This window comes from Dysidea avara, chromosome 13 (genome assembly GCF_963678975.1).
Source record: "Dysidea avara chromosome 13, odDysAvar1.4, whole genome shotgun sequence".
In the NCBI taxonomy this organism is placed as follows: domain Eukaryota; kingdom Metazoa; phylum Porifera; class Demospongiae; order Dictyoceratida; family Dysideidae; genus Dysidea; species Dysidea avara.
The window spans coordinates 15,217,211-15,288,305 of NC_089284.1; the positions used below are offsets into that span (position 1 = coordinate 15,217,211).

Consider the following 71,095-nt stretch of genomic DNA (forward strand, 5'->3'; position numbering starts at 1 on the left):
ATTCATGTACATATTACAGTGTTGGCTAATTATGAACCATAGTAAGTGGGTATGATTATCATTAGCATTACATTTCTACCATAATTCGCTTTATTTTTATATATGTAAAAAAATTTTCGTGTATATGTTATGTCATTTACAAGTGGTGTTAATGATCATGACTGCTCTATTAGAATATCTCAATTTTCACAGCACTGGCTACAGTAGTAACTTAGTCATGTTGTGCTCCTTGTAACATTATTGCAGGTTCAAATGAATAACATTTTACAAAATAAAGCAATATACTAATGCAGGCAGGCAAGGAGGGAATTCAACCCCACTCTATAAGTAGTCTAATTCACATATACAATGGAGTAACATTGTATAGGTCTAATCGGTTAATTCCTTGAGTATCTCGATCATTTGTTACAAGCACTCACTCTTGGTGCATAAAGATTTTTTTTAATCCCGCTTTTGCCCACATGTATGGGTAGGTGGGGCAAAACTTTGATAGGTGTGGCATAGCTAACAAAATAAAACATAATGTGGCATGTGCTTCACACACTTAAAGACTTCTGCAAGAACACAGTATGACATCATTGAAAACAAAAGGCTGCAATTATATTTGGCTTAAAGGATGGTTCATGCAGTGATATATTCTGTGAGCTTAAACAAGACATGCATATTTCAGTCATGGTGTCCATATCCTCATTATGGAATCACCAATTGTCAACATACAGAACAAGCATGGATGCCTTTTAAAACCAATGGCACATGTTTAAATATACAAGCAAACTCTTTAGCAGCCATCTCCGAAAGTTTTCTGCATCCAAATTTCTGAAGTCCAAATGCATATAATTATGTGGTGAATGATCCCAGACAAGCACTTCCTCATATATAGTATAGTTGCACGACACACTATCATATGTACCATGCAAAACAGCCTAGCTGTATAAAAAGGGTGCAGCCTTCAAAAATCCTGGGTGAAAATAGTTGTGAAATCAAAGGTGGTGGCCATTAAATGGTTGCAATATGATGTTAAAGATAACACATTTTAATAATTTTTATGGCTTTGCGTAGCATTATTAAAATGTGTTATCATTAACATCATTGCAGCCATTTCATGGCCACCACTTTTATTTTGATTTTCACCCAGGCTTTTCTGAAGGCCACATCCTTTTTATACAGCTTGGCTGTTTTTTTGGATTTCACTTCTTTTTGAATTTTAAATGTCCCAAAGCCAACCATAAACTGGCTTTGAGGCCTTTAAACACGAATCATTGTTCTTCTTATCTACATACAGATACAATGACAATATTAGTGCTCTACCAGTCAAGCTACCAGTACAGAAAAATACCTCAAAAGATCTATGCAATACCTATGTGCTAGCTTGCTCACGGCTATCAGTAAAGATGCCAGTATATTTATTTGTAATATTGTTTTGTAACAAAGTAAATTCCATCCATGTTAGGTATGCATGATTGTACTATTTGTCGATTTTTTGTGAATAGCAGTCACACTATTCAGAGAATCAGTGTAGCAAACTATGCAATCATTTGTTATGGTTATGTGGAAAATTTCATGGTTTTATTAAAAAGTGTTGCATTGTACCACTATACTAACAATATAGCTAGTATGGTCACGTTGAGGTGCATTTGATTTACTGAAGTAATTACACACATGCATGGGCTTCATAGTACTACTTGACCCACCAAAGATACTCTGAGAAGTCAAATGTCTGACATTTTAGTTAGCTGTGATCCATGCGCACAATACATACGTTTACTGGTATATAAGTGTACATTGCAGTCTGATGTTCCTTCCTATAAACTTTTGATTGGGCCAGTGGTATACCTTAGGCTGACATATCAGTACTTTTGGCAAAAATTGTGCCTATTTGATAGTTATATGTTATCACTGAGTTTAACATGTGTAGTTATACTGTAAAGTAACAACATTTAGGTTCGACAAGTGCATTATTAGTGTAAAAATTGACATACAAAAAAAAAGAATTGTATTCTTAGCTGACATTAAACTTCTGGAGACATTGTGTTCTATTCTTCATGCTTGTCAACGGTGTTTGAGTCAACTGCTAATCAAATTAATTAACACATCTCAAGACGTGAGTTGCATGCATGACTAAAACCTGGTAACAACTTGCTGTAATACAAATTCATAGCTTTCAAGTATGAGCAACTGGCAAATACATGGCTGACACTTAGCAGGTACCTGACAGGTATCAGGTGCATTCCCTCTCCCATAATCTGCAGATTATAGTGCTAAATATATACAGAGCCTCCTAGTGGGGTTCACTGAAACAGTTAAGACTAATTTCAGCAAAGCTTTTTTGCAAAGAAGCATAGCAACCTACAGGTATAGCATTGGCATAAGTTCAGTGCTTGGATGGATTTTGCTTTAATTGGACCTTCTAACCAGGCAAAAAAAATCTGATATTGTGGCTGCAGGTTCCATTGTGCAGCACATATGACAGTACTGGGGGATCAATTTTTATCACAGTAGAATAGATGCGTTTGAGGCAAGGCATTATGACTACTGTGAAATCACTAGCTTCTACTGCACTATTAAGGTTTCTGTAACTGGCTTATAATTGCTGTTTTCTTCAAGTTCCTATCAACTCCCTGCTGGGTAAGTTATTACCCACAATGAGTATCTGTAAGTCATTGCAGTATTGCCTCAGTGGGATGTAACAAGTAACAACCATGCAGTATCAGATATTCATATAACAAGATGATGAATAAGAACAATTAACGTGCAGAAACACATATTGTGAAGATCATTTATATAAAAAACTAAATCATTAATTTGAATTTTCAATGATGTCTTGAGCCATATCTGCAATAGAAAAAGAAACAAATGTAAAGGGAGTACACTCCACACACTCAAATGCATACAGCTAACAATACAACATAATAATAATAATATTAGGGAATACAGACAATTTTCTGCTCAGGCTTTTTACCAAATCCATGAAAAATTCTATCTTCAGGAGAAATGCTTAATCCTCCACATATCAGGGGCAAGGAGAGGAAGGGGCAACTGCTCCTTCACTTTGAAGAGTGGAAGGGTAGTGTCCCCTCGCTTTTTCCAATGCAAAAGTGTGGGGGCCGAGTGGGGCACTTTGTATGGAAGGGATAATGTTTCGAGATGCTCCCCGTGAAGAAAGCACGAGAAAACTCTGGTGAGGCTTATTAACTATCTCCCTATGTAGGGGCACGCATTTTCATACTTCTTGAATAGTCATACGGTCTGCTTTTGGTTTCCTCCCAATGGCTCTCTGTACAAAGAGCCCCCACACTTTTCGCCATTTTTGCGTTGTGACATAATTGCAGAAAAGGCTCATAAAATAATATTTAAATCAGTGTTGGGAATGCATGAAATTGAGATACTCTAATAGAGCAGTCACCTAACTACTCTTAGACTATGGTACGCATAGTATGCTTTGAAGTTTAGTCGTTAATGAGGTATTTAAATCCAATAGATACCCACGGGTAGGTATCTAAACTGGTTAGATACCCGTGACATAATTTTTTGTCACATGCGTCACGTGTTTAGCTGGATTCCAGTCACAACAACCATCAAAAATCATCACTAGAGTGTGAAGAAAACATCGCTGGATAATAGAAATGATCGTATTCATCTAGGAAGCCTACCAGTAAGTTGTTTTAACACTAATTCGATCAGGAAGCTGCCATTATTGGTAGTGACCACAGCCATACGAGCCAGTCTAAATTGGTTATCGCCCAAATCCACGGTATCTTCGCTATTTTAGAGACCTGAGGAATGGCACAATAATCATCGAGGGCGAAGCCCGAGGTGATTATGTGCCATTCCTCAGGTCTCTAAAATAGCAAAGATACCTGGATTTGGGCAATAACCTACACTAATTTACTATTTGTACACCATCTTGAATACTATTCAAGTACACACATACCATCTGAAAATACTCTCAACTTCAATCTCAAAGTTTCACAATTTTCTTGTGGGGACATGCTCCCAGACCCCTAGTATCAGCATGCATACAATTAATGATTTTAAAATGCTTTCAAACCGAGAGCCACCCCATACGACTTGCCTTCCCCTCCCCACCCCCATGTAGAAATACTGTTTTCCACCCCCGTCACACATCCTTTAAAAAGTGTGCTAAATGTTAACGTACCAAACATCGCAAACTTTTGTCTTTCAAAAATTATAGCCATATGGTTCTATGTTGAGAGCAGCAGTAGACCCTTGACCGTCTAACTATCATTTATTGAAATTGAAACCAGTTACAATATTGTTAGTGTAGGTGTACGTTCTACTATAGTATTTAGATAGAGCTCTACATAGATATGAACGGGCCCTTCTGAACACTTTTATCATTGCATGACCAAATATATCATCTATGGTAATAAGACACTCCAACTAACTTTGTAGACCAATCTGTTCTGCCATGAATGGCCGGTCTCTTTGATGATGTAAGATTAGAATAATATGACGAAGTGGGTTTCTGGTAAGTGGTACTACTGTCTGACTCAGTTTTGCCACCACCATAAATACCACCCATACTGAAATTCTTATTGTATGCACCAGAAACTGGTTTCAACTTTGAAGGTAACAAGTTCGTTGCACTTGGTAATTGTGAAGGAGCCTGCCGATATCCGGATCTTCTTTCATTAGTCTCTGGGAAGCGTGGTGCACTGCTATTAAATGCTGGTTTACTGTGCAGAGGTTTTCCACTAGTGAGAGGTGAGTAGCGAGCTCTACTGAGGTAATACTGTGCTGCTACTGCTTTATCAATCACTGCTTTACCAGCACTCTCCTGCCTGGCTTTAGGTAATGCCGGTAAATGACTGTGGGAAATAACAGTAAAAGCATTATAATATTACATAATCATTGAGTTACACTTGAACGTCAGCTATGTATCTGAACCACTGGGATGTTCAGGCAACACAAAACTCTCTAAGTTGTGTATGAGTATAGACTATAATTGTGTTGAAAATTCACAACATGCTACAAAGACACACTTCACAGCACACTTGGTTGTACCTTGCACTAGTCCTCTCGTCTTCAATTAAGTCATGTTTGACCAGTTTGTTACTATTGATGGCGTCCTCTAGATCATTTTCATCTCCATATGTTGACTTTCTCCACAGCTTACGTTGTCTCACTCCACCAGAAATTATCCCATCAGAGAAATTCTTGACTGGTGGCCTGTATGGTTTTGGCTCTTCATCAATCACATCAGTCAATCTGTTTTTACCAGACTTATTTCTAAAATCAGAAAGTTTTTCACTGTTATCACGGCCAGAGCTACCTAACTGGCTACTGTCTTTAAACATAGATCTCTGTGCTATAACATCAGCTGCTGCTTTAATAGAACTGTTACTTAATTTATGGTGATAGTCTGTGCCAATAGCAGGCAGTGGTTTTGACCCTTCAAATGAAGTTGTTTCTTTCTTACCACTAGCCACACTGACTCTGGTCTTATTCTGTACACCAGAGAAGTTAAACTGTTGCTGATGATCTGAAGGGAGTTTAGCCTCTTGCTGGTGTGGTCTGGGAAGAACTGTCTTTTGTTGTGCAGTTGGTTGACCCAGTGACTGACCCACTTGGAAATAAGAATGGCGTAGGGCCTATACGATACACATGATAACAGGTAATGATGGCTACTGTAAATGGTTCTTAATTCTTGTATACTTTAGTAAAATATGCAAGTGAAAAATTACCGTGAAACATTGTGAATACATGTCTATGAAACAAAAGCAAAATGCAAATGAACTTTATACCACACACCGGAAGACAAGCATAGAAGTGAGGCAGTAGGACTAACTCCAGATTAGATTAAAGATCAAAATGTGTGCACATGTATGTTTACATGACAGGATCTAAAGGACATACAAGCAGCAATAACCTGAGAAGTAGTCGGTCTTTTCTTGGGGTCCCATCTCATCAACTCCTCCATTAGGTGGATGGAATTGTCACTAGCTGATGGTATAAGTGTCTTCAGAGCAATCGGTACCTTCAAGGAGAGTACATGAGATCAACAGCTAAGTAGTTGCACTTACCATGGTGGGGAACTTGAAGTTCATTGCTGAGGCCAACCGTAGGCCTTCAGACCATGATTGCTGTGCACAGAAAACAGAGCATATGATGTGTGCAATGACAATACACAATGACTGAACAATATATACCAAAGCAATGCTACACGTTTATTCTGTTGTATGCTTAAAATATCCACCTGAGTGTGTGCGCAGTGCTGGTTTGCTCAGCAGCAATAGCTGTGTTTCGCACTACTGTTGTAGGCTTTACTTTGCTTTTTGCGTGTGTGTGCATGCATACGTGCATGGTATGTTATACCACATGCAATTAATTAACCTGTGTTGGTGTACCCAGCACTGCAGTGACTTTAAATATCTCATCAACCTCACTGGCTCCAGGGAAGAGTGGCCGGAATGTGTACACCTCAGCCATGATACAACCAACTGCCCACAAGTCTATGGGGCTGCTGTAATTGGTGGAACGTAGCAGTACCTCAGGAGCCCGATACCTATGTATACACGAATAGGAAGAGCTTCAATGTGTGTATTAGCACAAAAATAAACATATTAACACTACTGTATAACAGTGTGCATCTATGCACATGTACTTACTACACACATACACATGTACGCTCGCACACGCACACACACAATATACAATGACTAATATACGTACAGTGGAACCTGTCTAAGCTGGTCACTTTCAGGCAAAAATTTCTTGGCCTTAATAGGCAGGTGGATGCTTTTAACAGGTGGATTAGTAGTCTCTTTTGAGGAATTTATAGTTGGCCCTTATGTGGCCCTTCTATATAGGTGGCTGCTAAGACAGGTTTCACTGTATACCTATTTTACTAGTAGCTTCAGCAAGAAAAAGCGTCCAGCTGTTATGCAAAGGTGGCTGGTATCCAAAAACAGCTATGGGCTTATGTAACAGTAAGCATGTGGCAATAATGTAGATTAGTAAGCACACGGCATTAATGTAGATTTTCAAATGGTTCACCTTATTTTACCGTCCTTCAGTACTGTTACTCACTTAGCTCCTCTCAAAAATGCTATTTCAAGAAGACAACTAGCTTTAAACAATTCTGCATGGTTTCTGCTTCAAATGTAATTTTAAGCTGGTTTTCATACGTACAACCGCAAACCATCTGTGTTATTACCTAAAGTCAAAAGCACAAGCTAATGTCAGTGGTAGTCTACAACTATAACAGTTGAGATGATAAACAGTTCACCACACACATGTATTCTCCATATTTTATTAAATCTAATGAACCTGGCAGCAAAGGTATGCCTTTCATTTGTCACAATACAGCGTATTAGATGTTTTAGTGACACAGGACAAAGCATGGCATACACATAGACATCATAATTGATCACTGTATGTTGAATATTGCCAGCATTTGGCTGCAGTGTTTGTTTCCAATTACTAATTGTCCTGCCTGCAATATTGACAGAACCAAAAAAAAGTTCAGCCTCTTCCAACATTTGTGGAGCATGGTCACTGTGATACTGGTGAGTTCTGACCTTAAACACTCCTGTCAAGCACTCGCAGGCAATAATGCAGGTGATTTGCAGCTATATGGAAACTAGCACTTGCCATCAGCAACTTCAAATACAAGCTGTGGCTGTCATCCAAGGATGGCTCTTATGATAATTTTGATGTGGCTACTAACTGGGAACAGCTATTAACCAGTAAAGCACAGTACATACCATCTGGTAGACACATAGTCGGTATATGGAGGTAATGAGCGGATCTCTCTTGCCAGACCAAAGTCAGCAATCTTGACCAACTCTGGACCAGAACAGAGCAAGTTTTCTGGCTTAATATCACGATGGAAAAATCCTAAAACAAAAGCAGTGACTCCATTAACAATAAGACCATGTTTGTACCTTGTTGATGCATAAAATGTAGTCCCTGAAGAATCTGATAAGTTATGTTTCTTACTGTAGACTCAGGGTAGTGCTTTGACCTAGTGATAGACACTTGCTATGTGTAAATGTGCATATTTATATCACAATCAGTCCATACATTACAGTACATATTACAAATTGCATAGTAGCTTCAATAGCAGTGGTAGACCCAAATTTTGTGGCTAAGGCATGGCAATTATAGCTACAGTCTAACTACCTAATTGCTCTAGCTACCTAATTGCAATACATCATACCTAAAATCGCTCCTTAGCAATGTTTCACTGTTGAATTGTTGAACTGTAAGAATAACTATCCCCATTGAGTCAACAACTCAATTTCAATGAAAAATACCAAAAAAAGGTAAACAACATTATCTAGTATATAGTGAAGCAAGCTCTACTTACTAAATAAAGTGTACATTGCACAGTAAATTTTTTCAGTAAAGCAATAAGATATAGTCTATTTATGATGTACACTTTGTTAGTGGATAAATCATAGTCCTGTTGAAACTGCAGGCCTGGAATCTTATACTGTAGCAGCATTGTGTCCATATTACAGTGAAAGATTTCAAAGTTAAGGACACAACAATACAAGGAGTTTGGTCCCAACATATCTAGTCACACATATTTTTATCAAAATCTCTACAAGCGGAAAAATGGGCCAAAAATATTTGTTTTCAAATTAGAGAAATTCAACTGTAGTATTGTAAACAGCAAGTTTCAGTATCGTAAAGATGAAATGTTTGGCATTAGTAGTTAAGAGAGAAGCTAATTTACAATATCAAACAATCTAATTGGTGAGTGAAGTTTGATGGCAAATTTCTTACAAATTCATCAAATTTCTGTCCCACCAAATCTCAGATTTTTCAAAGTGGAACATACGTACCGGCCTTTAATCATCTGGTACAAATTTTCCTTCATGTACTCAAACACAAAGTACAGCTTGTTCTCCTCTCTGATCACTTCTTTCAACTTCACTATGTTGACATGTTTCATCTTCATCAGAGACTGAAGGACAGTAAGTAACAATAAAATAAGTTGATTAACAAATCACTTACTCACACCACATACCTTAACTTCTCTCAAATTAATACACTCTTCCCATGACTTGAATTCCCGCTTCATTCTAAAGAAAATTACACAATTAGAAGTCACAGACCCATTCAAGTATTTAGTCCCACTAACAATACCCACAGGAAGGCCTGTACAGTGGGAAGTCAGAACCCCATTTGAAAATTTTCATACCAGGTGGTCACTTGACCAAAGGAGAACTTGCAATCGAGGTAAATGCCAAAGCATGCAACCACACAGGAAGAGACCTGGCATCTGCATTCAACGTAATGCTAAGTCAGTTAGTCATATCAAAAGGATTGCTAATCAATAATTGTATACCACTAGTAGTATAGAGATATTCTATCTCCATAGTAACAAAAATAGGCACCGCAATTCCTCGATTATTATACCATATGTCGGCCATATTGTTGTGCAACTGTATCGAGTGTTGTATGGGGAATTTTTGAGCCACTTTACAGGTTAGCATGTCTGTTATATATGTTAGCACTAACCTTATATGCTGTCCATCAACCATGATTTTTTTCTGTTTATTGTGTTCAGAATGTGCACAGTACCTAATTTTAATCTCCTCTGTAGACCCCCGCGTGTACAAATATGACAAATCTGCACAATAATATGGCCAACCGAAAATGGTTGTTATGAAGATGGAATATCTCTATTATTAATTACAGGTTAAAGGTACAGCCTGTGAAACCTGATCACATACAGAAAATTAGTAATAATTAGCTACAAATTATTGATCATATAAATCAAATGTTTCTAATGTTCATCTAAAAGAGCACCACTTCAACTAAATCTTTTGTTTCCCGGACTGAAACTAGTTGAAAAGTGGGTCGGTAGGTAGGTATAAATAAAATAATAATAGGTGGTAGTGTCTAATCACTGGACTGGACTACTGGACTGGAATGGACTACTGGACTGACAATTTTTTGGTTTTACACGTTTTAAAGGGTGGGGTTACTGTACATTTGGGTGACTTGTGACAACATTTCAGCACTGAGTGGTGAATATAATACAAAATGTAGCCAGTTAAATGTACTGCTTGACAGTATCTACTCTACTGTATAGCAGATATACTGGTATACCCAAAAAGGTTTCTCTCACTGTTAGGCACATGTGAGTATTATGATGCAACTTTTTATAACATAGATGGTGTGTGTGTGAATACACAAACTAGATCCCATCGCATGATTGGTCATATTTCATTACTGGAATGAAATGTCTGCATTAATTGTATTAAGATTCCATTTACATATGTTATAGAAAGTTGTATCACAATAATCACGTGTGCCTAAGAGAGAAGCATTTCTTGTTATACCTACATGTCAATATCTGCTATACAGTAGAGTAGATACTGTCAAGCAGTAAATATAATACATATAATTTAACCCATTTGGCTTATCACAACTACTTTTTAGGATCATACTCACCACTCAGTGCTGAAATGTTGTCACAAGTCACCCAAATGTACAGTAATCCCACCCTTTAAAATGTGTAAAACCAAAAAAAAAGTCAGTCCAGTAGTCCATTCCAGTATTCCAGTCCAGTGATTAGACACTACCATAATAGGTGGTAACAATTTTTTTAAACTGGCAACACATGTAACTATGGCGTTTGATAGACAAACTATTAGGTATGGTTAGTACATCTAAATAATCAAATGTCCATCCAAAGTCTGTTTTTACAATTCTTGTATTAACCAAGCTCGTCCCACGCATAGCAGATATGGATGGCCAACAATACATTGACGCCACAAACTCACGCGATCGAACATGTGATCTTCAAAAATGAACAAAAACATTTCATTTACAAATTTTATGGGTCGGTCAGGTCCGAGAAACAAGAAATTTAGTTGAAGTAGCCTTAGTGAAGACAGTATGGTTATATTATCTATGCCACTAGGGACCCCTGCAAGAAATACCTACATAACCATTTACAGAAATTTGATAAATTACTTATGACACATACGCTATCAACCTATCCGGCTCACTTTTTGATGGCAACTGTCTCTCCATTGTCACGGCACTTGGCTAAACTAACACTTCCATACGTGCCATCCCCAAGCACCTTAAGCATTTGATAACGCTGCATACCACTCATGCTGCTGTTCACAGTAAAGATAACGTGTAGTGAAACTTCTTTTGAAGGACGCCTTATCGTTTCGCACCAAACCAGGTGCGCATTATTTAGAAGAAAACAAACAGATAGTAACTGGTTGAGCTATCCTGTGAGCTTTTTACACTGTACTTGCTGCTCTTAATGGATTCGTTGCGGTGTTTAAGTTAGCAGAATAGAGCCGCAAAACCTAGCTATCGTAGTTTGTTTACAGATCAACAGCGTCCTTAGCAACACAATCACTCGATCACATAATTTTTTCACTTCAGACGATAGGCGGTAAATATTTTTGCGCGAATTTATTTGGAGTACCTCGTTTGGAGAACCCGGGAATAAACCGAAACTGAGTGGAGGACTAGCGTAGCGTTTGATATGGCTACGAATATGTTTGCTTCTACTCATGGTGACAAAACGTTGTGGATGGGAGACGTAAGCGTTTGCATGGGTATTTATATTCTGACTGGAATATTTTTCTAGTCTTGGTTCTGGTCTTGGCTGTGTGGTGCAGTGTTAATTTGGAGAATGTATTATTAGAACCAGGTTGTGACACCACAGGGTTACTGTGGTCCAAGTTAGGATGTGTAGTGTCTTCCTTACATAGATCAGTGTGTGCTTGTTTGGTGTGTAGATGGACTACTCATTGTTGGATGAAACAATCCTGAAGATCACGTTTGCTAGATTGGGATTTCCCCTACTCTCAGTGGAGTGGATAAGAGACCAGCAGACTCAGTAAGTGCGTTTGTGTGCATGTGTTACTGATAACTATCTATATAATAAAAATGGAGGGGGCAGGGGGTTGTAAAGCTGCATATCTCGTGTAATATTTGGGGGCTTCATTACGGTGAACATGTTGTATATGATGTATTGATTTTGGTGCTCGCTATGAATCAAGTTACGTTGACTTACATACCGTATTGCCGGAAATTTTCGAGGGACAAAACTTAAATTCGCAATGATAGCTTCTTGAAAATATAATCATGAAATGTTTCAGTTTATACACATAGCTATTACCCGCTTTCTAGACTTTCGTGAATTTAAAAACGTGAAAATCGTGTTTTGCGAAAGTTTCATCCCTCGAAAATTTCCTACTACTGTAAGGTAAAGTCAACATAAGGTACAAACCTAAGGAAAATTATGAACATGTGCATTTCTTCTGCTAAACAGTCGAGTAGGTTAGCAAGACGCACTGATTTTGGTCATTGTCCAGTAATGGCTGTACTGTGTGTTCTATAAGAGACACTATAATGTACCTATATGCACACATTTAACCCTTCAAGCCCGGTAAGCGGCTTTGATGCATACCTCTATACAGACTACAATAACTTCGCAAGTATTAACGATAGAAAGATCCCACATCCACTACATTACTCATGATGAACTCCACGATAAAATGGCACTAAGCTTTGATGTAGTTGGGTATAATGCCTCACTTAGAAAACAGCCTTCTTCATCAAATATCTGCCGTGGCTGTGCACTGCTTCATTAAATGTGACCGGGCCTTCAACAATAGGGAATGTGGGCACAAAGTACACTCCATCACATAACAGGCCATACCTCATTCTGTAACTTGTATTATAAAGCCAATTGATCATGGGCATAACTTAAAGCTAATAAAAGTTATGAGCCATGAAAGCTTGAAAAATTAGGCAAATTTTATGTGCCCACATGCCCTATGTTCGCAGGCTCGGTCACAATGAGGAATATCTTCATTGTACTTTGTGCTATGACCTTAAACTAAGCACCATTATAATCCTCATGTGCTACAGAATCCAGTGGTATACGATATATAGATCACGTGATCTTATAATGGACACTTGTTAAATAGAAAATGCCATCAAGTTCCAGCAAAGATGACGTCTGTCGTTCATTGCTTCGTTTCAAAAGCAGTCTTTAAAACTGTTTACATGTTATTGTAGTTAGTCCTGGGCGATACTGAAAATAATGTTATTTGATATATTGACAAGCTTATATTCACGATATAACACTACATAACACGTTATTGCATCATATTATATCATAGAAAGTGAAATGGTACCAGACAACAGCTGGAATTTGCCCATAATCGAATTGCCTTTCCTTGTAGGTATATATATAGCAAGTGCAAGAAACACAACCACTAGCCAGAATATTGGCGATTATATTGTCTAGATGATATTATTATGTCTCTATAATTTACCACAATACGATATATTGTGTAGTTCAATATCACAATATTGCCAATACATTGAAATATTGCCCAGCTCTAATTGTAGTGTATGAAATTAGGTTTCATTTCATGTACAAGAATATCCTAGTATCAGAAACCTGACGCTCTCTACCTATAGTTTGCATTTACGCATTATTTCATGTTCAAAATTAATTCCTGGTTTGAAGGGTTAACACTTGTGTATCTGCATAGCAGTGTCATATATCTGCACAGTATGAGGGCATGTTTATTTGTTATGCTAGACTTGTATTATGATCTCTTGATTATGTGAACACACACACACACGCACACACACCACACACACACACACACACACACACACACACACACACACACACACACACACACACACACACACACACACACATGGTTTGTATACAGATATTAGTAACTAGCTCACACTACATAAAATCATGGTGTACTAAGTAGTTGCAATAAGTAATTTCTCCTTGGATTTGTCTCAGTTAACTAAAACACAACTATGTATGGTATACAAGAGTACACATGCTTATTTTGTTTACTTTCCTAGGGAACTTCAGCGTTACTGCTATGTGGAGTTTGGAGACCCACTAAGTGCTCAGGGTGCACTCAATGCTCTCAACAATAAACCAGTACCAGGAACAGCTGTAAGGGATAGTAGTGTACATCTTAATTGTGGGTAGTGAACTAGTGTATAAAGTTTGTGCTTTATTCCCAAGTACATGTACGGTACATACACAGATAAGCGTTTAAGTGTGTGAATATATCTATTGATCTGTACATCTGCAGATGCGGTGATACGTGTCTGCATGTGTGTGTGCATGTGCCTTTGATGTAATCGTCTTCAAATTGCTATGATCAGTTTAGTTGATCTACAATATGATGTTTTGGGTTTGTTTATTTTGTTTTGTTTTTTTGGAAAGAAAGTTCCACACAATGCATGGTAAAGTACTTGACTTGATAGTCATATCTGTCCCAACTAAAAAGATCCTTATCACCCCCAGCTCTATTTATATGCATTGTATTTGTTAGCTCTATGTTAACTTCTTTATTTGTTTACAGAAAACATTCAGACTAAGTTGGGGAAGCAAGAAACTTGAATCTGAGTAAGATAAATTGTTTACATGATCTGTATACATGATAGAGATTCATAAAGATCACCCAGAAAAAATTTAAAACTCTCTTATAGAATGCACGCCAAAAGCAGTATGTTTTAAAAACTTTCTAAGTCTGTAATTATTATACACTGGGAAAGTAATTTTAAATGTTTTTTGAATAGCAATCTTCTTTTTTTCACGCATCTACAGCCCATAGGAAACAGAATTCAGCAGCTAAAATTAATTGCGCATTATTAAATATTCCTACCCAATTTAAGGTCTTTGTTTTCTAAGATGTAGAGATAGAGTTATCATACAGTACAATAGTACTGTACAGTAGGGACCACAAAGGTGTAGGCATAGCTCATGAAAAAACATCACCGAAAAACCAGCCTCAATTTTCCCTGACGATCATGAGGCAGTATTGGTTAGGTAAAACTAAGCCCAAACAAGCTTTCAGATCAACCTGAAATGCTTTCAACCAGTTGCTACGGAATTTGCTGCAGTATGATATCTAGAGCTGTTGGTATCACTTTTACATACCATAGAGGTACACATCCTCTATTGGTGACTGTTTATTATGCTATGTGGATGTAGTCAAGCTAAGTAGTCAGCCATTCTCTGTGTACGGATTTTTACTGCAAAGACTTTATTCGGCTAGCCGTGGTAATTAAATTTATCTCGCTTGTTTTCATGTCTTCTTGTTCTGTAACTTTTTTATTGTGCCACCATGAAATAAGAACAAACTGTAAGTGCCTACTACTGTTGAGTCGCACTTTTCTATAATGCAAGTACTGTAAGTTCCTTGTCAATGACAGGAGTCCATAATGTCTTTATAAATGTGGTTCGCTTACAAATGCTTCCAATGCGTATGTAGTAATCGAAATAAAAAAATCCAGCTGATTTTGTTTTCGCGAGAGTAACATTCACGGAAATTTGTGTCATGCTCTTAAGATTCTTGATAAATTATAGACGTGGTAAAATGTATAAGGGAGTACCACATTTTGTGGCATTTTACATATAATATTATTTCAATGTGAGCTTGGCAATTTATATGGTATGCATTATTAAATATCTTCCATACTTAGTTAACGAGACATAAAATATAATTTTTCAAAGGAATGTCAAAGTAGACATGAGGATGGTACGTAGCAAAGTAGAAAAGAAACTGACAAAAAATGAAGAATTTATTCTGTTGATGTGCTTACAGTGTAGTCCAAATATGGGGAGGCTATCTCCGTAATAGACATCCTCATAACCATGACATGAAGATAGTAAAACTACTTGTTATATTTTTGTTTTTGTAGGGGATCAGAGTTCACTGTTATTGTTAATGAATTATCTGCGGATGTCACTGGTCAGCAGCTACAGGTAGGCAGTTGTAATGGGCAGCCTGTTGGCTCAGTTAACTACCATATTGTGTCAGCTAGGGAATTAGCTCAAATGATAGAGTGCCTAGGGCTCTACAGTATTGCCAAAAACATAACATTTATTCAGTGTATTTTAAACTGAAATAATAACTTGAATATAGATATTACCCTTGAATGGATACTGCACAAAACATAGTAACAAGTAATAAATGGGAAAGGCATTTAGTAAGTGACTACCAAAAAAAGAAAACATTTATACTTAGCTGCTAAACACACAGTTTATTTTGATGCCACAACATCTAATTCCTTGTAGTTTACTACTATGATATATTTGATATTTCGGTATCACAGTTTTGGCCTTGGTATGTAGTATTGTGGCTTTGTGAATACCTCAGTATGGTATATTGCAGAGCCCTAAGAGTGCCTGTTCAGCACATGATAAGGTACTGGGATTGATTCTCCAGCCTTTTTTCTGGATATGCTTTTTATTTTTTTAGTTTCTAGTCTGTAAGTACATATTTTCTCAATGTTTACACATGCACGTGTTTTTTCTCCTTTCCATAGAATTTCTTCCGAACGTATTACTCATCAGTCTGGCATGCCACAGGTATGTAGTGACTCTTGCAAGTAGTCAATAAACTCTTATACAGATTATATTGTACCAATAACCATAACACAGTGTACATATATCTACAGTAGTGGATAATTGTTAGGTAGTACATGAATAGTGTGTGTACACTGTAATGTAAACTTGTTGGAGGTGAATCTTAATCTTTACCTTTATTTCTTGGTATGGCTGTTACCAGGAAGGAAGAAACCACAGCACAGCTAAAAACTTCATGTTTATACTACTGTCGGCTAGACCAATTGTCTACCACCGTGTAAATAATCCCCAAACAAGTTACTACTTTACATTAAGACTTTCTGTGGTCTGTAACTTTTCTTACTTTGTTAACGGATGATAATTTCTTAGGTTTACTTTTGCAGACCACTTGTATCTCTTATTGCCTACCATGTGTAGCCTAAAGTGAAGTGCAAAAAAAATGAAGAATTAAAGCAACTGAATTTACTTTTTACCAGAAAGGTACATACATTAGACAGATTAATAAACTATGTCACCTTCCTAACTGTTCTTGTCGTATGTAAGATACATGATAGCCAAAAAAGGTTTTACAATATTTACGTAGGAGCAGAGACAATTATAATTTTTTTAAAACCCCAGTGAAAATGTCAGGCAAACTAAAGCTTTACCACCTGACATTGATACACTGTTGCTTTACACAATTTAGCATTCAGGGAATACATCAATAGATTTACTTAACCTTAGTATGTATAATGGTACAATCATATTGTGTTTACTATTTACTTATGCACAAAAAAGCTATATAACCTTGGACTACTTCCTTGTATTTTGATCTGACATTTTGTCAGGCAGGTTCCATTGTGGTTGGCCATGCATGATATTTGTCTGACAAATGGCCTATGTCAGGCAGTAATAATTGACTCTGTGTAGGAGATATTCTGTGTCTTGTGTTGGGGAATTCTTAGATAGTCAATTCGTCTGGATTACAACTTAACACAAATATGCAGTAATTTTAGTGCTCCCCACAGCATGTAGTGAATATTAGAATTAACAGGTGTCTCACAGAAAACAGATGTCTCACTATTTTAAATATCATTTAGTCACATCTAAAGACTCACTGATGGCATAATATGCATGAAACCTTGACATTTCCTACTCACAATTTTAGGGGTTTTTTGTGTTATGTAAATAGTGTTAATGAGTGCCCACATACTTGTACACATTTAGTGACTGATGAGGAAACAGATGGTGGCAGACATGGGGTAGTATACTTCCTCGATGAAGCAGAGAGAGATCTCAGTTACATGGAAATGGATGGCAAAATGGGCCTCGGTCAGTCACCGATTAGAGTGAGATCCACCATATCTGGTGGTCCGGATGACCAAGCACAAGCTGCACAATATTACGATTACTATTATGGACAATATGGAGGCGATCAAGTACAGTGCTTGCTTGTGCCTTCAGAGATGTACTTCTGTATGTGTTTTATGTATGTAGTTTGTGGTAAAGCACCTTGTTGGTTCATGGCTTTCTAATGTTGTGTATGTGATTCAAATAAAGAATGTATGTATATTTTTGTATCTGCAGTTAACTGTTTCAGAAACTTGTGTAATTCACAAATAATTGTTTACAGAATTATTGCAATGGGTGTACATGTTTTATTTCAAGTTAGTGGCTGTGTTTGTATTTATGTAGCAGCAGTCAGTTGAAGGTGCTATTGTTGAGGAAGAAATTGAGGGTATGTGATTTATATCATACAGTGTACGTATGTCAGTGTATGTGGACTTTTATGTTATTGCATGCACACACATAAACACATATGCGTACACACACACATGCACATACACACGCACACATACACAAGCACACACACATGGACACACACTCACTACACACACAACACAGCAGATCTACTAGGGAGTATGCATACTAATATGATCGTACATTATTTTATCATATTGCATTTGCGTCATAGAATTTGAGCCTCCAATTAATGTCAAAGCATTGAATCGTGAATTTTACAAAAGGGATCAGGTGAGTTATCATATCCTGTAGGATTGTCATGGCCTTAACTCTTGTCTACTGTTACAGGAGCTGTTGATAGACTTGGACGTCAACAAGTGGGCACCAATTGACTCGTTCTCTAGTGTGATACCCACAAGGGACCAATTGAATGCACAATTGACGTTTAGATGAAAATATATTATACGTATATAAAATTGCACACAATGCACTAAAACTCGATATAGTCACCTGTGTAATCTTCCTACTACAATACAATGGAACTTCTATAACAAGCTGTCTGGGTTAAGGCAGACACTGTAAAAAAGGATTTTTCATTTTAATGAAAAACTTGTTATCCCTGCTGCTGCTGCTGCTGCAAAAAAAAACACCAGTAAACCCATCATTTGTTAAAATATCAATGGGGAATTTTTGTTGTTGTAACATCATTTTCTTGTTAAAGTAAAAAATTGTCGTTACACTAGCAGTCACTTTTCGTTAATACATCTAGAATGTTAAAATAGCAATTAACAGTTCTGCTGAAACAACGCATGCTTTTAGGCATTTTTTACAGTGGAGTAGTTCATAATAATTAAAGTACAAAGATTCTGGCCCGAACAAGTCTCACTGGAGACATTTTTTACTTCTAAATTATGTATTGTAGAAAAAAATGCTTCCAAGGTATCCATTGTCGAGATGTTCCATGCACTGTGTATGATATGTCATGTGGCAAACTCTAATAGTGCAAACTGAGATGAAGGAAATGAGATTATGCAAATACTTAGCTAAATGTATACTTGCATGCATGAGCCCCTTTCAAATGACCACCTTGTTACAAAGACCACTACTTTGAGTAGTTGGATCCCAAACACTCGAGTATAGGATTGGGCAATATTGAATTTGTGACATGCGATTATTGCAAGAAATATTGCATGTGACAATTGAAACACAACCACATAGTTTGAGTAGTCCATATGACTGCTTGTGTTCACTGAGAATTAGTTTACAAACACAATTTCTTCGCTAACAAGTTAATAGCATGAACTGTATCAAATACGAGACCTAGAAGAGACACAAAATAGATGATAAATGCAAAATACATGCGATAATATTGTAGTATTGCGAGCACTTGCTTAGGCAATATTGGTGATTTATTGAAATATTGCTCAACCCTACTCGAGTATCAGTCAAATACTTTGATCCTTGTCTATGCAAGTGAAGTGTTGCATCATTGAATTGGGTCATCAGTAAAAAGAATGCAGTACCTAGCTTAACGTGGTATACAAATTACCAGTTGGTCTTATTATCATGCACTTTTATGTGGTCTTTGTAAAGAGATACGTATTATTGGTTGTTAAAGTACAGAACTCAGTATGAGTATGATGTACATATTAATCATACAGTACGATAGTACTGTATAGTAGGGACCACAAAGGAGTAGGTGTGGCCCATGAAATAACATCATACAAAAACCAGCCTCAATTTTCCTCGATGACAATGAAGCAGTATTGGTTAGGTAAAACCAAGACCCGAAATGCTTTCAACAAGTTGCTTTAAATGATTTATTTTAACGGAATTTCTACTGATGCCTTCAGACAAGCATAACTCAATAACGGCTAAGGCTATGGGCTTAATTTTTTCACTGTTCGACGTTGCTTTGGCCTGAGAGGTGCCTTTTGGCATACTGCAGTACGTACAATGCATTCTTCATGGACTTACCAGTGTCCTCCTTTGTGTCCCATTCATCTTTGCTGACAGCAAAAAGTGTCAATTTGGTGGTAGCACGTGATGGCTTCTCTTCATAACAGAAATCGTCCGTATTTTTCATAGTGGCTTTTTTGATTGCAGAGGTGCTTTTTGAACAGTTCTTGATTTGTACTGCTGTGTAACAGGTTGAACATAGCCGACAATGAAGCATAATGGATACTTCACTTTTCAGACGATAATTGATATAACTGGGGCGCGCGGCACCATTTCTTTCGGTATGCATGAATTGCAGAGGTGCTTTTCGAACAGTATACTCCACTTGTGGAGGTATGTACATCATATCTATATTATTATATTATTGATCCAAAATGCTGTGTAACGGGTTGAACATAGCTGACAATGAAGCATAATGGATACTTCACTTTTCAGACGATAATTGTTCACAGTAAAACAATAAGAATTGTTATATCCCTACTGTGCTCAAGATACCATTTTGGAAATGCACAGTAGGGATATAACACTTCTTATTGTTTTACTGTGATTTAATATCGTGAACTACTCCGGCTTGTTTCAGTACTTTTTATCGATGTGCTATGGTCCCTACTCTAGTTGAAAATTCCAAATTTTTCTGTGTGCTTGTTAGAAGATAAGGTTTCACCATATTTCTTGCCAACTCAATGATCCACCAGACACCACCACACTCACTACTTTATCCAACCCAGTACATGGTCCAGTTACTACCAGCATTCTTTTTTTCCAAAGATTGGAACAGCTTGCCAGTATCTGTCATAGAATCAGAAAACATAGATACATTTACTAATAATATTACTCATAGTCTGTATATTTTATGTGTATGTGTGATTTCTTTGGGGTGTTGATCGCCTCCCGGGCACATCGGCAATTGCCGTCTGCCCAGTAATGATAAATAAATAAATAAGATAGTTCTTAAATTGATTAAAAGATTCAGTCTGCTCTAACTACTGATGTTGGTAGTCTGTTCCACATAGCAATGGTTGATGGAAAAAATTAATGTTTATTCTGGTTAATACCTATTAGACATAACTTTTTTTTCAAACAGGACCGTTAATCTTTGGAACTCTCTACCTGACACTATCATTTCAGCACCTACAGTAGCAACGGCTGACGGGCTGAGTCCCTTCCCTGCTAACAGCTAAAGGTGTACATCAAATTTCCTGCTACTGTATATCACCTTCGACTAGATAATCATCCCCGACCAATTGTGTGCAGACTGATCTAGCCATATTATCTATGATCTAGCATAGTGCCTTTTATTCGGTACCCACTGTGACTTATGACTAAACCCGTAACATGTGACGCAGGTATTTACCCATTAACTACCGGTGGGGTCTATTCTACCATAGATAATATACGTATGTGTTTACGTGAAGTTGTACAGTATAGGTAAACAAAGATAAATTTCTCTCCCGTCTTATTCTAGGATTTCTACTAAGAAACATTTAATTATTTGTATACAGGCTCAAAACTGAGAAAATATAAAGAAAGTGAATTGATATTATACAGTTAGTTTACTTTTGGATATTTAATGTCTCCAACCGCAACAAAAATTCGATAAATCCATGCATCTCATCACTGGTCATCTGAACATTCTGAAAGTGATGCCTCACTCAATCAACCATTATTCTGTTTATTAGACTGAATAAAGTCATGATCACCTAGACTTTTCCTGTCACCAGCAACTTGCTAGTTAATTTCTCTGTGGATATTATGCTAACAAAACTTGCCTCGGTTATGCAATGAATGAATTGAAGAGACCTGCTTGATATATCAGGTAGTAGAACAATCACTGCATGAGACAGCTATTAATATTTTGGTTATCCTATTCCATTTTCCTGGAGGTTCCACTGATAAAATGCAATTCCAGCAATGATAGCGGCTAGCCAAGCTGCAAGTTTTGATTCAAAAACATTCCATTCTGTAATATAGACCCTTCAACTCACTACTCAGGCTGAGATATCTGGCTTTAGTCCACTATTTTGTTAATGAATCATTGATGTTCACACAATATACTCTCCTTGAGGTATCTGAATGTTTGCTCCTCACACACTGCACAAAATTCCTTTAGATTCTGCTTAGACAGAGTTGTCACCATACTTGTTTTCTTTGTAGTGTAGCTATACATACTGATTTATGCAGGGCTGGACCCCAGATTGTACATTCTAAAGTCAAAGTAAGCAAAAAAAACTCACATACTAGTAAAAACAAGTCATGCATTAAGTTCCCTACTTGATACATCCGAAGATGAACACATGGAGTCAGCTATTCCCACAATTAGTACTTCGTTACTAATGACAACCAACAACAACCAACAACAACCAACAACAACCCACAATCGATCCTTAAATTCGTTTTATCTTTCTTGGAGTACGTTTGATTACCTGCTGGAAGTGCCACCGATAACCTGTACAGCAATGGTAAGCTGCAAGCTTCAGTTTGAGAAAGCATTCCGTTCCATAGTTTAGTCCATCGTTCCGTTCCGTTCCGTTCCGTTCCGTTCCGTAGAAAAGACCCTTCCTCTTTATGCGTAGGGGCGGGCGCTGCCAGACTACCCTTAAATATTATAAAGCCTACTGATATAGGTATTTACCTGATAACTCGCGTGCGAATCGGGTGCGAAGAGTGGGTCTGGCCACGCGAGACTAGAATTTTGAGTGTGTCTAGTGATTGTTGATCGAAATTGTAGCTTTCATCTCGTGCATTATGGCCAGCAATCCTGACTTTTTCAGACGATGGCTGCATAGTGAAGAAGCCCAGCAGGGTTGGGAGGAAATATACGGTTACACGAATGGCTACGTACAACGTGAGCAAGGAGGCTTTGTTAGCGATCCCCAGAATGGCAAAGATGAACCCGATGTTTGTCAGAGCACAGATGAATCCTCGGACGAGTCCTCGGATCAAACTGATACAGCAGCCCTCGCAGCAGCCATTCGGCCTGTCAAGTTGATTCCTACAGAACTTCCTGCAGCCATTGTTAATTCATCCGTGACTTGGTCTGTGGGTGTACCCTGCAAATGTTACGGTCCATGCAAGTGTGAAGATTCTTATACAATTATTCAGTACAGGAACCTCACTATCAGGATATATGGGGGAATACCAGTTGGAACTAATTTGATTTCATTGTGCATATATGAAGTAAGTCCTCAGCCCAGCTGTATCTGTGGGCATATATAAGCTAGCTAAATCCTATCCAGGGACGTAGGAAGCATGGGTTGGGCACCCATAAATATTTCCAATGACGTAACTAATGGGTGTCAGCACACTATACTATATATTACTGAAAAGATCGAGATACTCTAATAGAGCAGTCAATGACTCTATTAAAGCAGTCACACTCGCAAACTTTTTTTTGGTTTTCTGCTTTACCACTGGGCATCCATAAGTTAAATATCTTCCTATGCCCCTGCTATCTATTTCTAGTACATGCAACATGCACAGTCAGTGAGTGAGTGGTCCAATGCATGTTGAAATCTCCCCAATCTGGTTGATGGTATGAAATCAGGCGGGTCCAGAATTTTGCTGAAAGGTGGGGGGGGGGGGGGGGGGGGGGGGCACACAGGTAGAAGTTACTCCACAGTGTGCAAAGCACACTCCATGAAATGCAAAGCATGAGCGCTAGCCTTCTAGGGGATCATGCCCCCCCAGGAAATTTTGAAAATTTAATGTTCTGAGATTGAATTTGGTGACAATTTTGACTGAAATTTGTTGATAGTTCAAACATTTAGCTACTGAGTTAAAAACCAGAATTAGTGTAAAGGCCTAGGCTGCTCCCTAAGGAAATTTTGAAAAATTAACATTCTGAGATTAAATTTGGTGACAATTTTGAGTTGATAGTTCAAACACTGGAAGCTACTGAGTTAAAAACCAGAATTAGTGTAAAGGCCTAGGCTGTTCCCTAAGGAAATTTTGAAAAATTAATATTCCGAGATTAAATAAGCCTTTTCCATAATGACGTCAGAAGAAAAAATGGCGACCTCTATTTGGGGGACTCTAATGTTTTCAAGTACAGGTGATATTGGGCGACAAATGAAGATCAATCATTTGTGTGATCCAGGAAGAAGATATGATTATGATTATGATGTGATTTGGGTTGAGGCTTAGAAGCCTGTACACCCATTCAATTACATATATATATATATATATGTATATATATTATATACATAAATTAGATGCAATAAACAAAAATTAACTATGAATATAATTATTACATTAACATAAATCTAAAGTCTTAAAAGTAATTATCTATAGCTGATTTGAAATTATTTAATGAAGAAATTCCTACAATATCACTTGTAAAATTGTTCCAGTCATTAATTGCTCTAGTACCAAAATAGGTGACCCGACATAAATGGTGGGCAGGGAGCTTAAGTAATTTATATGCATGACCTCTAGTTTGTGTATTGTGGGAAAGAGTGAAAAAGTTCGAGTGATCCAGATTGAAGTAATCATGCAACAGCTTGAAAAGAAATATTAAGTCACCACGTCTGTACCTGATGGTAAATTCATTGATGTTAGTCGATCTATGTAAGACTTCTCTCTTAAAGATGGTACTAGTTTTGTAGCACACCGTTGCACACCCTCAAGTTTACGTTGGTCCAATACATAATGGGGTCCCCAAATTACATTTCCGTATTCTAATATTGGTTGAACCATTGATTTGTACAATCATGACAGTACAAATTCATTCAAATTGATAAAGCTTCTTTTCATACAAGCCAATACCCTGTTCGCTTTCATAGCTACTTCAGAAGTGTGTTGGTGGAACTTTAAATTTGCATCAAATATAATGCCATGACAATTAACTGAGTGCAATGAGACGCCATTAAGATAGTAGCCTCCAAAGCTATGTGTGGCTCGACCAAAGTGAATCACTTTACATTTAGTAACATTGAAATTCAGTTGCCACGCATCACACCATTTGGCTAGATTATCTAAATCAGTTTGAAGTTGTACATGGTCTGCCAATGTAGAAATAGTTCGTATAAGCTTGGTATCGTCTGCAAATAAAAAACACATGACTTGAGATGGATTCTGGCATATAATTAACATAAATAAGGAAGTGATCGAGCTAAAACTAACAGGTATGGGTATAACGCAGCGGAATAAAATCATTTACGTGGGTTTTGAAATTTTCGGCTGGTTTTGAAGGTTGAGTAGAAATAACAATCCTTTATATACATTGTAACCATACCTGGTAACTTCGCTTCAATATCATCCTTTATTAAAAACTACATATTCGAACCAATGTATTGATACCCAATGTATTGTATTAATGTATTGATACTCATCTCATCATCATGGGTGAAAAGCTTACAGATATAGAGATCAATCACTGTCAAAAAATGTTGAAGCTACAGTTTCCTAAATTAAATGGATTAAGGTCAACCCTGCAACAAGATAAGCCATCCAATGACTTGAGCCCACAACTAATTGGGTTCAAATTGTTCATTGTCCGTCACGTGATCATTGGATTACAGCAACAACCATTGGCTGTAACATCGGAATGGTGGAGATATGTGACTCCGTTTTCCGAAACATTGATGAACCTACAAAACAGATTTTATACAAATGTTTTCCCAGTAACACTCACATCAAAGTTGTAGGAAAAACACAAAAGCAAGTAGGAGAGAAAAATTGTGGAATTTTTTGCCATTGAGTTTTCTACAAGCTTAGCGCTTGGCATTGATATAGAACATGCCAATTTCCACCAGGACTGGATGAGGCTTCATCTTTCCAGGTGTTTTCTCCAGAACAAAATGATTTTGTTTCCAATGACTGAACGTTAGTGTATATATTAACAACACATGACTCTTACTTGTACATATCATTTCATATAATTTTTTGACTAGTATACGTATTTAGCCGTTATGTAATTTTCAGTTGCTTGATATCTTGTAATAACAATATTAATGAACACTCCCTTACCTTACCTGGACAACCCCATTTGACATGTGGTTTGTAGTCTATTATAATAAACGAAGTGACTAAATAGTACAGCCTTACCCCATGCACATGAATTAATGTGCTAATATTAATTGCTTAAGTGTAAACCAGACCCCAGGTAATGTAAGAGGAGTTCCATTGTACCAGTGCAGGAGGCTCATTAGTACTTTGCTTTATAATTCTTGGTACACCAAAATATAAACCACATTACATTCCACTAAATTATTGAACATGATGATTGTATAATATTTGCTAGTTGCTACTACCTTAAGAATTGTCATGAAATGAAATACAAACAATGGAATTCTACATTGTGTTATATACAAACGTTTCTTCTATTGTGATATCCCAGCCGAGGAAAATCCATTCTTGATTATCTCCGGTTTACTCTTGATATAGTCAAAAGCATTGGCCATCCTCCGAGCCCCTAATGGTTTTATAGTGGTCAGACGGAGATCAATGGGCTCAACATGGTCCTCATCCAGTTGACTGCAAACTTGCTTCACATACCAATCCCGGAATTCTCTTAGAAGAAAATCCTTTACAGATTTATTGACAGCCAAGTCCAGAGGCTGAAGCCTATCTGTGCAGTTCGCTGGGATTATAATAACATTGTTGTGGTTATCATCCAATAGAGTTAAGATCTCTTCTGTACACTGCCCATTAAAGTTATCAAACAAAACTAAAGCACGATAATCAGGAGGTAATGCCAATTCACTCCGCTTTTTTGCACAGTATGGAAAAAGGATTTTGTGCACATAATCCAACATCGTTTTCTCATTGCACCAGTGATTACAACTGTAATTAAGGTCCCAGTCATTTGGAAACTTGAATGAGGGAAGACAGCGCTTTGTTGTCCCTTTGTACACCAGCTGCACCGGAAGAAAATCTCCACTCATCGTTCCCCCTAAGACTGCCGTAATTTGGCGCTTGTCATCCTTCCCTATGATCTCTACGCGTTTGCTACCTTCCTTTGCCATCGTCCAATTATCAACTGGTACATAGTGTACAGCTATTTGATCAAAGTTTATAACCAGATCTGGAGGAATTTCATCCATTTCCATAACATTACGCACATCTAGCAAAAACCCCTTCTTTATCTCTTCAAAATTTTTAACATCCACTTTTGCTTTAGTGCTTATTCTACAACCCCATACGTTGCATAAGGTATTTAGCCCAGTCTTTTGATAACTCAAAGTCATCATTGCAGTGTATGCTGGCAAACTTGCTATCCCTCATTGCAATACCTGTGCCAATAGCAATTGTAAGTGATGTATTCACACATGTTCACGAATTGCGTTAAGGTAGGCTCGGACCTGTCTGTCTAAGTTTTCTCCGAGTAAAAGTGGCCTCCCCCTCTTTTTCGATGGCAACTCGAGTGATTCACCAGGGTCCTGGTCAGGGTCAGTATCTTGTGGTCTTTTCCTTAGTTCTTCGTTGTATTTCCTTAGTTCATCCATAGATTATAATAATATTCCCTAGGGAATATATAATCTATGGCTCATCATTGTATCGATGCTTTAACTTACGAACAGTAGGCTCTGTTAGCAAATTGGCCCAGATCTGGTACTCTGTCGTTGTAAAATCGTATAGCGGCAGCTATCCCAATTTCGCTGGCCTTCTTCCCCATTTGCAATCTCTGGGCATCAGTCAGCTTAATATACTCTTTCTTCTTTTTACTGGCTGTCAATACAGTCACTGCTATTTCATTGGCTGTAGCGATAGTTGACGATGGAACTTCTTTCGAAAGACTGCCTGATGGATCAGGTAGTATCTCCTTACATAGGCGGCGGAAAGGGGGGGGCTAAAGCCCCCCCTCGGTCTGTTGAGGGGGGGCTTAGCCCCCCTCAGAATGATATCACACCGAAATTATCATTCTTGGAGTGGGGCTGAAAACGGTGATAAAGATCGAGATACTCTAATAGAGCAGTCACTCTAATAAAGTAGTCAGTGTGTAGCGAGCTATGAAAGGATTTTTATGTAGTTTATCCGCTAGAAATGGTAGTTGGTGAGGTGGAAAGCTCTTGTCAGTTGGTTGCGACCTTTTTTTTTTTTTTTTTTTTTTTTTTTGGTCTCACCTTACCAAACTATAGAAATAAGTCTGGGTCAGCCCAGCCCCCCCTCATATTAACTACTTCCTCCACCGCTGTCTCCTTAGTAATACTGGTGGTCTTCTTCCAACTAAAATACTTTAACAATGACATTGTCACCTTGTTGTCATGTTCAGTTTCACCGCCAGCTGTTAACATAGATAATATATGTGACCATATTTTGGAAAACCATACATTTGGGCACAAGCAAAATTTGTGGGAAAACTCAATTGAAAATTTCAGATATTTTTTTAAAATTAATTTTTTGCACATCATATTCTGGTGACACAACTATTAAGCCTTCTTGCTGTGATGTTTTCTTAGTAATGTGGACTGGGTATCTATTATGGAAACTCTCGACACTAATGAGTCTTGGTTATTGTTTAAGTCCATCTTTCAAGATATTATTGATAAATACGTTCCTACTTATAAACAAAGAGAAAGGAAAAGTTTGTATTCCAATTTTGAAGTATTCTCTTTAAAGAAACAGAAAAACAAACTGTGGAAAAAGTATCGTTCAACTTGTTCTCCAACTGATCTATTAAACTTCAAAACTGTAAATAATCAACTTAGAAGCCTAACTCGCAACCTTAAAAAGGACTACGAAAAGCAATTAGTTCAGAATGTTAAATCCAAGCCTAAAGCTTTTTGGCAGTATGTAAACTCCAAAGTTAAGACAAGCCCCAGCATTACTGAATTGATCCGTTCTGATGACACTGTGACATGCTCTGATTTTGAAATGGCTACCTTGTTTAATAATTATTTTTCCACTGTTTTTACTAATGAAGATATCACTACTACCCCTGCAATAGACCCTAATGGTTCCCCTCCCATATCTGAGTCGATAGATTTCACCCCGGATATTGTTTTAGATAAAATTATGAACATGCATAACAATAAGTCTCCAGGACCAGATGGCTGGCCAATTTCTATAATAAAATCTGTTGGTGAATTTATTGCTATCCCATTGTCCATTATCTTCAGCAAATCATTTATTAGTGGAACCTTACCGCATGACTGGAAAAATGCCCAAGTGACACCCATTCACAAGAAAGGTGCTAGAAACAATGTTAGTAACTACCGTTCAGTCAGCCTTACGTCCATTTTTGGTAAGTTAATGGAAACAATAGTTAAAGATCATTTAATAAGTCATTTAATATCGAACAATTTGCTCTCAGCTTACCAATTTGGATTTGTACCTGGCAGTTCGTGTACTACTCAATTACTTCATGTACTTGATTATTTCACTAAACACATAGACGAAGGTTACTCTGTTGATGTGATAAATCTAGATTTTCAAAAAGCCTTTGACACAGTTCCCCACCAGTGCTTGATTCAAAAATTGTCTTCTTTTGGGATACATGGTAAGATGCTACAGTGGATAAAAGATTTTCTTAAGGACAGAACACAAGAAGTAGTGCTTAATGGAAAGAAATCTAATTCCATTCCTATTAAAAGTGGAGTGCCACAGGGTTCAGTGTTGGGTCCAATCTTATTCACAATGTTTGTCAATGACTTACCTTCGGTTGTATCAAGTCCCGTGTATATGTTTGCTGACGACACTAAGATTTTCCGTGTTGTAAGAACTAGTGAGGATTATTCAGCACTACAACATGATTTGGACTTACTTTATGAATGGTCAATTTGTTGGCAACTTAAGTTCAATATCTTGAAGTGCAAGCATATGCACCTTGGACCGATGCATCACTATGGGCCATATTATTTGGATGGAACAGTTATTGACAATATTGATTCTTACAAAGATTTGGGCATTATCTTGGACCATTCAGTGTGGTGTCGTTCCATCTCAAATTTACTGCACACCAGATGGACATGTACTAATATCTACTGTACTAACACCAAGGTTTTTGTCAGTTTATCACGAAGATGGTACTCTAGTGACTACCTCTGATAGGGAGTTGGATGGTCTTAAGTTCTGTGGTAAGTATATACCTGACATTGACTTCACCACTGCTGTACTACCAACTTAAGTTCCACCTGCATACCACAGAGGTTGCTGTAAAAGCTAATCGATTACTAGGATTAATTAAGAAATCTTTTGATTATTTAGATTCTGATATGTTGACTAAATTATTTACAGCTTTTGTACGTCCAACACTCGAATATAGTAGCGCAGTGTGGGGGCCTTTCTTTGTTCTTGATCAAAGGAAAGTGGAGAAAGTCCAATGTAGGGCTACACGTTTATTGCCATCATTAAGAGATAAACCATACGAAGAAAGACTAGCAGCACTACAGCTACCATCCCTGGCTCACAGGCGTCATAGAGGTGATATGATACTACTTTACAAAACTATTTCAATTCAGATTTTTCCACTCTATATACCTACTCCGATACCACCATTACAAGGGGGCATCAGTTTAAGCTTTTCAAATGTCACTCAAGATTAAACTGTCGATCAAAATATTTTTTTAATAGGTTAATTAATGATTGGAACGCTTTGCTTGCAGTTGCAGTTAACGTAAATTCTGTAAATAATTTAAAATCCTTATTAGATAATCACTTATTTGATTCCAGATTTACTTTTGTATAATGGTTAATTGTACTATTATGTGCAGATCCGGTATACAGGCTGTGCCTTTACCGGTACTTTAAACATAATCATAATCATAATAATGTTTCACACCCATAGCTTCTTTTATCTAGGAGATAATACTCAATTATATCAGACTATGTAGCAGTTTCACACTGCGTGGGACAACAATTAACTTACAAATTGGGTGATTTGTTCATTCCCAAAACCAAACATTTTTTTCTCTTTAGACCATAATACATGTGATTTAATTGAAGAAAAGCACTAAGAGCACATGATTAAACTATCTAGGGTCTCTTTTTATCCAATTTAGATTGTAGGAACAGAAATCTATGTCAACAAAGTGATTTGTCATCATTTGTCCCACCTGATCACCATCCATTACTATATAAAACTGATAATGAAAAGTTAGTTTGTTATGTATTAGACAGTAAATCAGCCGAATGTTTCATTGTATCAATGCAAAAATTTCACACAAGGTAGATGACCACTCAGTGCTTCATTTTAGCAATAAAACAGAAATTTGACCAATGTGCCAAAATGTATGGTTTTCCAAAATAGGGTCACATAATAATTATACTATGCTGTTAACAAATTCTACGATAAGCGTTGCAAAAGTTGCACACCGGTTAAAATTTTACGGGTAAAATTTTGCGTCAAAACCGTCAATTTTTTCCCCTGCCAAAATATTGCGCTATACGGTAAATGGTTCATCAAAAACTTATCGTCATAGGATGCAATACTCGAAATATAAGAGTACCCCAAATAGAAAACCAATGTTACATCATTATGGAACAGGGTTATTTGGTGACAATTTTGACTGAAATTTGTTGATAGTTCAAACACTGGAAGCTACTGAGTTAAAAACCAGAATTAATGTAAAGGCCTAAGCTGCTCCCTAAGAAAATTTACATTCTGAAATGGACAATTTTGACTGAAATTTGTTGATAGTTCAAATACTGGAAGAAACTGAGCTTTTAAAAAACCATGCAGAATTAGTTTAAACTGTTCCCTAATGAAATTTTGAAAACTTACAGTAACATTGTGAGATAATTTTGATTAAAATTTGTAAATGCTTATGAAAATTCATTGCTGGAAGCATGAATGCTACTGAACTGTAGTAGCTATAAAGTCTATAAGGAAATTTTGAAAAATTGACTTTTTGAGATTGATTTTGGTGCTCATTTTGGCTGAAATTAAGTTGAAATTTTTATAATTATCATAAGGTCCCCTGCACAAGCATCACAAAAATTTAAGCATATAGTTAATCCTGGCATTTGGTGTGCAGCTGCATCTCCAGAGTATTTCTATAGTCACTAGGGAGTGGATAGAGTCATTTACTCAGTTTAGAACAGGTGTTTTAGTTGTTTAAAACAACAAACAGTGTTTTATAATTATGTTACTCTTGACTGTTTTATTAGAGTAAATGACTGTTCTATTAGAGTATCTCGTTTCTATATAAACGTAGAGGGTGCTCTATCCCACTGAGTTCCCTTTCAATATGGGTAACAATTTGTTACAGGCACATTTATTATATTACACATAGTTGTACAAACTGCAAAAAAATGTTTGAATTATGTCTAAGGTGCCTAGCTATGTTCAATGAGCAACACTTAAAAAAATTCTGAAGGGGGGCACTGGTCCCCCTGGATCCGCCCCTGGAAATCCTTCATAGAGTTAGTTTGAAAACATGTTATACCATGCATTATATTTTAAGTCACCAAATCATATGAAACGAGAACTAGCGGGCCATGGGTGACTTTGAAATCACTAAGTTATAACCTTTACTCATAGCCAGAATTTTTAGTGATGGGTTGGTAGGGTATATACTTCCTTGTTAGCAGCATACATGCAAGCATGTGCATTTATGTGGACTCTCTATTAGCTAGCTGTACAGCTTGTATATAAATCTTGGTAGTTAAGTTGTGAAAATGGTTACTGTTTTCCGTAGCTCATTGCCATGATCAACATACAGGTACGTGCATTCCAACTTCTTTCTAATCGTTAGTCACTACACTACAATAAAATGCATATTTGTGTATATGTGATGAGCTCTAAATGTGATATGCATAAAATGTACTAGGTGGAGTATATGATGTGTAGGAGATGATAGTTCACATTTGCTATTTATGTGAACTATCATCTCCTACACACCACATACGCCACTGGAGTGCACACTATGTACAACACATTTAGAGCATATCACATACACACAATACACGTTTTATTGTAGTGCTAGTGACTTATCTCACCACTCATGATTTGTTTTTTGTATGTGCATTGAAATACATAAGTACAGTAAAATCTTGCATGGCCTGGCCCTTGGTTCCTGGGTCCACTGATCTTGCATATTAGTCAGTCAAAAATTTAGCTATGATGACATCATTCCTGAAGGCCATGGTTCATCCAATACCACCAAGTCATTATGATGAATATTTTGAGATCAATGGAACTTTATCGTACAAAGATTTTGATATGTACCCTGCACTCATTTTATCCTTCCCATGGATCCCTCTATAATGAGACAGTAGTACGTAATAATTGATGCCAATTATGAACCCTTGTAGATACGAGAAAGCACTGTTAAGTATTGATGAATGGAGGCGGATCCAGAGTTTGGAAAGGGGAGGATGCACTGCAAAAAAAAAAAAAAAAAAGGTCACAGCAAATTGCTGTTCTTTACCAAATGTATATTATAGCTACTATAAAGTATATAAAGATCCTTATTCATAGCTTCATAGTTAAGCTACACTGCCTCATGAACACTGTGACTGCTTTATTAGAGTGATTGACTGCTCTATTAGAGTATCATAAGCATTATACTGCTATACAATTGAATTAACTCTATAACATTAGGCCAGAGGCTTTGATATCATGGATAAGAACAGCTTTTGTTCCTGTCAATTCAAATTCTTCCTTATATTTTTAATAGTGCTTGTGTCTACCAGATAATGATGATTATTTCATCATTCGTCCTTATGTCATGATGAAAAAGCTTTCAAACAAGGAGAATGTGCAGTTTGCCTTAAGACGTACTAAGAAGCCTATTCACTTCAAGCCCATGAAAAAGAAGTCAGAAAAGAAAAAGAGTAAGTTTCACAAACTGTGGTTAGTTTATGTATGGCTCAAGCCATGAAGTGGGCAATTGTTTAGTACTGTATACCATTTGTAACATGCAAGTATAATCTAAATTCGTTTTAATTGCTTGCCATGTGTAAAGGACAAGCCAAGTTGAAAACTGGTTTGTTTATAGTCTGTTCATCATGGTTTAAATAAACCTTTTGTAGTTGCAAGTAAATCAGAGTAACAGCCAAGTTGTTATAGCGACAAAAGCCAAATAAAATCTTGACCAAGATGCTCTATAATAAGGCAGTCACCATTAGGCGACACAAACTTAATTATTGGTTTGTCATCCTCCAACACTCAAATGCACCTATAATATCTAACACGCACATTAGACATGAGCAATTAACTTATCATATTTATTTTTATTTTAGCTAGAAAGCTGATCATGAATTAGATGGCTTACATAACCTAAAATGAAATGTCCTTGCACTGCTCTACTTAGTTACTAACTTTAGAAGGTGCTGGATGGTTGCATTCAGCTACCAACAGCTTTAAAAAGTCCTTGATGCAGTAAGAAAAGGGTGGGGATGAGAAACTAATAATGTTTATGTGGCCCAATAGAACATTCAAGAAGACAATCACAAAAATCATAAATAGCAAAAGCATAAGTATAAATAAAAACAACAATATACCAAATTATTATTTTCTTGCATATATCCCAAAGTGGTTCCAGATTTGGTAGTTAGTTATATATAAGCCACTGACAGATTTTAACTTCAAAATTACTAGATTCATGTTTTCATGGATGGCTAGTATGAACAATTTCCAATACATGCTTAGTTCTCTTTAAGTTCTAAATGTCAATTATATTTATGGTCAGGTTTTTTAGTGTTTCAAATACATATCCAAGTTCTCCTATTGAAATAATTTGCATTCTAGGTAGTCTTAAATCTTTAATGCCCATTATAATAGAGTAATTGAGCAAAGATCTTCTGTATGCACCTTTCAATTATACAAACACCCTCTCCCTAATTAGTGTTTGGATATAATAGAGGTTCTATTATAGAAATTTAAGCAAAGTAAATGCATACCCTGATGCCAGCCCATGCATGACTGGCTTCAGGGTTTGCTTTGCAAATACAAAAAGAAGTGACATCTGTGCCAAACAGCCAAGGTGTGATGAAAGGGTACAGCCCCTAGGGTGAAAAGTTGTGAAATTAAAGGTGGTAACCAGAATATATGGCTGCTATCATGTTATTGTCTAAATGATCACACTCCTCATTAACATCATTGCAGGCCACCACTTTTTACCTCAATATTTTATACCCTACCATTTTAGGCTACACTCATTTTCAGCTTGCCTAATGCTACAGGTATGATTTTTTTTGTAGTTAATGCTTTATAGTACACACATACAAGCATGAGCTTAGGTACACACACAGATACAAGGACTGAGGAGATGGATTCTTCACACAATGTTGTCAAAATCTACAGCTATGTAAAGACCTTTTGCTTGTCAGTAATTAGTTATTTTGCATGGGTATGCAATCGATGGTATAATATATATGTCCTTTAATGTGATATATGTATGGGTTTATACTAATGATAACTAGCTATGTTCCAAGGCAAGCATGAGGAAAAGTTAGGGATTTTTCAAAATTTTCCATACACTTGTTTTTATAATAAGATTTTTATTACAGAGCTACATATAGGACTTTATGTCTTCATGCAGTTACAGGTTTTCAAATATATTTTTTGCTGCAGTTTTGTTTGAGACAGTTGGAAAGGGAAAGCAAAAAAACTTTTATCTTTATAATTCATCCACAAACAGTTATTTGAAAATTGAAGAAAATGATGGCTCATACACTGTATGGGTAGCTCCAGCTGGAAAAGATAAGAAGAAAATGGTGAGTACGTGTGTACATGTATAGCATAAACTAATGCTGTATTTACTCAAATTGTGCCACAGTCATATTAATTTTTGCCAAAAGCTATGAGGGATATCCTTAAAATAGTACTGCACTGCAGTATTTTTCGAGGGTTGGTTACTATTGTACTTGTTACTGCATGACTATACTGTAACATTGTACACTACTTGGTTTGTGGTAACATGGCTTCAGTGCAGCTGGCTGTAACGAGAATTATTCATAATTTCTGTAGTGACTGCTGAGAGGCCCTTCTCTTACTGTTCTTTATTTGTAATGATGTATAATGGATAGAATGTTCATGAAAACGAAGTGGAATGACTATTTGCATCTGAGCAATTGATAGTTGTGGTGCATATTTAATCATGCAACTTCCATAGTAGCTGGATTGATTTCAGAGGTGCTTCTTGTACTGTTCTTCATTCAGTTTGTAATGCTGTGTAACAGACAGAACAAAGCTGAAAACAAAGCAAAATGGCATAAATTATGTTGCAAAAGGTTAACAAACAAATGTAAGGAATTTTATATTAGAGTATAATAGGAATAAAAGGCAAAGAACAAGAGAAATCATCTACACCTGCACACATAGGCGGCGGAAAGGGGGGGGGGGGCTTAGATATCACGCGAAATTATCCTTCTTGGAGTGGGGCTGAAAACCGTGAACAAGATCGAGATACTCTAATAGAGCAGTCACTCTAATAAAGCAATCACAGTATTAGAGCAGTGTGTAATGAGCTATGTAAGGATTTTTATGCAGTTTATCAGTATAAATTCGTAGCTGGTGAGGTGGGCAGCTATTGTCAGCTGGTTGTGACCTTTTTTTTTTTTTTTTGTCTCACCTTATCAAATCAGAGACAATGTAGTGTTTCAGTTCATTTTTTTTACCATAAGTCTGGATCCACTCCTGGTCAGCCCCCCCCCTTCATATCAACTATTTCCTCCGCCCCTGCCTGCACCTATACTAGTGGACATTCAACTGTTGTATGCAGGATTTAAACGTCCACTAATATAGCTGCAAGTTTAGATTGTGACGTACTACTGTGAATCAGAAGTATTGTTATTGTGTTCATTACAATGGAAAAAAGTTACAAAATGTAAAACTTTCATTTTCAGTTACATAACCACACAAAACTAAAGATTGAGATACTCTAATAGAGCAGTCAAATGCTCTAATATAACAGTCAGTTATTCTCTAATATCACCAAATTACGGTACTTTGGTATGTAAGTTTCAATTTCTTGGAAGTGTATCATTAGCTTTTGCATACTTTGCATGCAAGGTGCATTTCAGACGCATACACCACATCAAACTCAAACAGGTCTCCAATTTTCTTTAAGTAAAACCCCACTAAAAATCAGGCCTGGAAGTTCATGCTTCGCTCTCATGTAAAACTACTTTGGCACATGTGCTTACAAAATTGAGTTAGCAGTCCTACTTTAGTCTGTACCTATGACTGATGTAGGGGTCCACTAGTATATCTTCAGGTGTAGGCAACCTCCCTTGTTTCACCATGATAACCAAACTTAAGATTCCTGTTTACTTTTTTGTAACATAATTATGGCTGGCTCACTGCATCAAAAGAAAAAAAATAGCACCAGAATTAATGTTTTCATCTGAATATACTCAATTACTGAAAGGTGAAGAGTGGCTATTATTCTTCGTTTTCAGCTACATTCAGCCCATTATACAGTGTTGTTACTAATAAAGAACGCTATGAGAAATGCCTCTGCAATCAACCCAGTAATACAGATGATTCCTGTTACAAATGTAGGAAAGCCAACATACTACCACAAATTTGCACCTTGCACTGTCGGCAAAAAGAAATGGGACACGAAGGAGGACAAAGGTAAGCCCATGATGCATGCATTGTATGTACTGGGTATGCCAAAAGGCACCTGTCTGACTGAAGTGACATCTAGCAATGGAGGCCGTAACTTTAGCTATGCTTGTCTGAATACTTTTAGTAAGTAAGTCAGTCAGTAGAAAATTCCACTGAATAAAAAAAAGATTAGCAACTTATTGGAAGCATTTAAGGTTGTACTGAAGGCATTTTTGGACTTGCTTATGCCTAACCAATACTGCAAGGTACCATAAACATATTGTGAGGTTGGAAATATTTTTGTGAGGTTGGAAATATTTTTGTGAGAAGGTGTAAACCTCTGTGATCCCTAATATGCAGTACTACCGTACTTAATGATATATACAACTGTAGATATAAGTACTACAAAGTACAATATTGACAGGGCAAAATCACGAGAAACCAGATGCATATTATAGTAAAGAGGTACAGTTATTACAGTGCAGTGCATGGCTATTATAATATTCAACAAAAGTATAGTTTTCAGTTTCTTAAGCTAGATTTTTTAATCTGTTGTATACATGGCGTTTACAGCAAGGAGATGAGTACAAGGTACAGCATTTTCTTTTTCTACCTACAGTTTAATGATAAGTTGTCAACTTTTATTAAAAGTGGTTCTACTGTTTTTCATCTCAGCGAAGATATAGAGTATGCTCTCAAATATGGCACAACTGACGAGTTCGTGATTGTGGAGAAACATGTGAAGGGAGATCAGGATTTTCAATTCATTTTTCACCATCCTCCTGGTTATGGACTGGAATTATGCACTGATCCTGCTGACATGTAACTTTTATTCTTGCATAGCAAATGTAACTGTTTGTGATTTAAGCTGCAAATGCACTTTTATAGCTGAGTACACCCTATATGCAATTCTTTGTACCATAATTAAGGGTGTTTTTTTTCATTCATGAAAAGTAAAAGTTCTTCATGTATAAATTAAGCATATCAAATGCTCCAATATGATAAGCTGTATAGAAATTACTGGTATGCGTACTCTAGATGATATATTTTGGCCAGCAGAGCCATATACCTTTTCATGCTATTTTATTTGTATTTTAACTCGAATTCTTTGTAAATTACCTATATAGGTGTACATACATTCTATGTGTACCTAATGTTTGCCTTAGTATGGTGACTGGATTAAGCATGGTGCTTAAGAAAAATGGTTATATTTTGTTATTACAATATCAAAGGTTTGTATTGCTTAATAAACGGAACAAAATTGTGTTTTCATGGCAGAAATGAAGTGTGTATGCATACATGCAAATGCTATCACTGCTCAGTATTCAATGGAGAGTATTGGGTAACTCTAGTACAGATTGTATATAGGAGCATGTATTAAGGGAAGTAAGCTAGTATAGTCCAGGAGTGCATGCCAGATGAGAGGTCTTATAATAGGTGTAGTTGGGATTAAGTATAAACTGGGGATAAGGTAAAAATCACATAGAATAAATATCTGTGTACCAACTCAAGGCATATCAGTATATGGAGAAATTCTGGAATGGGAACATACTATATATATACATGCATGCAATGATAGGCACAATTGGACTTCTGCCAATCGAACAGTCACCCACACTAAGTGGTATTCTTCTATGTTTCACTATCAAAGCTGTCAGTTGTGGGAAACTATAAGCTTGTGATGCATGTCATGTAGAAGAGGAAGCAGCTAATTTTGTTATATAGTTAGGGATCATCCATTATTTTCAGCATTTTTGCAAGAGTATACATTCGGAGAGTATGCTGGGGGGAGGGGGTAAATTCACCTGTTCTGTTTCAAAAATGGTGAACCATTTGTAAAATAATAAAATTCACATACTAGTGTTTGGTTACAACGTTTAAGGTCTGAACAGGAGCTGACTATACACAGCCAAGTAAGGTTATCATTTTTCTGACAAGTCAGAGGATTAGCAGGCATGGCAGATGTACTGGAGAAAACCATTAAAAATTTAACACACTGTGCAATAGCTATCACATCAACATTTTATGTGTATAGGAGGGAGGAGGTAAGCAAAAATAGTACTCTCTGTACACTTGAACAAAAATGCTGAAAATTATGTATGATCCCTTAGATTAATCACAAGGGAAATATAGTACCAACTCTGGGGAAAAGAATACACTATTGACTGAGAGGCCATTGGGAGTACTGTAATGGATCGTGCATTACTAGGAATAGAAATTCAACCTCCAGATCTGCACACTTCAAGAAGTCAAAGTACTTTATATACTTTTTAATTTTGTAGTGATAGCCTGAAAGGTTATCCCTACAAAATTAAACTGCAGTATGAGGAGCTATGATTAATCAAACTTGACAATTTGGAAAGGCTACCAGTCACATTGTCATATTTATTGAATATGTTCTTCAAATTCCCCAATCAACTTTGAGGAGGCAAGCAAAGTATATAATACTTGAAAAAAGACACGAGTCCCAGTATACTATAGATTATTAACAAATTTTGTAGCTGGAAATGTTTCATCCTGAACATTCACAAACATGGTATAATGTAATGTGAAGGAAGGTACTGTCTGGTATTCCTTGTTGAGGGGAGATAGTAATGTGGAATGTCAAGTTCATAGTCATGATGATGCATGATTTATAGTGTTTGTATATAGTCCTGTTAGTGTATGTCTTTTTTGAATAGTATCCCAACCTAAACATAGATGCAACAGAATTATATCTCCCATACCCATAGTCACTAAGTACCCATCTTGCAGCTCTGCATTGTACTTTTTTTAGTTATTGGATGTATCCATCATGGTGGAGATCCTAGGCAGCTGCTGCATATTCTATAGAAGGACATTCCATTGTAAGTTATACTTGTGTGCGTGTGTGTATAGCGCGTGTGTGCGTGTGTGTGTGTGTGTGTGTGTAGCGTAGTGTAGTGTGAAGAACAATTATTGTTACTAAGAGTACATTTTAGTGTTTGTGTGGCTTTGCTTGCAGTACAGAAAATATGTGCATAGTGACCTTCTTCTCCATGCAGCAATACCACAAGATGAAGGTGTTGGTCAACAGTGGATAGAGTTTGGTTATTGAGTTGATAGATGAATGTGAGTGCATGGTGATAGACCTATAATGAATCACATTACAATACATATTTTATGGTAAACTTCAATTGCCAAAAGATGTACCTGATGACGAATGAATAATCTTTGATATAAAAGAAGAAACATCAAAGGGCCCATGGGGGACACAGGATTGAGCTGGGAATTGGTGTGAGGAAATGCCATGTAGAACCACATGTTGAGATCTTCAAGTAAGCCACATTTCTATCCAATTATAAATGTTATTGAGTGTTGAAGTTTCTTAAGAAGTCTTTGGTGTCAGTGGCACACTGTCAAATTCCTTGGTGAAGTTCAACAGAACAACATCAATTTGCTTCTGGTGCATGGTCCACAGAAAAATACAGGTCCTCCACCAAGGCAATTAACTGGGTTACGCAGAATGCTTGGATCTAATACCATGTTGATTATATATCAATTAGAATGTTATTAGCAATTCTATCCCACTGAAGCCATACATCAAAGTAAAAAAACTGGGAGTATATAGTAGTTAAACCCCAGTGCATGGTAGCTAAACCCCAGTACATATATGGAAATTACACATTAAGTTAAAAGAAGTGCAATCAAAGCAAATTGAAGCCATACACACCATAAAATCTACAAATTCAGCAAAATTTGAAGCCATGCACACTATAAAAACTACATGTTCAGCAAAAATTGAAGCCATACCATTACAAAAACTACATATTCAGCAAACAATTAAGCCATACACAACTGACATGCTTATTAACACATTGTTTATGAACTTGACTACTTCAAAGTGTGGGATAGAAGCTAGTTAAACCCCACCTGCACTCGTAGGATATCTAGTTATCAACCAGAACACAAAGCTAGCTACATGAATAAACTATCTAATTTCACAATCAAAATCAGCTAGACTTGAGTGGTCTGGTTTTGTTGGCTGCTTTTCCCAAGCCCAGTGGTGATCCGTATGTGCGGTGTGGGGCCTTAATGGAGCTCTGGCCAGCCTGGGAATGGCTGTATATGGCTGTACCGTGGTGTTGAATAAATACCTCTGCTGTGAATTTCCTTTTATTTTAGCCAGTTTTGACACCTGAATGGCAGCCAGTTTTGACACCTGAATGGCAGCCTGTTTTGACACCTGAATGGCCCATAACTTGGCCTAGTTCATCCCTACGCCTTCTTTTTCAAGTTTTTTGAACAGCCTCTTGCCCTCCATCCAGGCTCCCGCCTCCCTCCCCTTTTGGAGCTTGCCTGATATTATCAACCTCGGTTCAAAAACTATCTAAAATGGCAGGAAACTTAGTTGTTGGCTACTTGCACAGTGGATGCTCTGGAAGGTAAGGAATTGGTGTAAAATGTGTGAAAATTTGGTAGGTCTACACATAGCTTCAATCATTGGCGAGTTACAACACACTAAATACTTAAAACCAGTGTTTCTCAATACTGTTAAATAGGCGATAAGACCGGTTTTCCCAGACTGGGTCACATATATTACTTACAAGTACACAAAAAAATTGGAATTTTCAACTAGAGTAAGGACCATAGCACATCGATAAAAGTACTGAAACAAGCTGAAGTAGTGCATGATATTAAATCACAGTAAAACAATAAGAAGTCTTATATCCCTACTGTGCATTTCTGTTATGGTATCTTGAGCACAGTAGGGATATAACACTTCTTATTGTTTTACTGTGATTTTATATCATTCACTACTCCAGCTCTTTTTATCAATGTGCTATGGTCCCTACTCTAGTTGAAAATTCCAAATTTTTTGTGTAGTTGTTTGTTAACTTTTTTGTAAATAATAATCTAAACCAAAACAGCCAAGCTGTAAAAAAGAGTGCAGCCCCCAAAAAGGCCAGGGTGAAAAAAAGATGTGAAATCAAAGGTGGCGGCCAAGAAATGGCTGTGATGGTAGGTTAATGGCAAAATTTTAATAATGACAATTCAGGTGAATTTGGTGCCGACAATTCAGGTGAATTTGGTGCCGAATGGCAATGCAAATTCACCTGAATTGTCTTTCTAAATCTTCCTGAACAGTAATTATTACACACTGGGAAAGTAGTTTTAAACATTTTTCGAGCTTTACAAAATAGCCATCTTTTTTTTCTCACATATCTACAGCCTATAGGAAGCAGAATTCAACATTAATTGTGCATTTTTAAACATTCCTACCCAAGTCTGTGTTGTATTAAGTTCTTTGTATAGAGAAAGAATTATCATACATTATAGAACTTTGTATGGGCGAGATCAAAGGAAAAAGTGTACTTTAAATTTCATAAAGTACACTCTCAGCCAGCCAACAGTGCTTCATCAACCACAAAGAGTGTTTTATTCGTTCAATAAAGCACTCTTTGTGGTGCAATAAAGCACAGTTGCTCACGTGCTCTAGTGCAGGCTAATAGCCTGTGGTCTAAGATATAGAGAAAGAATTATCATACATTATAGAACTTTGTATGGGCGAGATCAAAGGAAAAAGTGTACTTTAAATTTCATAAAGTACACTCTCAGCCAGCCAACAGTGCTTCATCGACCACAAAGAGTGTTTTATTCGTTCAATAAAGCACTCTTTGTGGTGCAATAAAGCACAGTTGCTCACGTGCTCTAGTGCAGGCTAATAGCCTGTGGTCTAAGATATAGAGAAAGAATTATCATACATTATAGAACTTTGCATGGGCGAGATCAAAGGAAAAAGTGTACTTTAAATTTCATAAAGTACACTCTCAGCCAGCCAACAGTGCTTCATCGACCACAAAGAGTGTTTTATTCGTTCAATAAAGCATTCTTGGTGGTGCAATAAAGCACAGTTGCTCACGTGCTCTAGTGCAGGCTAATAGCCTGTGGGGCTCATGCCAGTAAAACTAATCACCCAAGCCGGTGAAGGCTGATAGCCTCACCGCACTGAGTGATCAATCACCCCAGCCAATACGAGTGCTATCACTGGATTGCTTTTATAGACATACCTAAGTGCTTCGATGATGGGTGGGAGAAGGTAACGTTGCTGTTATGTTTGTTAATGTAAACAGACAAGTCCTGGAGATATCACGGAAATATTTCACCATGTGACTCACAATAGAATTGATTGTGGGTTGCGAGCAAAACCTGCCAAAGGACGCAATGAACGTCTACCATGCCAAACTATGGTGAAATGCGTGTGAGTTACTTTGTTAAACTAGTTGTGTGTTGTTCAGGCTGCTAATAATAATTAGTGCAACACGTGTTAATTGCGAGTCCTAGTGTATGGTGAAGCTACACGACTAGAAAGTTCCATAAATCATTTAAAGCATAGCCTTGTTCGTGCTATATGAAAAATAAAGTACTCGGCCGTGTGCCTCGTACTTTATTTTTCATATAGCACTTTCAGCTATGCTTTAACATATACGTACGATAGTACTGTATAGTAGGGATGGCCCACAAAACATCACCCAAAAACCAGCCTCAATTTTCCCTGATGACAATGAGGCAGTATTGGTTAGGTAAAACTAAGCCCAAATAAGCTTTCAGATTGATCCAAAATACTTTCAACCAGTTGCTATGGAATTTGCTGCGGTATAATATCTAGAGCTGTTGGTATTATTTTTACACACCATAGGGGTACACACCCTCTACTGGTGACTGTTTATTATGCTGTGTAGATGTAGTCAAGCTATGTAGCCAGATTGATCTGCTGTTCTCTGTGTACAGATTTTTACTGCAAAGACTTAATTCTTGCAAACAGTGGCTAGCCGTGGTAATTAAATTTATTTCATGTGTTTTCATGTCTTCTTGTCCCTTAACTTTTTTATTGTGCCACCATGAAATAAGAACAAACTGCATATTCTTGAGAGGGTGCGCAGTAAGTGCCCTACTACTGTGGAGTTGTACTTTTCTATAATGCAAGTACTGTAAGTTCCTTGTCAATGACAGGAGTCCATAATGTCTTCATAAACGTGGTTTGTATACAAATGCTTCCAATGCGTACCTAGTAATCGAAATAAAAAATCCAGCTGATTTTATTTTCGCGAAAGTTGCATTCACGGAAATTTGTGTCATGCTCTTAAAATTCTTGATAAATTATAGACGTGGTAAAATGTATAAGGGAGTACCACATTTTGTGGCATTTTACATACATAATATTATTTCAATGTGAGCTTGGCAATTTATATGGTATGCATTATTAAATATCTTGCATACTTAGTTAACGAGACATAAAATATAATTTTTCAAAGGAATGTCAAAGTAGACATGAGGATGGTACGTAGCAAAGTAGAAAAGAAACTGACAAAAAACGAAGAATTTATTGTCGATGTACTTACAGTGTAGTCCAAATATGTGGAGGCTATCTCCATAGTAGACATCCTTATAACCATGACATGAAGATAGTAAACCTACTTGTTATATTTTTTGTTTTTGTAGGGGATCAGAGTTCACTGTTATTGTTAATGAATTATCTGCGGATGTCACTGGTCAGCAGCTACAGGTAAGCAGTTGTAATGGGCGGCCTGTTGGCTCAGTTAACTACCATATTGTGTCAGCTAGGGAATTAGCTAGAGTGCCTAGGGCTCTACAGTATTGCCAAAAACATTTATTCAGTGTATTTTAAACTGAAATAATAACTTGAATATAGATATTACCCTTGAATGGATACTGCACAAAACATATTAAATGAGTAATAAATGGGAAAGGCATTTAGTAAGTGACTACCAAAAAAAGAAAACATTTATACTTAGCTGCTAAACACACAGTTTATTTTGATGCCACAACATCTAATTCCTTGTATTTTACTACTATGATATGTTTGATATTTCGGTATCACAGTTTTGGCCTTGCTATGTAGTATTGTGGCTTTGTGAATACCTCAGTATGGTATGTTGCAGAGCCTGTTCAGCACGTGATAAGGCACTGGGATCGATTCTCCAGCCTTTTTTCAAACATTTTGGGTGTGCTTTTTTTTTTAGTTTCTAGTCTGTAAGTACATATTTTCTCAAGGTTTACACATGCAAGTGTTTTTTCTCCTTTCCATAGAATTTCTTCCGAACGTATTACTCATCAGTCTGGCATGCCACAGGTATGTAGTGACTCTTGCAAGTAGTCAATAAACTCTTATACACATTATATCGTACCAATAACCATAACACAGTGTACATATATCTACAGTAGTGGATAATTGTTAGGTAGTACATGAATAGTGTGTGTACACTGTAATGTAAACTTGTTGGAGGTGAATCTTAATCTTTACCTTTATTTCTTGGCATGGCTGTTACCAGGAAGGAAGAAACCACAGCACAGTTAAAAACCTCATGTTTATACTACTGTCGGCTAGACCAATTGTCTACCACCTTGTAAATAATCCCCAAACAAGTTACTACTTTACATTAAGACTTTCTGTGGTCTGTAACTTTTCTTACTTTGCTAACAGATGATAATTTCTTAGGTTTACTTTTGCAGACCACTTGTATCTCCTATTGCCTACCATATGTAGCCTAAAGTGAAATGCAAAAAAATTAAAGCAACTGAATTTACTTTTTACCAGAAAGGTACATACACTAGACAGATTAATAAACTATGGCACCTTCCTAACTGTTCTTGTCACATGTAAGATACATGATAGTCAAAAAGGTTTTACAATATTTATGTATGAGGTATTCTGTGTCTTGAGTTGGAGAATTCTTAGGTAGTCAATTGGTCTGGATTACAACTTGACACAAATATGCAGTAATTTTAGTGCTCACCACAGCATGTAGTAAATATTAGAATCAACAGGCGTCTCACAGAAAACAGATGTTACTATATTAAATTATTTAGCCACATCTAAAGACTCACTGATGGCATAATATGCATGAAACCTTGAAACATCCTACTCACAATTTTAGGGGTTTTTTGTGTTCTGTAAACAGTGTTAATGAGTACCCACATACTTGTACACATTTAGTGACTGATGAGGAAACAGATGGTGGCAGACATGGGGTAGTATACTTCCTCGATGAAGCAGAGAGAGATCTCAGTTACATGGAAATGGATGGAAAAATGGGCCTCGGTCAGTCACCGATTAGAGTGAGATCCACCATATCTGGTGGTCCGGATGACCAAGCACATGCTGCACAATATTACGATTACTATTATGGACAGTATGGAGGCGATCAGGTACTGTGCTTGCTTGTGCCTTCAGAGATGTACTTCTGTATGTGTTTTATGTATGTAGTTTGTGGTAAAGTAGCTTGCTACCCTATTGGCTCATAGCTTTCTAATGTTGTGTACAGAAACTTGTGTAATTTACAAATACATCCATGCAGAATTATTGCAATAGGTATAATGGCGTATACGTTTTATTCACTTAAGTGGCCGTGTTTGTATTAATACAGCAGCAGCCAGTTGACCAGTATGGTGCTATTGTTGAGGAAGAAATTGAGGGTATGTGATTTATATCATATGTGTCAGTATATGTATACTTTTTTGTTATTGCATGTGCACGCACACACACAAACGAAAAACAGCACGCACGCACAAAAACACATGCATACAACATGTACGTACACACGCTACACACGCGCACGCACACACGCACACGCACACACACACACACACAGAAGCACGCACACACTCACGTACAAACACGCACAGAAGCACTCATGCATGCACTTACGTGTATGCACACACACACACGCGTACACACAGAAGCACACACTCACGTACACACACTCACGTACACACACACACACACACACACACACACACACACACACACACACACACACACACACACACACACACACACACACACACACACTCACTACACACACAACAGATAATATATCCACTGGAGAATATGCATAATAACACATAATCATACATTATTTTATCGTATTGCATTTGCATCGTAGAATTTGAACCTCCAATTAATGTCAAAGCATTGAATCATGAATTTTACAAAAGGGACCAGGTGAGTTATCGTATACTGTAGGATTGTCATGGCTTTAGCTCTGTCTACTGTTACAGGAACTGTTGTTGGACTTGGACGTCAACAAGTGGGCACCAATTGACTCGTTCTCTAGTGTGATACCCACAAGGGACCATTGAATGCACAGTTGATGTTTAGATGAAAATACATTATACGTATATAAAATTGCGCATAGCACTACAATATAGTCACCCGTGTGATCTTCCTACTACAATACAGTGGAACTACTATATCAAGCTGTCTGAGTTAAGACAGAGTAATAAATGAAAAGATGCTGGTTACAACAAATCTCACACATTTGTATGATATGTTGTGTGGCGGCACCCTTTTCATATGGTCACTTTAACCCAGGTTGAACCCCACCAGGTTAACACGTTCATATGAGCTCCTTAATGGTTGAAGTCATAAAATGTCATAAGCAGCTAGGTTCAACCCTGCAGAGTTGAAGGGATGTTGTGGAATGGATTGGTAGTATGTTCTTTTGATAAAAGATTTTGACTAAAATTGGCTATGCTTAATTAACCACATTCATGAAAAGCCTATAGAGCAACAATCTGTTTTGAAGTGTTCAGTCACTAAATTGATTGTCCTTGAGCCCTTAAGGAACAATGCACTCTAGAATCTGTGTGAAGATTGCTATGCAGATTTGCTCTGAACAACTATACTTACCATATTAGTGTGCTACCAATGTGTAGGGCCACCTAAAAAGGGGTGGGGGCCAGGCAACTGGAGCAACCTTTTCTACCCTGGCCTGTTTGAGGCCACAGTAAAAATGTATTTGGTGTACACTGTTTTTTTTTTCCATATTGTACAGGGCCCCTCTTTTATTTTCTAACCCTTTCCTCTGCCAGTGTGGTTTGTGGGATAAGGTGGGAGTCAACTAGGCATATTTATCGTTTCGTGTTGTCTATAGCTATCTGAGAGGACACTAGTGGAAGCGTGCCAGGGGAACCAGGGATAAGGAACAGAAAATAAGAGTAGGGCCCTTACAGTACACCAAATGCATTTTTACTGGGCCTTAAACAGGCAATGGCAGGGATAAACTGCTCCAGTTTCCCCTCCCCTTCTACCTAGGTGGTTGGTAACACTTTCATATGGTGAGTTGCAGTTCAGAGCAAATCTGCATAGCAGATGTCTTCACAGACACTAGAGTGCATTGTCACTTGCCTTATAGGCCCAAGGACACATAGTACATAGTAAATTTAGTGACTGAAGACCTTCTATAGACCTTACACGAATATGATTAATCATAGCTGATTATATAGTACTCAACTATGGAACATAGCTAGCTTCATTCCATTCCATGTGTTACAACATCCCAGGTACTGGGTTGACCTTGGGGTTGCTAAGTTGCGGTTTTTGGTGAATACGTAAAGTGCTTAGAAGACAATTGTCACTACCAATTGGAAATGGAAAAGGATAGAGGAAATGGTCACAACTTGTAATACTGTGACTTCAGTAACAAAGATCATTACTTGTGTACTTATATAGCTAGCCTGTATACTGGATCAGCACATAACAGTACAATATTAACAATTTATACAATGGTAAACCTAGAATCAAGTACGTAATTATCTAATAAGGATTAAAAACTTAGCATTACAATCATTAATTAACTTATTTTTAAAAATATTTTGATCTACAGTTTGATATTTCAACAGACTGAACTGTCCCCTGGTGATGGTGGTATTGGATTATAGGTAGAAAAATCTGAATTAAAATAGTTATTAAGAATCTTGTATTATAGTAGCTAGTATCATGTCACCTCTGTGACGCCTGTGAGCCAGAGATGGTAACTGGAGTATAGTCTCTCCTCATAGGGCTTGTCTCTAATTGATGGTAGCAATCACGTGCACATAGCCCTTGTAAAGAGGTAGCAAGAGGTGTCCACTATAGATGAAGCTTTCCATTTACACTTACATGCAGGTTTCCTTTTCGCAGTTGGCATGTGGTTTAATTTGTTTGTATGTCCCCACTAATTATATTAGTCTGGTGATGTTATTCTAGTGAGAATCCCCTCCACATGGAGGCCTAGCTATGATGTCATTCAGCAACTACTCCCTGAGGCTACTATATATTCCCTACCCTCTGTTGCCGCTAGTAGTTGTTCGAGTAGATCAACTGAGAACTAACTGAATGGCCAACTATTTTCTAAACGAGTTTCTAAAGTGGTTGCATCGCGGAGCTGCCGAGAGGGGATGGGAGGAAATATACAGTCACCTGCAGGATTACGTGCAACAACGTGAGTAAAATGATGATCTTCTTAGTTCGTTTGTTAGTGTAAACCTCTTGTCTTAGCGATTGCTGACGAAACGGACACGGCTAGCGCTGTTACCGCAACTGCTGCCAAATCACCCGCGCTGGTACCCTGCAAGTGCAACCGTGAGTGTGACGAAGGTGATGAAGAATCATACACGATTATTCGCTACAAGGATCTTACTATTACGATATATGGGAAAGTATCGATAGGAGATGATTTAATTTCTTTGTCCAAATATGAAGTACGTAAGTGTGTAGTCTCGCGTAGCCAGACCGCTTTTTTCTCTTTGTCATTGGGTTTTTTTCTCCCTACCCAATGACAAAGAGAAAAAAGTGGTCTGGCTACGCGGGACTAGTAAGTGTGCACCGTATGGCCTAAATGTTTCGATGAACTTCACATATCAAAAATGGCTAATGGAAATTGTAACATTTGGAAAATTTTACAAAGCACTAAATTTTACCCTTAATTCTTATGAAATATGCATTAAAACAGTCTAAAAACTACTTGTCCTTTTTGTAGCTTTAGCTTGGTCCCACTGATCAGTTAATTTTTTTTGAACAGCCATTGTTTCTTGCCCAATAGAAAATACATGTATTTGCGTTATATACAAATAAGGCGCAAAAGTACCCCCTGTGAGATCCATAATTTTCCCAACAAACCATACATAAAAACAAAGCCCTTGAATTTCTCTATACAATGGCATCCGAACAATTGCTGTAACACTTTCATAGTGGCAGTTGTTAACAGTTGACTCCACCATAATGCACGCTCCATACAATTTTCTATGGGAGAAATTTGTTACTTCAATATGCAAACCTTAAAAGTACGGTGGGTTTCCCTTACCAAATTTGCTAAACTTGGTCGCATTCAATGAGTTGAATCGTACAGATTAAGAATCCACCCGAACAAATGGCTTAACTGGCCATTCTACAAAGATATATCACGAAACATACAGAAAAAACAAGGTTTTTTCACAGTATAATTTCGTACCTGGATACGTAAATTTGCCATACAAGGCTATCTCCTCTCTTTTCCATTGGTCGCTATACAAAATCTTACATATAACTCGATGCGCAATTTATCAATGATTCTGATAAATGCAACCCCATCTCCGTAAACTGAAGTATGCGGAAGTTATGATGCGTTGTTAAAAAGACGGTGTTATTTTCCGTAATTTTAATTCGTAAAAAATTAAATATACAGAAAATGCGACAAAGTTTTTGATATGATGCGTTCCTCATTCACGTTGGCTCAGGAGAAGGTGTATTGAATTGGCTCTCTTGTCTTCCATTAAAGTTGCATAATTTTGTGCTTCATAAAACTGCTTTTCGTGATGCAATTGTGCTTCGTTATCATTGGCTACCATCTGCCTGCCCTACTTCCTGTGCCTGTGGTCACTCTTTTACCATAGAACATGCTCTGTCTTGTCCAAAGGGCGGGTTTCCTTCTCTGAGACATAATGAAGTGCGTGATCTAACTGCCAATTTACTTTCCGAGGTCTGTAACAATGTTGTCATTGAACCCCACCTTCAGCCTCTTTCTGGTGAGACCCTTCAATACAAAACAGCTAATCGTGATTATAACACAAGGCTTGACATTGCAGCTAATGGTTTTTGGGCAGGACGATTTGAGAGGTCATACTTTGATGTCAGAATTTTAAACCCTAGTGCACCCTCAAATCAACCCCTACACTCTGCATACCGACGTCATGACAAGGAAAAGAGACGTGAATACCAACAACGGGTTCATGAAGTAGAGAATTCCTCATTTACTCCCTTAATTTTTACTACTACTGGTGGAATGGATGATGCTGCTACCCAGTTTTATAAGAGATTGGCCAACCTTTTGAGTGCAAAGCACAGTCTTTCTTATAGAATAGTGATGGGATGGCTGAGATGTAAATTAAGCTTCTCTTTGTTGAGGTCTGCAATTATGTGCATTCGCGGTGCCAGGTCCAGTTTGCGCTGTCCCATTGCTGAGGCACCGATTGCTGTGGCACCAATTGCTGTGCAGGTCGCTGAGGCCCATATTTAAGATAACTTTTTTTTGTTTATTATGTACTGTTTTATCTTATGTCATTAATTGAAAAAAAAATTATGTTGTCAAAAAAAAAGAATGTTTCGAGGGCAGAGATTTTCGCTGATTTCGCGGTTTTGGGAGTTGTCAGCGAAAATTTTAGCTTTGAACTATTTAGACCTCCATACATTTTGAGAGTGTTTGCAAATCTGCAAAATTTTAATTTTAGCAACATTGCTCAACCTTAAACTATTTGCCCCTCAAAATATTTAGGCTGTACGCAGAGTACTTACACACACGCACACACACGTAATTATATTCAACTTACAGAATACTTGTAAGATTCAACTTCTTGCTCGCCTGTTTCACTCTTCTGACACTTGTAAGGTTTCTCAGCAAGATGACTTAATAATTATGCATAGATTACGGATCCATGTATGGACTTTACTTTCCGCAATTGTTAATAAGGATGAAGGCAGGAAATAATCAGATAACCTTCCAGAACTCAATCCAACTAAACGCACTCTTTGGGTAGAAAAGTTCAGGTAGGTTAGTTAGCTGACACCCGCGCCATTTTTCTCTAAAAAATAAAAATTATTTAATTTTAAAAAACAAAAACACAGGAAGGATTTTATAAGTGTTCATTTGCTGTTGAACATACAGACATGCATCAGCAGAGTATCCTAGATATAGCTACATCACCAGCTGGTTGAACAACAGTACCATATACACATTGCGCCACTCCCCAACCCACAAAAAGTAGTGTTATTTACATCACGTGAGATCACATTACTACATAAATTTGCACACAGAATTAAAAATAAAAGTTCAAGAGCCATCGGTAGTTTTCTTCAAAATCTTGCCCTATAAAAGACAAATTACATTAATTAAAAACATTATTACAGTTGCACGTACGTACACACACACACACACACACACACACACACACACACACACACACACACACACACACACACACACACACACACACACAATGTACATAACATGACAGTACAGCATGGCAAAGCAAATCATGCAGATTATTCAAAAGCGTGCATTATATTAGGGAGTTTTGCAAGCCTTTACCCATGACCATCACTGTACACCCAAAGTTGGCAATGGAAAACAAAATAAATGACTATTTTTGCCATCAGTTTGTTAGGGAATTATTAGGCTCAGGCTTAGCATTATATTAGAAGCACAACTGTCTCCACCAATTCTTACATTTGTATAGGTTTAAACCTATATTGGGTAGTACAATGGTCTATTAGTATACTAAGTTTGAGCCTTGCTGTCGCCACATTTTAATTTCAAACTTACAAGTTCCACTCAAAGTCACCTTGTAGTAGTAGGCTTGTTATTTGGGATGATGCAACTGTAATGCACCACATGGAAGCCATCCTTGAATTACATATCAGCACTGCCTATATTGCTACTAGTATATTAAAAAAAGAATGAAGAAGGATGAAACAAGAGATGAATGATGGTATTACAACACGGCTCGGTGGGAAAATCCCTATATTGGCATATTATAACTTGTTCAATGCAAAAGTAGGGATTTTCCCCACCGAGCTATGCTATAATACCATCATTCATTTCTTGTTTCACTACTTTTTATCGCTTGAATTTCTACTTCATTTTTAAATTAACATACTAGTTTGTTTGGTTTTTTGTTATAGCATACAGCTATACATGTGTGACTGTTCTATTAGGGTGACTGCTGTCTCGAGTCAGCCAGGGGGTGTGCCACTATTTCATATTTTCGTTGTGTTAGCATTATGAAATACAGCTATAGGCCAATAATAATCGTGATAGATTGTTAAGAGGTATGGTCTCGGTGCTCGATCGTTATTAATCAACCAAGATAGCGTTAACTAATTACTAGGTGTGGCATTGAATCTATCGTGAAGTTACAGGTATCAGGTATCTACTGAGATTTTAAGTGCTTAAATAAGTTTGCAGCTTCTAAATATGCTGCTCAAGGAAAGTGTTGTTAGGGAAAATTAATGCCTTGATATGGTTTCATTGCAGCAAGAAGATGATGAGCCTGATTGAAGATATAAGGAAAGACAATGCACAGAGGGCACAAACTCATCAGAATCCCAAATGGCACATCCCATTGGTGAGTTTGTTAATGTAGCGTAAAATTGTGACTGGGCTGCTTCATTTGGCCTCTAAGCTTGCGATGGTGGTCAGGCACAGGCAGGCTGGTAGTCAGTCTAAAATCCAAGTTTTAGCAATTTAAAAAAAATTTCTATATCTGACCGCCTATTAGTGTTTTCTTACTTTTAATGCAGTGCTTGATGTTAGATGGACTAATATTATTCTGTAAAGGTGATTTTCATTGCTTAAGATATCTCTAGGATGATTTTTAAGGTGACATTTCAGGTGGCGCATGTCATTTTTGGATGGATCCGTACTTAAACAGTATACTACCATACCATTTGATACAGTGGAATCTCTAAGTAACAGATGGCACCATGCATGCAGCTGACTGATGAGATTTTACTGTTATAAGAAGATAATTCTTATTTAGAGGTAAAATTGTGTTTACAAGAAACTGTCCGTCCTTTATAAAGAGTACACCATACATCCTTTATAATTATTTAGAGGGTTCTATAGAGGTTTCACTGCATATAGTTGTTTGTGTGGTACCAACTCTTGTCAGTAGATCAAATTTATTTTTAAAATAGCACTTGTGCCTGTTGGATGAGGAAGAACGCATAGTCAGACCACGCACTATGCAGCAACCTGATAGACACATCATCAATCAGTTTGGCTTGCCACCTACTAGCAATCCTGTTCCTTTCAGACCATTGGATTTTAGTAGGCCAAGAAAAGACCGTAAGTTGTATTGTGGGTTACATACAGCATACAATTGATCACAACATTCAACAAAGTGGGATATTTGTTCTGTTGTTAATTGGTTTGCAATGGGTGAAAATTATAATGATAGTGACTTTGTGAAATAAAACAGTGCACACACAATTCAATTAGCAAGATTTAACAAATTTTGAGCAAACTATCAGAAAAGCATTGAAAGCAAAATGGGTGAAGAAATACCGTATAAGCAGAAATTTTGGCTAGCAGAATATTTGGTGTTTGCTTAATAATTTGTATTTGGCGAGAGTTTAATTTGATGAAATGCAATGTGAAGTCCCACTTGGTAGCAAATTGTATAGCTGGCTTCTCGTTTACAAAGATGTATGTGTGTTTATTCGTTGGCCCGCATACTGGAGTGACTTTCATGTGAGACAGGACGGAGAATCTCCATGACAGTGTAACAAAAGGAAACGAAGTGATTGGGAACATTCTCCATGCCAAGTAGCTTGTTATGATCTCTGCTGCATGCTTCTCAAGGTGTATCTTCCTCGAGCGGTATCTTTGCTTCACTATACTTCCAGCAAAATAGTATAGGACCTCCTTAATCTGTGATATTTATACAGACAATCATAGAATTGTTTGATTAACCGCAGGCTGACCTCCAGTACATCTAGATACACCACCTTGCTTTTTGCTTGATCTTGCGCCTGTTCGATCGGTTAAAATATTAGAAACACTAACGGCGAGATTTTAATTTGGCGATTTTGTAAGCGTCTGCCAATTCGCCAATTTTAATTCCACGCCAAAAATTCTGCTCATATTTTAGACAGATCCCTACACTACTAGAAAACCTAATGAGTCTTTGGGTGACCTTAAAACACACATGTACAATGAAATTGCACTTTTCATTACATTTTCATAGAGCAAACCTGTGAAATTCCGATGAAAATTTCCATCAGTTTACAGTTTGTAACATCTCGATGTGTTCACAGGAATTTTGATGATAGCAGGAAGGCGTGGAAGTCAACAAGTCCGCATTTTTAATGGAATGACTGGGAGTTACTTGATGATTGAAAAAGACAGCAGTACTTCGTACTCTGTTTTTGTAGCCCCAAGAAATAGAGTAAGCATATGCAACTTACTTTTCACAAAAGTATAAAACACAAGGGTGTGTGGATGAGACTAATGAGGGTCCTGTTCATGGTAGGGCCCAGGGTTCAAACAGTCATTAACTAAAGTTCATGAATACTTCGAACTTTACTGGTTCCTGTATGAAATTACAAATTACAACAGCGTATGTCTCACAAGTTTACAACAAACACAGTTGTACTGATTCAATATTTTTACTGAGAAAACTTGAAATTGAATACCACAAGTAAAGATACTCGTGGTCACTAGGTTTTAAATGCATTTTGCTACTGCTATACAGTTGAGACAAGTGGCTGACACAATATGGAAACCCTATAACCTACAGTTTTTTTATAGACATGGAAAAGACCATAAGTCCAGCTTCCCCAACATCATTATTGAATGCAGCATGCTAGGTATCACTATCTAGTATAGTTCAAACTGTTCAACCCACATTCGAACAAGTACACAGAAAAAAATTAGAATTTTCAACTAGATAGAGTAGTAGGACCATAGCACATCGATAAAAAGTACTGAAACAAGCTGGAGTAGTGCATGATATTAAATCACAGTAAAACAATAAGAAGTGTTATATCCCTACTGTGCATTTCCATTATATGGTATCTTGAGCACAGTAGAATTCGAAATGCTGCATAACGGGTTGAACATAGCTGACAACGAAGCATAATGGATACTTCACTTTTCAGATGATAATTGGGATGCACGGTGCCATTTCAGATGCGGTATGTGTGGGCTCACCAGTCATAATAATTTATTTACATTCAAACAAGTACACAGAAAAATTTGCAATTTTCAACTAGAGTAGGGACCATAACACATCGATAAAAAGTACTGAAACAAGCTGGAGTAGTGCACGATATTAAATCACAGTAAAACAATAAGAAGTGTTATATCCCTACTGTTCATTTCCATTATGGTATCTAGAGCACAGTAGGGGTATAACACTTCTTATTGTTTTACTGTGATTTAATATCGTGCACTACTCCAGCTTGTTTCAGTACTTTTTATCAATGTGTTATGGTCCCTACTCTAGTTGAAAATTGCAAAATTTTCTGTGTATTTGTAATTATTATGACTGGTGAACCCACGCATACCACATTTGAAATGGAGCCATGTGCCCCAGCTATATCAATTATCATCTGAAAAGTGAAGTATCCATTATGCTTCATTGTCAGCTATGTTCAACCTGTTACACAGCATTGCGAATCAAAAACTGTTTGAAAAGCACCTCTGCAATCCAAAAGAAAGAAATGGTGCTGTACGCCCCAGTTACATCAACTATCATCTGAAAAGTGAAGTATCCATTACGTTTCATTGTCAACTATGTTCGACACGTTACACAGCAGTACGAATCAAGAACTGTTCGTAAAGCACCTCTGCAGTCAAAGTAGCCAACTACAAAAAATACGGACGATTTCCGTACGAAGGGAAGGCATCACGTGCTACCACCAAATCAACACTTTTCTCTGTCAGCAAAGATGAATGGAACGCAAAGGAGGACACTGTTAAGTCAATGAAGAATGCATTGTATGTACTGTGGTATGCCAAAAGGCACCTCTTGGGCAGAAGCGACATCGAACAGTGCAAAAATCAAGCCCATAGCCGTAGCTGTTATCGAGTTACACTTGTCTGAAGGCATCAGTCAGTCAGTTACTCAGTCAGTAGAAAATTCCATTGAATAAATTCTTTAAAATTCCATAGCAACTTGTTGAAAGCGTTTCAGGTCGATCTGAAAGCTTGTTTGGGCTTAGTTTCACCTAACCAATACTGCCTCATCGTTGTCAGGGAAAATTGAGGCTGGTTTTTGGGTGATGTTATTTTGTGGGCCACGCCTATTCCTTTGTGGTCCTTACTATACAGTACTATCATACCGTATGATTATTGTCTGAAAAGTGAAGTATCCATTACACTTCGTTGTCAGCTATGCTCAAGCTGTTACACAGCATTTGGGATCAAGAACTGTTCGAAAAGCACCTCTGCGATCCATGCATATCAAAGAGAAAGAAATGGTGCCACTTGCCCCAGTTATATTAATTATCGTCTGAAAAGTGAAGTATCCATTACGCTTTGTTGTCGGCTATGTTCAACCCGTTACACAGCAGTACGAATCAAGAACTGTTTGAAAAGCACCTCTGCAATCGAAATAGCCACTATGAAAAATACGGACGATTTCTTTTACGAAGGGAAGCCATCACGTGCTACCACCAAATTGACACTTTTGGTTGTCAGCAAAGATGAATGGAGGACACTGGTAAGTCCATGAAGAATGCATTGTGCATACTGCGGTATGCCAAAAGGCACCTCTCAGGCCAAAGCGACATCGAACAGTGAAAAAATCAAGCCCGTAGCCTTAGCCATTATTGAGTTACGCTTGTCTGAAGGCATCAGTCAGTCAGTTACTCAGCCAGTAGAAAATTCCGTTAAATAAATTTTAATAAAAAATTCCGTAGCAAGTTGTTGGAAGCGTTTCAGGTCGATCTAAAGGCTTGTTTGGGCTTAGTTTTACCTAACCAAAACTGCCTCATCATCGTCAGGGAAAATTGAGACTGGTTTTTTGGGTGATGTTATTTCGTGGGCCACACCTACTCCTTTGTGGTCCCTACTGTACCATCGTACTGTATGATGTTCATTTTTTCATTGGTTTGAACAAACCTTTGAATTCACTTTAGTTCGTTTGGGCCCTAGTTCATGGAAGATATCGAAAGATGGTTTCTGGCTGACATTTATTGACAGGAAATTGCAAACACTCTTGATCCCAACCATACAGTTCTATTGGAATTATGCCTATCTCAGTTTGAATCCTGCATTATTGTATCACTCATTATATATAAAGATCATCAGAAAATATTAGAGGCTGCTTAACCATTAAATTTAAGTAAGTAATGAAGCTAACCAGCCAAACTGTAGACTTACTAATTTGATTTCTTGTGTGTTGGCTGTATTCTGCATAGTCTTATATTACTGTGCATGGTGCCATCTTAGTGATTTCACCACTATGACAATGGACATTTTGTATAGATTACAGTATACTGGCAATATACAAGAGTATACCATGGCCACTATTAGCTTTGTCAATAACTAAAGTGTGCTGTCACCAGTATTAGTATACCTTATGTTGTTAAGCTCATAAACAGTAAAATTGAAAATACCACATCTGCTAATAATAAGCGTTAGAAAGCTCTTTTTGTTGTTTCAAAATAAAGGGTTGTGTTGATAGTTTAATTATTTCTACTGTACCACACATGTATGGCACAGTAGTGTCTCTGTTATGTATTATAATATTTGCAATTTTAGCGAATCAGTGCTTTGTCAACCTTCATTGTGAATCTGAGAAACCATCCAACTGTTTTGTACCTTCATGACAACCCAGATTATGCTCTGAAATTTGATGCTGACAAACAGAGAGTGATTGTAGAACAATACATGGAAACAGACCAGCGGTTTAGATTTGAGTTAGATCGTGTTGGCAATCCCAATTGTAGATGTGACTGCAATTCATCTATATAGTTTGACGTGTTTATGAATGTTTAAATGTGTTTATAAAAATTTGTCATTGTAGCTTTTTGCTTGCAGCTGTATACAGAGTAGATTGTGTAAAATTATAAAATTATAGCTTTATGCATTGCACATGGGTAAATGTAGCTACTAGATATACTATAGCTGCAGCCAAACATATTCACATGATTCTTCAGTAATAAAAATCTCAGTAATAAACTTGGCATCATTGCAGATGTTATATTGGCCTAAATTCAGTTTTAAGATTTTCAGATCAACAAACTTGTGATGCCTTATACAACAGATGGATTTTAATTACTCCAAACAAAGTCTTAGTCCATAAACTGAACTGACACATGAAAAAAACATTTTTATGCAGTATCCATTCATGGGAAATAGTCTACTTATATTTTAATGCTGCATGCTGTGCCTTAGGTCGGTATATACTAATTAAAGTAGAATCACCAGTGTAACTAGAATGGTGACTGCATGGCCAGTAGCCACCACCAGTTCATTTGCATCACAATTAACATTTTGCATGAACCTGTACTATTATGTAAGAAGAAGAAATCTGGTATGATCCCCCAGACCCCCACAATTGAGACAGAGTGTATGGATTATATGGATAACTGTCAGGTATTTTGACCACAAAACTGCCTTGATGCAGAGGCAGTTAGAAAGCATCAGTTCCCTTTGATTCTTTATATAAGCTGCTTAAAGTTTTACATTGTGGGTTTGAGTTTATCATAGGTTGAGCTAATTAAGCATTCTCTTGTAAGGAACAGTAATTGAGTTCAGTTACTAGGCATAACTAATTTTCACAATGTGGGGATTGTTTTTCTACACGGCACATTTCAACCACATGACAAGATGGCTCGGACATTCTCAACCTATACTCCTAAGTACTTATTTTATTTTAGGTTTAGGCATCCACAAAGTGGTTATTTGGTTAGAAATGGTATCACTACAACCAGCAAAACCCACAATCATTTCTTTTTGTGTCCACAATTTAAACCCACAATTGATGTTTACAAACCCCTATATAAAAGTAATGTGGTGAATGCAGGGGTTTCTTTCACCTATGATGAGCAGACCTAAGTGGTGTATATTACTTATATATACCATGACCACTCAGGATTTGCCTGATATATATGCCCACAACCTCAGGTCTGGTCATATACATCAGGCTTACAGCCACGGTATATATACTCCAATCTGCAGGATTTAGTTGATTGCAGAATTATTGACAAAATCATGCCATACCATGAGAGTTGAATGTTGCTGTGAATGCAACGTCTGGATTCAACAGAAATGAAACCACAGTATAGTTTTTCTTCAGCAGAGTTATTTAATATAGCTACAAAGGAGTTTCTAATTTATACCAGTGAGCCCATGCCGGGAATGTTTATGGTACGGTATAAAAATTCAATCAATTTTACCCCGAGGTTAACCCACTGAACTTGTTTTAAGCCTGTTCCGTAATACTAGCACCTATAGATTACTCTATGTAGATGTCAACAAGAGGTCACACAAAGAAATTATTCAAGCATCATACCAATTCATATTACAATCTAATTTTTATAGCCGTCATTCAATGATTGCCTCATTACTCCAATCAATTGTTGATGCTCCTTCTGTTAATGATTATAAAATGCTGCTGGATAGACATTACAGTAATTGTTTATTTGATTTTATATAGTAATTAGTATAGCTAAGTAAGTCCGTACTGTATAATTTGCTCATGGATGTACAGACGCAAGCCTTTATTTTTTACAAATACAAATGTCAATGACAATGTGCATAAGGGAGTGTAGTAACCCACTTAAATAGCAGTTAATAGTACAAGAATATAATAGTGAATTGAAACAAAAAACTACTACAGCAACTGAATTAAATACCACACAGTTGTGGGACCATGCTCAGTAGCTAGTATATCTTCCTAGATCTTGTCAGAATAAGCTGTGTAGGTTCATAGTTCTTCCCTTGGATTTCTCTGTGCATACAAAAAGTAAGGCCTATAATATACCTAAGTACAATTAACCACAATACAATTAATGCCCTAGTGGCTTACACCAAAAATGCAATTACAAGAAATAATGTGTGTGTAACTGTGTATGAAACCCAATAAGTACAGTTACCACACTTCCTCTCCCTTAAGAAGAAAAACAGTCAGAAGTTAGGGGCTGCAAAGTGAGCTGGAGCTCTGCGAATATGTGAAGAGAAATAATGGAGCATTGGAGACAGTTGGAGTAAGGTCATCTGCCCAGCCATCAGTGTGTAGTTTATTATCAGAAAGTGGAACAGATATAACACAATCTCGAATGTGGTCAGCATGTTGATGAACAACACAACCATTATCCAGTTTAATCATGAATGCTAATGGACCACGGCCTTTTGTCAATATTCCGGGTAGCCAGGACTGATTTACCTGAAGAAAAATCATAAACATACACAGTATCTCCAATGTTAAAACGTCTCAATTAGTTGGTTCTAAGACCATGATGTTTCTTCTGAGAATGCTGTTTCTGACTAACTCTCTTCTGCATTGCTGTATCAGGGTGAAGGATGGACAAATGAGATCTAAGTTGTCTACCCATCAACAGTTCAGCAGGGGAACGCCAGAGTAGTGTGAGGAGTGATGCCGGCGGTAGGTGAAAATAAAACAACTTAGAAACTCTTGTTTGTAAAGAACCTGGAGCAGTTTTTTTCAAGGATTCCTTCAGTGTCTGAACTGCAGTTCAGCAAGGCCATTGGTGGCTGGGTGATACGGTGCTGATCAAATGTGGTGGATACCATTCCGCCCGGCATTGTCACAAATTCAGTAAACTCTTCACTGGCAAATACAGTAACATTATCTGAGACAATGGATTCAGGAATGCCATGATTGGCAAACATTTTCCTCAGACTTTCAATGGTAACTGTTGAGGTAGTTGAATTAACAGTTGTGATATCAAACCATTTGGAGTATGCATCAACCACCACAAGTAGTACTCCCCTCCATTGGTCCAGCATAATCAATATGTAAATGTTAGAGGCCATTCCCAGGGATGCAATGGAGCAAGTGGCGAAGCATGGGGTCACTTATTGCATGATTTCACAACATCTTCAAAATCCTTGTCAACCTGTGGCTACCAAGCAAAACTTCTAGCAAGGCTCTTCATTCGGGAAATTCCCAAGTTACCTTCGTGCAATAATGTCAAATACTACCAGCTGAATAATAAGAGCTTGGCCATTGTTTATGATGTTAGGAAATAGTAGAGTGACTGTACTGCCAGCTGGCAGGCAGTCTGTACTTTACATTCTGCTGGAGCCAGTAATCTTGAGGTAAAAGCAGGACACTCCAAGCCATCTGGGCCCTTCTGTGACAAAACGGCACCTACCCCATATGGGGAGACATCACAAGATAAAATTAACTCACAGTCAGGATTGAAATGAGCTAGTAAGGCTATGGATGAAAGTTTAGTGTTTGGCTTCTTCAAAGGCTTGTTTCTGTTTCTCTCCCCAGTGCCATTTTGACTTCTTCTGTAACAGAAAATAAAGAGGAGCCAGGGTCGTGGCTAGAAATTTGCTGTAGTAGTTCACAAGTCCAAGGAATGAGCAGAGCTGTGACACATTTCCATGGGTAGGAGCATCAGTAATGTAAGCCTTTGGCTGAGATGGTGTGCCCTAAGTCATCTACATAAAAGAGCACTTCTCTTGTTTCAGATGAAGCTCTGCTTTTTCTAGGTGGGTCAAAACTTCTGCTAGGTTGTTAAGATGCTCAGTCTTAGTCTTGCCTGTCAGAAGTACGTCACTAAGGTAAATAAATGTGTGAGGTAAATCATGAAGGATGCTTTCAATGATTCGTTGAAAGATAGCATGAGCTGAAGCAATACCAATAATGTTTATGTATGAAACCCAATAAGTACAGTTACCACAGGGAGATAACATGCAAGAGGTGTCATACCTAAGGTACCTTAGTTTATGCAAGCCCAGCTGTTGAACCTCTCACACAAAAATAAACCTCTCACGTGAGAGAGAGAAACCATCCATATTGATGAATAACCGACAAAGTTATGTTGCAAAATAAATAAATAGCTAACTAGTGAGTGAGTCTTCGGACACACACGACCACGGAAAAGGCAATAAAATGCCCCATGAGTAGGTGTGGCAAGGGAAAAAAACTAAAGTATAAAAAGAACTAAAGTGGTCAGCGTTCAAGATTCCCCCAACCATTCTGGGAAATCTCTTGCCAAAAATATTCTTTTGAAGAAGAGATTGAAGCAGTGGCAGCCAAGTCAAAATGTGTCTGCAGGAAGATTTAGCAAACTTTGAATAAAGTTAACACAGTTCTGAAACGATGACAAAGATGATGGTAAGTAGTGACCTAAAATGCTTAGTTTAATTGTATCAAAAAACAAGGAAGTCCTAGATGATTGAATTCGACTGAAGCTCCTGGTACTCTCTCTTCCCTTGTTTTCTATTCCTAGCAGAGTTGAGATGCTCTACTGAGTCTAAGGGACATGTTATATAATTCTAACAAGGCTATTGAGTTGTTTCCTTCATTGTAAAGAACAATGTCTGGTCGGTATGGAGTAGTAAGTAGAGAAGGAGGGATTGTTGCTTGTGGAGAGTCATACCAGATAAGTCAGCATAAACTGAAACTGTGCTTACTTAATAGTTCTGAAAAGAAATTAGTAAGTTCAGTAGACAAACGGTGTAGAATTTTGTTATGGCGATATGTGAAGCAGCCTTGTGTCAAGGCACTGGGACATCCACCCAAAACATGAGCACCTCTGGGTCTCACTTGCTCACATCATTGAAGCAGTGTATATCATACAGCTTGCATGTAATGAAGGTGTCTTGATGTCAGTACAACGAGCAGCTCAGAATGTTCTCCAAGATGGGTGGATCTTACTGTTGCCAACTGTAACTGAAAGAGCTGAGACACCCTCCTCCTTTCTCCTTACTACCAACTAGTGAAATGGCAGAAAAGAATACCCTCCCAGTTGACCGCCAATTAAAATGTTTCAGTGTACTACGTAGTTCAACATTGCATAATTTATGCATGCATGCATGTCATGGTCTGGGGACGAGACTAGGCTTGCTACCCCCCTGGTGTTTTTGGTTGTATATACAATCACTGGACTGGACTAGTGGACTGCATGGACTGGTGGACTGGACTACTGGACTTAGGTTTTTTTCCTTTTTCACCAAATATTGGTCAACTGGCTATTGTTTGTTATATAGAATATGCTAATCTTATGTAGTTGGACCACTCCCACCTCCACACACAAGAGACAGCAGTGTAGCCATGCCAGAATATGTCAGCTTTTCCCAGCTGCAGCTATACAGGGTGTATGCATAGCAAGACAGTCATGGTACATCGATTCACTGGACTGGGACTTAACCACAGAAGTATTTCTAGAAATCACGCCATTCATTAAAGCCGGATATAAAACTTGCACGCCAGACATATAAAACTTGCACATTATTCACAAAAAGAACTACACTAAAACCTCAGTATAGCTCATTATCAAAAATAATTTGCCTACCGCTATATGGCAATGATACAAGCACTGTGCTTTGTTAACTAAATGTATCTGTCAGTCTTTTTTAGCTGTAAAATAACATAAAATTCAGTCAGTTTTACACTTGTAAATAATGTAGCATTGCCTAACCTTTCAGCAGTCTGCCTATTAGTCTGGCCAGCTCCTTGGTTTATAATACATGAGTGCGCATAGCGGCTAGAGTAACACTTCCCAATGCACACACTATCTCAACAGGCAGGTAAGGCTGCATCTTTGTGAAAAACTACAAGTAGGGTACAACTTTTAAAGAATTCAACCTATTGATTATGAACTTATCATACACTACTAAAACTAGACTACAGCCAATTAGCTACATGTGCCTCTAAAATGCAAGATAAGACACTGAGAACCCCTGAGTGTGTGGTATACGAAGTAATGATTATATGGCTAACCACTTTTAGTGGTTGAAAAAGGTATTTGATCAAATTTTATGTGAGTCCAGTAGTCCAGTCCAGTACTCCAGTCCAGTTAATGGATACACCCAGACAGTCACTTAATTTTGAAGACCATTACTTGAATTTGAATTGAATTGAATTTGAGTTTAAACTCCTATATTCGGCATACCCGTTCTTCCATATAGGAGGAGTATACACAGTACATACATACATATACATAATATACATACGCAGCACTTACGTATATACATACATACATACATACATACATACATACATACATACATACATACATACATACATACATACATACATACATACATACATACATACATACATACATACATACATACATACATACATACATACATACATACATACATACATACATACATACATACATACATACATACATACATACATACATACATACATACATATATACATGTATAGTATAATATGTTACATAATAATTATTACAAAAAAAAAAAAAAAAAAAGATGCAAACTTAAGTTTTAAAATCAGTAAGTAAATGGTGATGTAAAGCGGAAGTAAATTCTTGATAGTTATTGATATATAAATAGTTAGGTAATTGATTCCACCATTTAATTGTTTGTATTCTAAAATATCGTTGTGTACTTGATAAATGACATCTTTCAGTGTTAGCATAAGTTGTGGGGTGCCGTGTGTTGTGATTATGAAGTGAACCAAATAAAATAGGAGGATCTAGAGGAATAACATTGTCCTGAGAATAGTGATAATGGTGCATAGCACAGAGACAACGATAATGAATATGATTTTTAATTGGTAGCCATGATAAGTTGTTACGATACTTAGATACATGATCATACTTACGTAAAGAGTAAACTATACATATGCCCCAGTTCTGCAGACGTTGTAATCTATCTACTAGGTTCTGTGTGAGTGGTGGTCTCCACACTGGGAGTGCATAATCTAGATGTGATATTACAAGTGAGTTAATAAGCATTTTAATGATGGTAGTTGAAAGTGATTTTCTATTAGAGTTAATCCAGAATAGGTAATAAGACATTTTTTTACATACTTGAGATATCTGATCTCTCCAATTTAGCTTGCTATCGAACACAATTCCTAGATATTTCTGATTGCTAATTTCTTTTAAAACATCATCGTCAATAGAAAACACTGGAGGTGATTCATCATCACTAACAGATTTTGGCTTGAACCACATTACATTACATTTCTTCACATTTAACTTCATCTTGCTTTCTGAAATAAAACATGATATTAACTGCAAATTCTCACACATTTGCCTTTGAACATCTGAATAATTGATACCAGAACAAATTACAGCTGTATCATCAGCAAATTGCAGGAGAATACCATGTTTAACATATAAGGACATTTCATTCATATACACTAAAAACAAAAGAGGCCCTAAGGCACTTCCTTGAGGTATACCACCTTTAACTAATCCCCAATCAGAATATTTTCCATTAAACTTGACACGTTGAAAACGATCACTTAAATAATCTGTGAACCATGCTAGTTCAACATCACATACACCAAGAGAGTTAAGCCTCTGAAGCAAAATAACATGGTCAAGAGAGTCAAAAGCTTTCCTTAGGTCAAGGAAAGCAACACAAGCAATAGCCTTGTTATCAATTGCATGTATAATAGTGTCAATTGCAGTTAGTAATAGTTGCTCTGTAGATCTCCCTCTTCTATAAGCTCCTTGATAATCAAACAGTAAACCATTCTTTTCAAAATATGAATTAAGTTGGTAAGCCACAATCTTTTCAAGAAGCTTTGCAATTATGGGAACTACAGAGATTGGTCTAAAATTTCCAGGGTCTTCAAAAGAACCAGATTTATGAATTGGGGTTACATTACATTTTTTCCACTCTAAGGGAATGGTACCAGATGACAATGATTTATTGTATAGTAAAGTTAATGGGAAAATGATTTCTGGTGCTATTTGTTTAAGAAAAGTAGCTGAAAAACCATCAGGGCCAGCTGACTTTCTTACATCAAGCTTTTTAAGCAAGGACATAACAATAGATGGATCAACAGTATCAAAACAAAATTTATTACTAGTAGCATTAGTGTTAATATTTGGAGTAAAACTACTTGCTGGTTGATGATTGATGGTAATAGCAACATTACGAAAAAATTCATTAATATCATCTAGAGACAATCGCTTACTATCAATAGCACTATGATGATTACTGCTATCACGACCAATAACATTGTTGACACCAGCCCATAGGTGAGCTGAAGAAGTTGGATCTTTTTTTGTGTTATACAATAAAGTTTGCAAATAAGCTAGTTTTGCTTCACGAACAAGAACCTTTAATCTATTTTTTATCTCCTTATAAACAGCAACATCATTTGAATCATGAGATGCCTCAGCTTTACGTTTAGCTAGCTTCTTAATCTTAATAGCTGATAGTAAAGAAGGTGTCATCCATGGAGTAGGACCTCTTGACTTCTTCTTTGATGATAATTGAAGAGGAGCGTAAAAATCAAGACAGCTTTTTAAAATAGAACAAAAGAAATGCCACATATCATTCACATCATCATAAATTTCCATGACTTGCCATGGAGCAGTTCTAATTGCTTTCCTCATCTCATCCCAATTACAATTGCGAAATGAGCGTATCATGACAGGATTAACAACTTGTTTAAGTGATGGAATTGCAACCTCCAATATCTGAGCTCTGTGATCACTTAATCCAACAGCTTGATAACACTTACTAACAGATAGCACTGGTGTACCCAATACATGATCAATTAAAGTTGCAGATGTTTTGGTAACACGTGATGCTTCACCATTATGTGGAATAAACTGAAAATCAGATAATAATTCCACATAGTTCTTTTGGATTCCTGTATTTTTGTGTAAATCTATATTGAGATCTCCAACAACTACTACATATTTAGTTAAAGACAATAATTGTTCAAATACATTACTAAGTTCTGTTAAACAGACCTTCACATCGGTAGATGGAGATCTATAATCACTAACAATAGCTAATCTGGAATGTTTGCATAGTATGAGGCAGCAAGATACATCTAATAACTGACAATTATTTTCGATATCAATACATACTGAATGTCTTTCAATTGATAAAGATTCTGAAATTAGTAAACATGAACCAGGATAATATTTAGATCTCATAGATTTAGCTGATGACATAGTACGATGATGTAGTGGAGAAAAAAATGTGTAAAAACCTTTCACGTTAATAGGAGGGCTTTGTGGAGAAATCCATATTTCGCTAAAACAAAATATGACCGGCATTTTTATTTATACTCTCATTTGTCCATTGAGAAATCTCAATCATCTTTGAATGTATTCCCTGTATGTTATGGTGTACAATTCTGATTCCATTAAAAGATGACGTAAGTACATCGATAGTAGAAGGTAATGTGTTATGTGGTACCTCTATATCAGTGTTTATGTCATGAACTTCTAAATTGGGCAAAATTGCAAATAAACAGGAAGGACACTGCCAGGAAAATTCAGTCTTTGTTTGAAATTCCTTATATAGCTGATTATTCACACCAACGCAAGCAGTATGAGACCATAATAAACAATTATCACACTGTAAAGCTGCTTGACAGCTATGTATCAGGATGCATGGTTATTATATAGCTAAACATGTGCTGTACTATTTTACTCCATGATAAGAATGGTAGTCATGCATGACTCTCTGGAGATCATGCCATGAAAGAAATGTTTGACTATAAAACAGATGAATATAAATAGCCAATGAAATTTGAGAATTTCACCTTGTAGTTCATTTAAACACATTGATGTAGTTAACAGCTGTCTCTTGATTTGCAAATGATACCTATTAGACATAACTTTTTTTTCAAACAGGACCGTCAATCTTTGGAACTCTCTACCTGACACTATCATTTCAGCACCTACAGTAGCAACATTCACAGAGCAACTTGATGATTATTGGAAAAAATCAAGGTATGGGCACACACAAAGGCCTGTGGCCTAGCCTGGCAATATTCATTGCCTAGGCATCTCAGCCCATTACATAATAATACTAATAATAATAACCTGCTCATTGTGTTAATTGTGCTAAAATGCACAGTAGTGCAAAGTAGACCGGTCAACTCAACATTAATTAATAAATGTAGCAATAACTACAACCAACGTCCCAAAATATGTGCTTTAAAGACACTGAGGAGAAAGAAAAAAAACTGAATCCGGTTGACCAGTCCACCAATCCAGTCCACTAGTCCTAAGTCCAGTCCAGTGATTGTGTAGTATAGCTACAACCGATTTTTTTTTTTTCAGCATGGGAGACCTTTCGGTAGTCTCGCCTGGCGCAGACCCACTCTTCGCGAGGCGCTTTATCGATTGATAATTATAAGTGCCTAGCTGCGAGAGGTTCACCCGGGTTGCAACCTATTATCTTAACGTATATGGACGTATAGTCCAAAGGTACATGTTGCGTTAGTATGGACTGACGGTCCATACGAACGCTAGATTAGTGTACGGTATTGGAATACGGAGTGATTAGCAGTATACTAGCTACGCTGCTTTAGGCTTCCCACAATCAATCGTGCCACAGTGTTCTGTGCTGAATACTCAGCGAGTGAGTCCATCTCGGAGTCGGTTGACCTGGACCAGTTGGATTTGAGTGATGCTTGTGTAGGTACGTGTTTAGTTTTATATACTTTGTGCTTATTTCTGCCTTTATAAGTGAAGTTCTTAAAATGTAGTCACAGACTCTGCCTTCTGTCCTTCCAGTCACTGACTAGTATCAAGCTGGGACTACACTGTGCCATTTATGTACTTATTTGGTATTATTTCCCACCAGCTGGAGCATTTCTGGATGCTTTAATTTACACCAATGAATGTTCAGCCACCTACCCTACCCCCCTCCTCCCCCCCACACACAGACCTGTTAAGTCCAAAGCTGTCCTAACGTAGGAGCCATGATTGAACTACCCTCCTGCCTACGGCTTAGTACTCTTACTTTGCACTGTTTTTTTGTTTGTTGTTTTTTTGTGCAGCTTTGGTAAATCTATCTTCATGCTTTAATCCTTTGTGATGACGTTTCACTTTCTCGAAAATTTTCAACTGTGCTACAGTAATCTTTTAATCTTTACAGGGCTGCACTGAAAATCAGTATTCAGTTACTGAGTTGATCCCCTGTTAAAAAAATTACAATCTACCAAAGATACTGCGGGTTGATACACTTGATTTTCAACCAATATCTCATGCTGCTAACATAATAAGAAGGTAAAATTTTCCATCCAGAATTATATTGGGTACTGTACTGCCAGCCAGTTTGCATAGACTTTTGTCTATATACAATTAGGGACGGTAATTCTATAAATACTGATATGTGAACATAATTTTGTCACAAGCCATCAATTAAAAATGTACTAGTCAGTGATTGTAATTTATGTGATGCATTCTAATTTTATTTCAACATTCACACTGCACTATAATTTTCTCACTTGCTTGTACAGTAATTATTAATTATAGGTGTGAAAAACACAGGCATGTAAATACTAGTACTAGTGAATACATATTGTAGTGTATGTAGTTAAAGAATGAGTCACTTCCATACAATAGATCCATGCATGTCTACTGCATGTGTATGTAGCGTGTGCGTACGTGTGTGCGTGTGTGTGATGAGCATGTGTATGTGTGAGTGTGTAAAGTTGTGTATCTGTGTCTGTCCTTATTTCCCACAGCAGGTGATGGTCCAGGTGGGACTTTAGGTGCCCACACCTTCACCTGTGTGACATGGTGCAGCCTCTTGTGGGTTACTAGTACATAGCTACTGGGAAATTCGAGCCTACCTAGTGAACCAGCACTGTGTGTGTGTGTGTGTGTGTGTGTGTGTGTGTGTGTGTGTGTGTGTGTGTGTGTGTGTGTG

The 71,095-nt window shown here is 37.2% G+C and overlaps 5 protein-coding genes and 3 long non-coding RNA genes across 17 annotated transcripts in view; 5 read left to right on the forward strand and 3 right to left on the reverse strand.

Annotated features, from left to right (window-relative positions):
- Positions 1-2,707: 2,707 nt before the first annotated feature.
- Positions 2,708-11,380, reverse strand: LOC136242604 (uncharacterized). The gene is made up of 11 exons (XM_066034045.1): positions 10,992-11,380; positions 8,999-9,053; positions 8,814-8,935; positions 7,908-7,987; positions 7,728-7,860; positions 6,355-6,526; positions 6,045-6,104; positions 5,891-5,998; positions 5,026-5,612; positions 4,407-4,829; positions 2,708-2,832 (listed from the first exon to the last, which is right to left on the reverse strand). Exons 1-11 carry the CDS (start codon positions 11,099-11,101, stop codon positions 2,811-2,813), a joined length of 1,872 nt encoding a protein of 623 aa, XP_065890117.1. The 5' UTR covers positions 11,102-11,380; the 3' UTR covers positions 2,708-2,810.
- Positions 11,381-11,388: 8 nt separating this feature from the next.
- LOC136242605 (tRNA selenocysteine 1-associated protein 1-like) lies at positions 11,389-18,723 on the forward strand. Of its 4 annotated transcripts, XM_066034049.1 has the most exons (11): positions 11,390-11,545; positions 11,594-11,687; positions 11,745-11,845; positions 13,852-13,948; positions 14,364-14,407; positions 15,706-15,769; positions 16,333-16,375; positions 17,579-17,790; positions 18,047-18,089; positions 18,327-18,385; positions 18,443-18,723. In XM_066034049.1, exons 3-11 carry the CDS (start codon positions 11,745-11,747, stop codon positions 18,545-18,547), a joined length of 768 nt encoding a protein of 255 aa, XP_065890121.1. In that variant the 5' UTR covers positions 11,390-11,545; positions 11,594-11,687; the 3' UTR covers positions 18,548-18,723. The 4 variants fall into 4 exon arrangements, with proteins under 4 accessions (XP_065890118.1, XP_065890119.1, XP_065890121.1 ...); XM_066034046.1 differs by lacking the exon at positions 11,594-11,687 and having other exon boundaries at positions 11,389-11,545; XM_066034047.1 differs by lacking the exon at positions 11,594-11,687 and having other exon boundaries at positions 11,389-11,545; positions 18,050-18,089.
- Positions 18,724-21,359: 2,636 nt separating this feature from the next.
- Positions 21,360-22,616, reverse strand: LOC136242160 (uncharacterized). Its single transcript, XR_010694491.1, has 3 exons — positions 22,325-22,616; positions 22,039-22,257; positions 21,360-21,983 (listed from the first exon to the last, which is right to left on the reverse strand). It is a non-coding gene; the product is annotated as an uncharacterized lncRNA (long non-coding RNA).
- A 54-nt stretch (positions 22,617-22,670) lies between these two features.
- Positions 22,671-38,469, forward strand: LOC136242156 (uncharacterized). Of its 2 annotated transcripts, XM_066033573.1 has the most exons (5): positions 22,671-23,230; positions 33,613-33,769; positions 35,511-35,653; positions 37,443-37,517; positions 38,110-38,469. In XM_066033573.1, exons 1-5 carry the CDS (start codon positions 22,799-22,801, stop codon positions 38,314-38,316), a joined length of 1,014 nt encoding a protein of 337 aa, XP_065889645.1. In that variant the 5' UTR covers positions 22,671-22,798; the 3' UTR covers positions 38,317-38,469. The 2 variants fall into 2 exon arrangements, with proteins under 2 accessions (XP_065889645.1, XP_065889646.1); XM_066033574.1 differs by lacking the exon at positions 37,443-37,517 and having other exon boundaries at positions 22,672-23,230.
- Positions 38,470-40,107: 1,638 nt separating this feature from the next.
- Positions 40,108-52,438, reverse strand: LOC136242161 (uncharacterized). Its single transcript, XR_010694492.1, has 4 exons — positions 52,098-52,438; positions 40,662-40,984; positions 40,498-40,600; positions 40,108-40,316 (listed from the first exon to the last, which is right to left on the reverse strand). It is a non-coding gene; the product is annotated as an uncharacterized lncRNA (long non-coding RNA).
- LOC136242159 (uncharacterized) lies at positions 40,266-47,698 on the forward strand. Of its 4 annotated transcripts, XM_066033579.1 has the most exons (9): positions 40,266-40,336; positions 40,514-40,580; positions 40,656-40,786; positions 44,952-45,015; positions 45,561-45,603; positions 46,468-46,679; positions 46,898-46,946; positions 47,417-47,475; positions 47,532-47,698. In XM_066033579.1, exons 6-9 carry the CDS (start codon positions 46,545-46,547, stop codon positions 47,610-47,612), a joined length of 324 nt encoding a protein of 107 aa, XP_065889651.1. In that variant the 5' UTR covers positions 40,266-40,336; positions 40,514-40,580; positions 40,656-40,786; positions 44,952-45,015; positions 45,561-45,603; positions 46,468-46,544; the 3' UTR covers positions 47,613-47,698. The 4 variants fall into 4 exon arrangements, with proteins under 4 accessions (XP_065889651.1, XP_065889652.1, XP_065889650.1 ...); XM_066033580.1 differs by lacking the exon at positions 40,266-40,336 and having other exon boundaries at positions 40,517-40,786; XM_066033581.1 differs by lacking the exons at positions 40,266-40,336; positions 40,514-40,580; positions 40,656-40,786 and adding an exon at positions 44,774-44,789.
- On the forward strand, positions 49,512-59,455 carry LOC136242158 (uncharacterized). Its single transcript, XM_066033577.1, has 5 exons — positions 49,512-49,735; positions 49,792-49,994; positions 54,463-54,613; positions 55,585-55,715; positions 59,036-59,455. The coding sequence occupies exons 1-5, from the start codon at positions 49,630-49,632 to the stop codon at positions 59,246-59,248; spliced, it is 804 nt and encodes a 267-aa protein (XP_065889649.1). The 5' UTR covers positions 49,512-49,629; the 3' UTR covers positions 59,249-59,455.
- Positions 59,456-69,719: 10,264 nt separating this feature from the next.
- LOC136242732 (uncharacterized) overlaps positions 69,720-71,095 on the forward strand; it is a 3,235-nt gene continuing 1,859 nt past the window's right edge. For all 3 annotated transcript variants that reach the window (XR_010694627.1, XR_010694625.1, XR_010694626.1), the window contains exon 1: positions 69,720-69,859. This is a non-coding gene — a long non-coding RNA (uncharacterized lncRNA). The remainder of the gene's footprint in view (positions 69,860-71,095) is intronic.

What these genes read in the sequence shown, in the direction of transcription:
- LOC136242604 (XM_066034045.1), bottom strand. Translation starts at nt 11,101, where the DNA reads ATGAGTGGTATGCAGCGTTATCAAATGCTTAAGGTGCTTGGGGATGGC. An exon ending in GAGACAGTTGCCATCAAAAA is followed by an intron (nt 9,054 to 10,991) that starts GTGAGCCGGATA and finishes AATTTTCTTTAG; the next exon opens with AATGAAGCGGGAATTCAAGT. An exon ending in AAAGACCGACTACTTCTCAG is followed by an intron (nt 5,613 to 5,890) that starts GTTATTGCTGCT and finishes TGTATCGTATAG; the next exon opens with GCCCTACGCCATTCTTATTT.
- LOC136242159 (XM_066033579.1), top strand. Translation starts at nt 46,545, where the DNA reads ATGGAAATGGATGGAAAAATGGGCCTCGGTCAGTCACCGATTAGAGTG. An exon ending in TGTTGAGGAAGAAATTGAGG is followed by an intron (nt 46,947 to 47,416) that starts GTATGTGATTTA and finishes TTTGCATCGTAG; the next exon opens with AATTTGAACCTCCAATTAAT. An exon ending in AATTTTACAAAAGGGACCAG is followed by an intron (nt 47,476 to 47,531) that starts GTGAGTTATCGT and finishes CTACTGTTACAG; the next exon opens with GAACTGTTGTTGGACTTGGA.
- LOC136242156 (XM_066033573.1), top strand. Translation starts at nt 22,799, where the DNA reads ATGGCCAGCAATCCTGACTTTTTCAGACGATGGCTGCATAGTGAAGAA. An exon ending in TTTCATTGTGCATATATGAA is followed by an intron (nt 23,231 to 33,612) that starts GTAAGTCCTCAG and finishes TATTTTTAATAG; the next exon opens with TGCTTGTGTCTACCAGATAA. An exon ending in GAAAAGATAAGAAGAAAATG is followed by an intron (nt 35,654 to 37,442) that starts GTGAGTACGTGT and finishes TTACAAATGTAG; the next exon opens with GAAAGCCAACATACTACCAC.
- LOC136242605 (XM_066034046.1), top strand. Translation starts at nt 11,489, where the DNA reads ATGGCTACGAATATGTTTGCTTCTACTCATGGTGACAAAACGTTGTGG. An exon ending in AGCAAGAAACTTGAATCTGA is followed by an intron (nt 14,408 to 15,705) that starts GTAAGATAAATT and finishes TTGTTTTTGTAG; the next exon opens with GGGATCAGAGTTCACTGTTA. An exon ending in TCACTGGTCAGCAGCTACAG is followed by an intron (nt 15,770 to 16,332) that starts GTAGGCAGTTGT and finishes TCCTTTCCATAG; the next exon opens with AATTTCTTCCGAACGTATTA.
- LOC136242158 (XM_066033577.1), top strand. Translation starts at nt 49,630, where the DNA reads ATGGCCAACTATTTTCTAAACGAGTTTCTAAAGTGGTTGCATCGCGGA. An exon ending in GCAGGATTACGTGCAACAAC is followed by an intron (nt 49,736 to 49,791) that starts GTGAGTAAAATG and finishes CTCTTGTCTTAG; the next exon opens with CGATTGCTGACGAAACGGAC. An exon ending in TAGTAGGCCAAGAAAAGACC is followed by an intron (nt 54,614 to 55,584) that starts GTAAGTTGTATT and finishes ATGTGTTCACAG; the next exon opens with GAATTTTGATGATAGCAGGA.